The sequence below is a fragment of the Spinacia oleracea genome, chromosome 6 (assembly GCF_020520425.1).
Source record: "Spinacia oleracea cultivar Varoflay chromosome 6, BTI_SOV_V1, whole genome shotgun sequence".
Classification (NCBI taxonomy): Eukaryota; Viridiplantae; Streptophyta; class Magnoliopsida; order Caryophyllales; family Amaranthaceae; genus Spinacia; species Spinacia oleracea.
The window spans coordinates 54,922,326-54,993,784 of record NC_079492.1 but is presented as its reverse complement, the minus strand read 5'-3'; the positions used below and the strand labels follow the sequence as shown (position 1 = coordinate 54,993,784).

At 38.8% G+C, this 71,459-nt stretch overlaps 5 protein-coding genes and 1 long non-coding RNA gene across 8 annotated transcripts; 3 read left to right on the top strand and 3 right to left on the bottom strand.

The window, feature by feature from the left end:
* Nucleotides 1–24,642: 24,642 nt before the first annotated feature.
* Nucleotides 24,643–27,042, bottom strand: LOC110788048 (uncharacterized). Its single transcript, XM_056831690.1, has 7 exons — nucleotides 26,588–27,042; nucleotides 26,289–26,472; nucleotides 26,094–26,186; nucleotides 25,669–25,800; nucleotides 25,458–25,582; nucleotides 25,310–25,382; nucleotides 24,643–25,224 (listed from the first exon to the last, which is right to left on the bottom strand). The coding sequence occupies exons 1-7, from the start codon at nucleotides 27,040–27,042 to the stop codon at nucleotides 25,111–25,113; spliced, it is 1,176 nt and encodes a 391-aa protein (XP_056687668.1). The 3' UTR covers nucleotides 24,643–25,110.
* Nucleotides 27,043–27,084: 42 nt separating this feature from the next.
* LOC130462780 (uncharacterized) lies at nucleotides 27,085–30,823 on the bottom strand. Its single transcript, XM_056831689.1, has 8 exons — nucleotides 30,595–30,823; nucleotides 29,922–29,964; nucleotides 29,189–29,812; nucleotides 28,998–29,090; nucleotides 28,225–28,908; nucleotides 27,961–28,098; nucleotides 27,724–27,867; nucleotides 27,085–27,444 (listed from the first exon to the last, which is right to left on the bottom strand). Exons 2-8 carry the CDS (start codon nucleotides 29,961–29,963, stop codon nucleotides 27,085–27,087), a joined length of 2,085 nt encoding a protein of 694 aa, XP_056687667.1. The 5' UTR covers nucleotide 29,964; nucleotides 30,595–30,823.
* Nucleotides 30,824–31,348: 525 nt separating this feature from the next.
* On the bottom strand, nucleotides 31,349–36,487 carry LOC110776755 (ADP-ribosylation factor GTPase-activating protein AGD5). 2 transcript variants are annotated; one of them, XM_021981322.2, is made up of 11 exons: nucleotides 36,146–36,487; nucleotides 35,666–35,724; nucleotides 35,464–35,554; nucleotides 34,474–34,528; nucleotides 34,250–34,340; nucleotides 33,807–34,137; nucleotides 32,987–33,191; nucleotides 32,628–32,851; nucleotides 32,330–32,488; nucleotides 32,170–32,228; nucleotides 31,349–31,661 (listed from the first exon to the last, which is right to left on the bottom strand). In XM_021981322.2, the coding sequence occupies exons 1-11, from the start codon at nucleotides 36,221–36,223 to the stop codon at nucleotides 31,532–31,534; spliced, it is 1,482 nt and encodes a 493-aa protein (XP_021837014.2). In that variant the 5' UTR covers nucleotides 36,224–36,487; the 3' UTR covers nucleotides 31,349–31,531. The 2 variants fall into 2 exon arrangements, with proteins under 2 accessions (XP_021837014.2, XP_021837015.2); XM_021981323.2 differs by having other exon boundaries at nucleotides 32,745–32,851.
* Nucleotides 36,488–58,290: 21,803 nt separating this feature from the next.
* On the top strand, nucleotides 58,291–60,983 carry LOC130464062 (uncharacterized). 2 transcript variants are annotated; one of them, XR_008924355.1, is made up of 7 exons: nucleotides 58,291–58,507; nucleotides 58,605–58,747; nucleotides 59,040–59,165; nucleotides 59,658–59,706; nucleotides 59,801–59,849; nucleotides 60,174–60,286; nucleotides 60,925–60,983. It is a non-coding gene; the product is annotated as an uncharacterized lncRNA (long non-coding RNA). The 2 variants fall into 2 exon arrangements; XR_008924354.1 differs by lacking the exon at nucleotides 58,605–58,747.
* A 6,323-nt stretch (nucleotides 60,984–67,306) lies between these two features.
* Nucleotides 67,307–68,987, top strand: LOC130463162 (uncharacterized). The gene is made up of 4 exons (XM_056832210.1): nucleotides 67,307–68,378; nucleotides 68,462–68,583; nucleotides 68,654–68,818; nucleotides 68,970–68,987. The coding sequence occupies exons 1-4, from the start codon at nucleotides 67,307–67,309 to the stop codon at nucleotides 68,985–68,987; spliced, it is 1,377 nt and encodes a 458-aa protein (XP_056688188.1).
* On the top strand, nucleotides 68,988–70,189 carry LOC110802481 (uncharacterized). The gene is made up of 2 exons (XM_056833185.1): nucleotides 68,988–69,100; nucleotides 69,183–70,189. Exons 1-2 carry the CDS (start codon nucleotides 68,999–69,001, stop codon nucleotides 69,912–69,914), a joined length of 834 nt encoding a protein of 277 aa, XP_056689163.1. The 5' UTR covers nucleotides 68,988–68,998; the 3' UTR covers nucleotides 69,915–70,189.
* Nucleotides 70,190–71,459: the final 1,270 nt, after the last annotated feature.

The window sequence follows — 71,459 nt, the reverse complement described above, 5'->3', positions numbered from 1 at the left end:
GTATAAAGAGTTGAATGTGTAAGATTTATATTTGCTTTGATATTTTTTCATACACGTGTTTTGAAGTAGGATAAGTGTTTTCAGTACTGGTGTTATAAGGTGACACGTAATATTATCTGATAACTCTGAAAGTAACGTACGATTGTCATAGTTATCTTATTGTGGCGTAGTGGGGTTCATTTTGTGTACCATGAGCTTTCTGCGTGGGATGCATACTGTTGTCGGCGGTTTTTGTATGCGGCTTTTAAGAAATAGAAAGTGCTACCTCCGTTTCATAAATATTTTTACAGTGACTGTTCGCACAAATATTAAAACAAAAATAGAAAAGTTGATTGAAAATATGGATAAAGTAAGAGAAATTAGTAAAAATGTGGGTGTGTATAAGGAAAAAAATGAACGAAGTAAGAGAAAGTGAGTGGGAAATTGTAAATATTGTGGAGTAAGAAAGGTAAGGTAGTAAATTTTCATTTCCAAAAGTAGAATAAACCAAAGCGTAAAGAATATTATGAAATGGATTAAAACGGAAAGTGTTAAAGATAATTTTGAAACGGAGGTAGTAATAATTATATAAAAGTTTAAGCTTTTCATAGGGTGAAACAACATGTCTTTTACAAGGAGGAAAACTATTTTATTGTAAATGTAAATATGTACAAGTTATTATTTACTAAAACGTACTTACACAAAGTCAAGTGATATATAAGGGATATATTTTACAACCTTTTGGTGATAGTTATACATACTCCGTGATATGTAACATATTTTACAATACGTGCATCTATTGTACTATAGAAGGATATATAGGTATGTATGAAATATTAAGTTATACGAATTTGTTTTGGCCATTTAAAGTAGGAACTTTGTCCAAATTAATACATATTAGGAATCAAATGGCCTGGGTAAATAAAATAAAGGAAATAAAAGGCGCTTTTGCCTTTATTATTTTATTTGTTTCTTTTATTTTTAATCAAATTTGAGAAGTCAGTCGACGATTTGTAATGGTTTGATCTTTGAAGGATGTAATCAAAGGTTGGTGTTTATCTTAGAGAATGTGTTGTTCTGGATAAGTAACGTGGCATTGTGAGTTTGGTATTAGAAAATGGTAGAGTTTATCTAATTTTCTTGTTGTCATCACAAGGGTATGACTTAAGAGTTAAATATGTTAATTAATTAAGTGTTTGCATAATGATCATCTTAAAGAGTCAAATGATAGTTTGGCTATATAGATTGAGAAGACGTTTGATATGAGGGACAGGGATAAAAAGGAGGGATAACCGGATAAAAATAGAGAATTATTGGATAAAAATAGAGAATTATTGAATAAGAAGGGTGAATATACAAGAATGTTTCCCATATCTGACATGAGCGGGAAATATATTCAATTATCCTCACTAACTTTCGCAATCTAGTCAAAGCTAGTTTATTTAATGAAAATACCCACAAATCTCCTCCATCACTTTCTCACCCAAAAAGCTTCAACTACAAAATTCTCCTGTTTCTGCTTTGTTATTTCTTGATTCTTGCTCAATCCTAATTTGCTACGGAGTACGTCTTAATGATACTTTCTTTTTATTTTGTTGATTCTTGCATGCATTTTGTTTGTCATTTTACCAATGATTTTTTTTTTTTTTTTTTTTTTGGCAGTAATTACAAACATGCATTAAACAAAGAGAAAAAACAACCATCCCCATTACTATCAGCCTATAGCTGATTCATGGGAGATACAACTAATTCCAACAGACTCCTCTACCTTACTGATACAAGACATACAATGAGAATCTACATTATTCATATACATAGAAGACTCCATGGTGTTACCAAAAGGCACAATCAGACGCTTCTTCTTTGGTCGATTAGAGACTTCTAAAGCAGGGGCAACAAACTTCCTCTTTATTCCCATTCGATTCTTGCAATCAAGAACATCACGAGGATGGTCTTCAAAGACTTGATTCCTTATAGCTATTTTCTTTCTCGGGTTGACGATCCTTTCTTGAAGTCTGATCTTATTCACTTTTCCCAGAGTGGCTAGAGCATGCTTTCGATATTGTTGATAAACAGGAACTGTAGTGGGATTGCCTCCAGTTGAACTCCTCAGCAATGCGCTACGAAGATGATTATCCATTAGACCGCTCGAAGCTTCACTATCTGCAACCTCTTCCATGACCACTTCATCCGTTCTTGTTAATGGTTTTCCCTCACCTTTTCTTTTCGAAATCTCAAGTATATTCTTACCATCACCTTTAACATCCTCCTCCAGTACTTGGATTGGGGACTCATACAACCCCTCTGCATGGACTTCCCTTTTCGTAGGTGGAAAATCTCGTGGCTTAGATGCTAATCGGACAACTATAGGGGAACCCAACTTGGAGTTCACATACTGAACAGATTTTCCTGCAATTAATTTTTTATAATCCTTGTCTGAAATGGAAACGAAGGAGCCATTCTTTTTTCGGTTAATAAACCGATATTTGGACCCCGCACAATAATTCTTCAAAGTGGAGGAATTTTCCTCATCCTCCGTACCTCCACTGACTAACCCTTTACCGTTCCTACTCAGAGTACTATCACACCCTATGCATGAATTACCCTCCAAATCCATATCGCTGTTTGTAATAGCAGAGCTATCATCATTGGAGCCAGTCTCACTATGTCCCATATCATCATCCTTAGCCACATTGTCCACCATACTTGAAGATACCTTATTACTGGAACAATCACCCACCAACTCATCTTCCACTTTTATATTACCTTGGGCACTACCTTTCACCTCCACATACGAATCTGTATGCTTGATATCTTTATATGTTTGAGTCTCACTGGAAGTTCCTAACTCATTGATACACTGTTTTTTCTTCGGGGAGGACAAACCGATTCCCAACCCAACTGGAGTAATACCTTGAGAACGAGATTTCTGCACTTTTTTAATGACAGAAGACTGAACTTGCTCAAGTTTTTAGTTACTTCCCTGTTTGTAGGATCAATTTCATGAGCAGCTGATAAGTCCCAATATGCAAAATCACTTCTACCTAATTCAATTGCAGCTGAGGCTCGCCTGAATAAGGCCTTGACATTTTTTGGATTAAACTCCAAGATAATAGAGCAAATAAAACCAACCAGATCAAATTCCTTCCTCTTATTAAAACAAGCAGCCAAATTTAACAATATACAATTAACCAATTCAAAGAATTTGATTATGTCATTTTCCAAATAGAAACCATATCGGACAAGTATCAAACCTGCATACCCATATTTCTCCAAAGCATCTTCTATACTCCCACTCTTGAACAACAAATTTCCTTCCTCCTTCAATCCTTCAGCAAGCTCCAACACTTCAATTGGACTTTCTGATTCTAAAATTAAGGATATCAAAATTTCATCATCTTCCAAAAGACTATCTCCCTCTGCAAGAAGTTTGTTTACCTCACCCCTAAACCTATCATAATCTCCCAAAGAACACATCTGTTATTAACAAAAAAGCAGACTTCCAGAATAGTTGAGGATGGAAACAGCGAAAACGAAACTGCTACAGATGAAGAAATAAACTACGAACAAAGATAAGCTGAAGAGCTAATAAACCTACAGACTAAAATACAAACGAAAAAACTCACCGGAGATTCAAAAGGGAGGAGAGCTAGCCCTTCTTCATCTCCGGCAAGTCCAAGAAACTGATATTGCGGCTCCCGAGAAAATTTTTAGGCGAGAGGAAATTTGGGTTTTTTTTACCAATGATTATTACTTGTATTTATTTTCTTTGATTCGTCTTTACTTTTTGCCTATCCAAATTTTATTTTTATTTTTTATTGTTTGTTTATTCATATTCTTAGAATTTGGATCAATATTATGCATTTTCTGGTTTGATTTGAATCGCTAATATATGCATATTCACTTAAATTCAATTTTAATTATCAATATATTTTGTTGTATGGTGGATCTTGAAATCTCTTACACTACAAGAAATTGTACTATTAACGACGGGAAATCCCGTCGCGAAAGGCCAATAATCGTTGATTAACGACGGGATTTCCTGTCGCGAACCCGTCATAAAAGGGGGTCGTCGTTAATAGAAATCCCGTCGTAAATCCATCGTAAACCCGTCGTAAAAGACATTTGCGACGGTTATTCCCGTCATTGTTTGGTTGTTTGCCCCGTCGCAAAAGGCTTTTGCGACGGGATTTTTGACCCGTCGTAATTAGGTTGTCGTTAAAGATAAAAATTCTTGTAGTGTTAGCTTCAGCTGTAAAATTAATAAATAAATAATATTAATAATAAATAAATCATTAATACTAATAATAATAATTGTTATTCTATTATTAATTTATTACAGTAATACTGATATTATTATTGATATTATCAAAAAAAAATTAATAATAAGAGTAACAATTATAATAAAAATAACAATAATAAATAATATAACAACAACAATAATATTTTGAATAATAAGTATATAATAACAATAGTATGTAATAATAATAATAATAATAATAATAATAATAATAATAATAATATTATTATTATTATTATTATTATCAATAGTGTGATTGTAGTGGGATCGAATAGGTGACCAACTTTTTTATTCTACTAATGTTTTGGTTAATAATTACTCCCTCTATATATTTTAAAAAGAGATACACTTTCCTTAAACAGCTGTATTTTAAAAAGAGATAAACTTTCCTTTTTTGATATGTTTTGGTCTCCACTTTCATTTAATTAATATATTTCTATTTCTTGTAGTCCCCACACTTAATCACATCATTTTTTTACTATAATAAATAATTCACCCACTACTCCACTTTCATATTATTTTAATAAATTAAACTCACTCTCCTAAAATTATATGCCGGTCAAAGTGTATCTCTTTTTAAAATATAGAGGGAGTGATAAGAGCAACTCCAATGGTTGGAAAAGAGACCTGCTCACAAAAAAAAAGGAACATGTGAGCAGGTAGCCCACCGTTGGATTATCAATGACATATACAGCTATAAAAATCTTATAGCTATTTTGGGCTACATGCTCAAAAATAAAAACCTTGGATTAAATTAATAAATTGTTTAAATTAAATATTTAGGGAGCTATAAGGTATGTAGCCCACCAATGTCAAGATTTGTAGCTTAAATTAATTGTAGCTAGAAATTGAATGTGGCAAACATAGCCACAACAACTTGTAGCTCGCCGTTGGAGATGCTCTAAAAGGTACTTGAACTATTGTTTTATTAGTGACGAAAAACCAAAAAAGAATAAAAATAATAAAAGGGGATGTTATCTGATGTATAGATAGCCTATTTTAAATGTCATGCACCGAAATCATTGGGATGAGAGCCATGGGGTCACATTAAAATCATGATCATGAACCAACCCTTTGCCTCCATCACCAGAAATCCAGAATCATTGGCAACTTGCAGTGACAAAGTTTTAAAAAAAAAGGACACAGATGTCATTTATATAAAAGAGTGCACTGTTCAATTAACCTTTAGGGCCAAACTTCTTATTCTCTTATATATATATATATATATATATATATATATATATATATATATATATATATATATATATATATATTTTTTTTTTTTTTTATTGTCAACTACATCTACCGAGAGTATTAAATTTGTTTATTCAACGAAAATTTTCAATCTCTTGGCTAAGTTTTTGGGTATAACTTTATAAAACGTGGAACTTAAATTAAGGCGTCTAAACTCTAAAATGAATTGGCATATAAATCTCATTATTATTGCAATATAAAGTTATCATAAAGGTTTTGAATCAAAAGCCAGTGTACTTTTCCACAAAGTCACAAACTTTATGAGCTGATTTGAGCAAATTAAGATAATCTTATTCAAATCCATGGTTTATACTGTCATGAAATACCATATGTAGATACGGAGTATATGACAATATAAATCATAGGTTTATGCAGCAAACACGCCTAATAGATGAGAGGAAGTCTTTGTGTATACTAGGTATACCATTTAAATGGTATACTAGCAATAGAATAATACTAAAATCATAAGTGGGGTCATTTTAGTTAGAAAAGAAAAAGGAATTGGGGGATAATTCTTAGCGCCATGAAAATTTGCTGAAATTCTAGAGAGAGAGTGAAAATTTCCCCAATTGCGCCAATGTCACTGCTGAAATTTTAGGCGGCAAAAATGGTGAAATTATTTGCATAATTATTTTCCCAAAACTTTAATTTCTATTCGGTTTAATTTCCTCCCCCAATTTCTTCCCCCAAATTCATAATTATTTTTCAGATCTGGTTTGTTTGATTAAAATTTTGAAATCCGTATGAATGAAGCCCTCGAATGTGGAAGCTGGGCTCACCTTGTGTATGGTGTTTGTCATGAAGTAGGCGTGGATAAGTTGGCCAAAAATTGGTAGGCGCCGGAAATGAGAACTTCTAAGGAGGGTGAAGGAGTGGTTGGAAGCAAAAGGAGGTTGCAATTAAACCAGGTATGTTTCCAAGTTTCCGTAATTAGTTGTAAATAAACCAAACATTTCATTTTTTCATACAATAAATGCATTCAACTATTAGTGGAAAAATAATGTCGAAAATTTTATTAAAACGAGGTCATTCAATTCAGTGAGTAGAGACTGAGAATTAGTTATGGTATGAATTTTTTAATTATCCATGTTATAAATTTGAGTAATGTTGAAATTACGGTTTGAATTTGGTTACGAAATATGGGGAAAAAAATTAGGATAAAGATGATTGGGATAATAATTAGGATCTCAACGATGATTGGAATAAAATTTAGGGTATTGTTATTGATAAATTGTGAATTTACGGAAAACATTTTGTTAAAAGAGGAAAAGGCAATGGGGAACACGAACTCATTGGTAAACATTTTTAAGGTTTGGTATCGGAATCCTGTACCATACTCCAAATTAAACACAATAAATTTCATTATGTAGGTTCTTGAATTGGATGGGGAGGAAGAGTTGTTGGATGATGTAGGGGAATATTGTAGTGATGATGGGTTTGACGAAGATGATGGGGTAGGTGATGGTGTAGAGTCTGAAGATGGTGGAGTTGAGGAGGTAGAAGTTGGTGAAGAACGTTGGGAAGATGACGAGGATGATGTTGTGGATGATTATGATGAAGCATTAGATGAAGGAGATGAATTAGATGAAGAATTGTGTATTGAAAATGATGATGACCTGAATGAGGTTAATGATGATAATTATGATGAATCCGGAGAAATGGGAGTGGGGCAAAACACTACTTGTATGGAGGATGGAGACATTGGATGCCCTGGTGATGGAGATGGGGTTTCAACCATTAACGCAGATTTGTATACAACTCCTACGAAGCGGAACAAAGGTCCCGTTCTACCGACCCCTTCTGTTGGAATGTCTTTTGCTAATTGGGAAGCATTGAATAACTATTTTCGATCCTATGGGGAGCAACAAGGTTTTGGTGTAGTGTGTATGGGAGGGAATAAGAGCGGGGTGAAAGACAGTGAAACGGGCAAATCGAATTCCCTGAGGACCTATGTTTGGCGGTGTGAGTGTCATGGAAGGCCAAAATACCGGAGGATGGTGAATGGCAGGGTAGTTACCTGCGCAGAGGAACCAATTCTTAAGAGGAAGACGAAGAAGTGTAGTTGCCCTGTTATGCTATATGGGGCTCGGACCAAAGAGAATTTATGGGTTGTGAAGAGTGTTGTTACTGAACATTTGAACCACATTCCCACTCCTACCAAGTCCAACCATATTTCCATGTTCCGGGTCAGGAAAATTACTCAGACAATCCTGAAACAGATTGAAAATGATCACGATTCAGGTGCACCTGTGGCTCAGATTTTCAATAACTTAGCGGGAAGAAGGAATGGTGTAGAGAATATTGGTTTTACGAAAAAAGACGTGCATAATATTTTGAATAGGAGGATGCGATTAAGGCTACGAGATGGGGATGCTGTTGCGATGATAAATTATTTAGATAAAATGACAAAGGACAATCAAAAATTTTTCCATCTGCACCGGCTTGATAAAACAGGGAAGTTGCAGGATGTAATGTGGGTTGATGCTCGTAGCAGAGCCGCGTATGAGTACTTTGGGGATGTGGTTTGTTTTGACTCCACGTACTTGACAAACAAGTATGAGTTGCCATTTTCGAACTTTGTTGGGGTGAATCACCATGGGCAAACAATTTTGCTTGGATGTGCATTAGTGTCTCATGAAACCGCGGAAACGTTCGTTTGGCTCTTTAGGGCATGGTTGTCTTGTATGGGGGGTAAAGCTCCCGCTGCTATTATGACCGACCAGGATGCGGCTATGAGGAAGACAATTAGAATAGCAATGCCAATGCCTAAAACCAGACATCGTTGGTGTATGTGGCATATTATGCAGAAGTTCAGCCGAAAATTGGGTTCGATGACTGATTTTCCCCAAATAAAAGTTGCCCTACAGAATGTCATATACAACAGTTTGACCCCTGTTGAATTCGAAGAAGGTTGGGCTGAAGTGGTGGAAACTTTCAAGCTGAAGGAGGCTAAGGAAAGCTACAAGTGGCTAGTAGGTATTTTTCATTGTTTGGTACTACTTTTAATTCTAATCGTGATATGATAAAGTATACATCATACGAAACCGCGATAACATTTTAGATGGGTACACGTTTTCATTTAATTATGTACCAAACTGCAATAAAAATTTGATTTACATGTGCAATGTGGTTGGTATTTCATATATGGCATTGTCTTTGGTGAGAATGTCTTTCATGCTCAATTCCTTTGTTGTTAATTTACCTAATGACCTTTTTTAAATGTATAGGGTTGTATAATCAGCGAGAAATGTGGATACCTGCATATGTGAAGCATATTTTTTGGGCGGGGATGCAGACGACTCAGAGGGTTGAGAGTATTAACAGTTTCTTCGACGGGTACTTGAAGAAGAATACGAGATTATATCAGTTTGCTCATAGGTACTGCAAGGCCATGGAAAGTAGGGCCAATGATGAAAAAGCTGCTGATGTGAACTGCTGTCGTTTTACTCGGTCTTTGGTTGGAGAGTTTGCTGTGGAGAGGAAGTTCCAGAAACTATATACGGATGCGAAGTTCGTTGAAGTCCAGATCCAATGTATGCGGGTATGTTACGTAACACCTATTACTTCGAAAGTAGTTTCTGATGTGGAGGTTGAGCATACGGTGTCTGACAAAGTATGGGTATGGTCCAAGTTCTTGAGAAAGGAAATATCTTTGGCAGGCCGGAAACGTATATACGTCGTGCTGTTCAACAAGGAGACCTCTTTTGCAAAGTGTGACTGCAAACATTTCGAGTGCCACGGCATTATGTGTAGGCACATCATTAAGGTGTTGGACCGGGAGGATGTGGAAAATGTGCCTGTTGGATATATAGTTGACCGATGGAGGAAAGATATACAACGCAAGCACACTCTTGTGAAGGTTGCTTATCATGATCCCGAGAAAACAGAAGAAGTTAAGCGCTATGACCGGATTATGATTGCGGTGGAACCTGCTGCCCTCCGTGGATCACTTTCCGAGCAGAAGTTGGATTTGGTCATAGAAGGTATTATGAATATTGTGTTACGTCTTGATGAGAGTGATGCTCTTTCAGCATTTGGTGATAACGAAGCTGGTGCACTGACTTCCGGGGGGAACAGGATGGCGATTGTTGGTCCTACGACACCAGGCTCCGTTAACAAACCTCCAAACAGCGTTGGGGATGATACTACCACACTTACCCCCCCTATTATGGTTAAAGATCCTGTTCCGCGCGGTGGTTTAAAGGCTCACAGGACTCGTGAAAAAAGATTTTTACAACCAGGTGAGAATAAAAACTCCGCAAGGAAGCAAGTCAGGAAAAACAAGAGTGTTGTACCACAAGACTTTCCAGAAACCAGCAATTGTCAGAACACTTGCCTTCCTCAACACAACTACGTGCAGCCGCCAAACACCTTCCATCCTGGTTGGGGATCCCACGATCAATGTGTGAGTGAATCACATACGCTACAAATTAAACTTAAACAAATATTGATGTGAGTTTGTGAGTTTGTGATATTCTATTTAAACACATATTGATTTGAGTTTGTGATATTTCCAGGGGTATAGTGCTGATTACCCGCCTCAAATGGCTGGGCAAGTAAGGGGGACTATGGTATACCCTCAGCAGAACTACAACAATGGGGTATCTGTTCAACAGTTTCAGGTGATTTTTTTCGTGTCCTTTTGTACCACTCATGTTATTAAATGTTTATTAACCGTCAACAACATTTACCTTGTATTTATTAGCGTTTGACATGTATACAGTCATCTGGAAGAGTAAGTGGAGTTGTTGCCACAAATTTGTTTCCCTCAGGACAGACAGAAATTCGCATGTCTGTGGGTGGGATTCGTATGACCCCGGAGGGTGGTGACGTACTTTTGTCCCAAGACCGTTGTGGTATATCAATGTCACAAAACATATCTGGTGGTCCAATTGCCCAAAACCGATCCGGTTTACACATGTCCCACAACATTAATGGTGTGCAAATGTCGCAAAACTTGAGTGGAGTGCAAATATCTCAGATGTCGCAAATGTCCCAGAATGCTGGTTCCATTCGTTACTTCACCAGTAACAGCAGCAACAGAGGTGGAAATTATCAAGAGGCCGGGACTCATTGTATGCCTGCAAATCATAACCAGCACCGGCATAGTTTCCAGGTTGTGAACGAAACCTCCCATGGGGATCACCGTAGTTATCAACCAACTACTAAACACTTGTTGCAGTCCAATCCGGGTTTTTTAGTCAATGAGGGTGGGTGTGGAACGCATTCTACACATGGCGCCAGTGGTAATCCAGTATTCACTCAAGATCTGCTCGGTTGTCATGACCTTACGAAGAATTAGAATTGATTTCCATGGTGAAATCCACCCAATAAATCTACCTTTGTGGTACGTTATTTGAAGTTGATTGACTTCCATCCAATAAGTCTGAATTATGGCGTGTTACCATATGTGCATTCCTTTGTAACCATATGATTAAATTTGTAACCCAATTTGGGGTTTACAGGATGTCGTAACTTAAATAAGGTTACTTTAGATACTTTCGTAAACTGAATTTTCATAATTGACACAGAACTCTGAATTACTTCGTGTTTGCTATGTACTAAACCATGTATAATTCGGTAATTTGGTACCCTACTTCGTGTTTGCTATTTTTAACAGTATTTGTGTTAGTGTTTTTGCGGTTTTGTGTTAGTGTTTTTGCGGTTACTTTTTTTTAAAAAATAAAGACGAATAATACGTATGAAGAATAAGAATAAGACTACTAATACGAAAAGCATCATCCGCAAAATATTACATGGAAGGCAGCGCCGCCTAGGTTGAAACTATAAAATACACCTATTACATTTCCGACGAGCTAAAGGTAGGCAATGTCTGAACAACAACAAATAACTTACCTGTTACTATTACGCCATAGAAGTAGGATAGAAAAATCTACCCAAACCTAATAACTAAATACGTCATGGTGATGAATACTATGCCGATAAATACTACGCCGTAGTTAAGCTAGTACCTAACTAAGTTCTTATACTATAGGTACAAAACAACCTACGTAATAAGTACTACACACACACTGATGGGGAAAATTGTGTATAACCCTACATAATAAGTACAACACACACACTGATGGGGAAAATTGTGTATAATAGCTCCAGACTCTGGCGCTTACAGTTCCAGTTTACGCGCAAGTGGTTGCTTCTGGAGCTTCACCGACTGCATAAATCAAATAAACCATTACAATCAACTAAAATGTTTTCTAGTTGTCTACATTACATAGTTCGTATGAGACATAATAATAGCGGTAGCGGTACCATACTCACCCATAACGGTACCATACTCACCCATAAAATATCGGTATGCATTGTAATGCAGTACTATGTACACCTGTTTGGTACTATGGAGTCAACCCAATGCAGTAAGCATACCTGTTTGGTACCCTAATGGAAGTACCAGACGGTGTAAAACAAAGCGTTGGGAACCGAAATAAGAAATTAAATGAAGTACCTCAAATAAGACAGTAAACAGGAGGTTGGCCGAACCCAAATCAGATTCATTGTAATTTGGTAACAAGTCGTTTCCCCGCCACATAAGGACAACCCCTCCGCATTGATTCTCAAACCATTTGGATTGATATTCTCCTTGTAAGTTGCTAATTAGCTCCCTGCAGTCGTTGTTACTTATTCGGGCTTCAGTAACCACCATGAGTGATGGATGGTGCCTTGCAAACATCTCAAAGAAGGTGGCTCTGAATGAGGGTCTGCTCATGGATAGGGCATTCCATGCAACGACCACCGTACCTCGTGGTATGAAGGCGGAAACCGTCGTCCCAACCATAGTCTTTCCCTCTAAACACACCTCAGTGTAAGCCCGTCGTTTGGTCTGAAAATACCTTGGAACAACAGTAATTTCCACCCCAGTAAACGTATGTTCCACACTCATAACATGAATAGCATGAGCGTTGGATGCAATGAAAACGTGGCTCCTTGAATCAGGGAAATTGTACACAGGGAGGTCGTCCACAACTACAGCTGGTCTAGGGTCTACCACAGCGAGGAGGTTGTTCGGGTACAACAACCACGACCCTTGTGCAGCAAGCCGGTTGGAACACCAATCTAAGTAAGCCCAAAACCCAAGATGCATATTAGGGTGGTCCGTAATTAAAGGGTGGTGTGCAGGCAGGATTTTACCTGCAGAGGTGACCATCACAGAACAAGGGAACATAACAGGGTGGTAAGGCAACTTACTAACGGCACAATAAAGCTGGATGTTCAGGTCAGTTTTGATTGCGTGCGGCACACGGAGACCATTTTCTGCGTCTTCGACGTCGATGGAGTAGTAAGTGGTGTTGTAGTTCAATTCAGGCCCGTTTGAAGATTTTGGCTGGTCGAAGTACATTATAGCTTTTGGGTGGCAGAGTAGTGTTCGGCTGCTATCACAAACAAGGATAGATTTGCCTTTGTCCATTTTTGGCAGGTTTGCCGGTGGAGAATTTGGAAACAATTAGGGTTTGAACAGCTAGAAGGAGAAACAAGTGGGTTGGTTTGAGGAGTCCCCACTGGAAGGAGGTTGTCAACTATAAAGGGAAGTGAATACTACACTAAAGTTGTCGGTGAAAAAACGTAGTGAAATAAATTCCTAACAACCTAGGTGGGTTTAAAAGTTATTACGTCGTTTGGTACCACCAGGTTTACTGATCTTATTACTTGGTACCGCTCCATAGTACTTTTTTCAGTAAATGAAAACTACTGCAATTTAACGTTATCTGCATAATTGTTCTTATTGTTGAGTGAAATCAATAGTTGAATGTTGAACACAATTTATCCGACTTTGGTGATGTTTTCGTTTGATTCAGTAGTTTGGGACACTAATATTGTCGGTAAGGAACAACAGACTACTAAGAATCGGATTTTAGGGTTATGTGTTGTCGTTACTATGACTTGTATAGGACACTATTTTTGTCGGTATATGTAACAGTAGACCACTAAGAATTGGATTTTAGGCAAATGTGGTTTCGTTATCATAAGTAGTTTGGGACACTAATATTGTCGGTATGGAACAACAGACTACTAAGAATCGGATTTTAGGGTTAGTTACTATGACTCGTAGGACACTAATATTGTCGGTATGTAACAGTAGACCACTAAGAATTGAAATTTAGGAAAATGTGGTTTTGTTATCGTAAGTAGTTTGGCACACTCATATTGTCGGTATGGAACAGTAGACTACTAAGAATCGGAATTTAGGGTTATGTACAAGTTAGTGATATGTTTGAAGGTAAAGGGTGTAGGGTACTTTAATGTGTTAAAAGTCGGATATTATAGGTCTTTAATTTGCCGTGACCTAATCGACACTAGGGTGTCCGAACATTGTTAACTCATATTTGAAATGACTCCAAACCCAATATTAGTAAAAAAATGTAATGATTACATTTGTGAACTTTTATTAGTATTAGTACCTCATTAATAGGTTGTGTACGTCTTACAATATAATGTGTTTATGTCTTACAATATGTGTTTAAAATTGAAAATTCTCACGTCTTAGAATAAGATGTGTTTACGTAACAATATAACAATGTAAGATTACATGGTTGTCTTAATTTACGTATGTTATGATGTTCGATGATGTTATCCTGGTATTTATATTCAAAATATCAAGTGTTAATAATTTATGCAAATACGAAAATTGAAATTTTACGATTTCATGATGACCACGATCTGTACGCATACGACCATACAATACACTTAGTAAGACTAATACTACATAATTATATACATATGTGGTTATAAAATGATAATTACCTCCTAACTGAATGGATTAGGTAAATCTAAGGTAATCGGATTGAATGGATTTTTGAAATCAACTATCGGGTTCTTAACACCACTAAGGGTTTATCCTGTCATTGGTTAGATTTTCAACCCTACACCCAAATGACATTTGGGCGACTACTCGACCGGGTACACATTCAGTCCCTTAACCAATACGAATAATTTACCAATGCGATTAATTAACCGATACGATTAATTAACCAATACGATTAATTAACCAATAACAAATACTTTACATTAAGAACTAATTTTAAATTTAGTTCCCAAACGTACGAAATGGCCTATCCCAAACAACGTAGTAATAGGAGAATTCCAAAATTATTTTGAAACATTGAGCGGGAATTTTCCCGCCTCCTTCAGTAAAATTTCAAAAGTTTTGGAAGCTTGTCAAAGAATCTTTGACTTTGACCACCACAGCTATATAAGCCACAAGAAGTTGGCCACATCCTACCTCATGTTAAATAATTTAAAATCAAAAAACGCTGGCTAATGTCTCATAGTTCTAATTCCCTAAGGTCACCGCCGGCAAACGTGGGATGCGTAGATGGCCGGAAGATGCTCTGGTGCGAGACGATCAGTTGTCCAACATGCATCACTTGCATAACTGAACTAAGGATTTCACAGACAACCACAAATCCACACAAATTATATTTTAAATGTCGATTTTGTGGGTGGTTCCGGTGGGTTGAAGATCACAATTTAATAACAAAGGAAAACATGCTGCCATCGCGTCTTGTTGATGTTGGGTTGGACCGCGTCCTCCACCGCCTCGACAAGATTGAATCAAGCATTTGGATGTTGTATAAATTATTCGTCGTTTGTCTTATAGTTTTTGTGTATTTTCTCCTCCCAAAGTAAATCGACGTTTCCTTTGTAAAAGATCGTAATAATCAATAAAAAGCGTATTTTAAGAGTTGGACAATTTCATCAATATCTTTCGTATGTAAATTACATCTGTGTGTCGTATTCCCGTAAGTTTTGTTCGCGTTAATTGGGGGACTGTTTTTAGTTATTATGGATTAGGGAAATCTAATATTGATTAGGGAAATCTAATATTACCTTTCATTGGATCTGTCCGTCTGCAACGCTTAGCACATCAATAGACGTCGTTTTGCTCGGGAAGTCGTTCCCGGGATCACAGCCTACGTACGAATAAAAGGAACAAATTGTTATATGTTTTATCAAACATTATTGAGCTACAATGAACCACAAACATACATTCCTCCCTTGTAACCCCCATTTGTACACTATCAAACATTTGGTGTTTTATATGCCCTCGTTTGGTATTGTAATACCCCCAAATACGTGTTTTTCTCGGTCAAATCAGTTTTATATGGATCGAAAATGCATGGCCGAAACTGAATGGTTTGGTACACCATGTAGTTATTGTTTGTGTACCAAACCGTCGTTCGGAACCTTATGTCATACTATATGTCTATGTAAAACGGAAGACACTTACATGAAATTGTAACGACGCAAGGTGTTTAGGTTTTGCTCCCCCCATTTGACAAACGGGATCATGCCGGTACGTAATCGATGGCTGGACTTGGTTGACAGACCAGAACATAACAACACCCCCGGCTCGTCCTTCGGGACCGAATAAGTCGTGTTGGTACGTCCCAGGCAGTGTTTGTGCGATAAGCAGTAGTTGAGGTTCATTTATTCTTGACTCGGTCACGATGATAATGGACGGTGTAAGTTGGGAAAATATGCGATAGAAGTGTTCCTTGAACGAAGGCCTGGTTACACCTCTAGCATTCCAAATGACCACTAACATTCCCTTTGCCAGTAGTGTCGGTGTTGTATGACCGACGTATTGTTCTGTTGATCCCAGGTGAATATGGTGGTAACCCTTTTTACACAGGTTCCCTTCACGGTAGAAGACATCAACGTCAATTGAGTGAATGTAGTTAGAGTTTTTCATGACATGAAGTCCATCGGTGTAAGAACCAAAAAATATAGGGGTTTTTTTGATTGGTACAGTGTATACCGGTGTTTGGTCAATATGTAGTACTGGAATGGGATCAATGAAAGGTAAGTAATTATAAGGGATTACCTCAAACGCCTCAAACTCGGCCCTACTCCTAGCTTCCCACTCTATGTAAGCTAACAAACCAGCTGGAATACGACCACCCGAGTCTTCGGGAGTGGGGAGGTGGAATGGTAGTACACGGTTGTTCTCCGTTACCATGAACCTACCGGGAAATCCTTCTCTGTCCGATGTTTTTGAAAATATTGCCCGTACAATAGTGTCCCTATCAACGGGGTTCCACTCCTCTTCCCCTATGATCTCGTCATAGGTCTGAAAGTAAAAGGTCCGATTTATATCCAACTCATATCGCATACCCGCAGCCGGGGAGAAGTACATTGCTTCGCGAGGATGATATAGGAGGTTCCTGGTTGGGGACGTTTCATTGCTTACACATTGTTTTAAAACGTTTTGGGTTGGTGATTTTGGCATTAGGCTTCCTTTGATTAACAGTGTAGGGGGACTTCGGGTTTGATTGTAGGGGAGGACCTCAAGTCAGTCAGTCGTTAGTGATAAATAGGGCAACTGGTAACTTTAATTACGGACGTTGGTGTTAAAGTACGTTGTAGTTATTGCCTTTCCCCTAAAAATTTTATAATACATAAACAATACAAATTCTTATACTTTGACCATGTATTTTTTCCCCGTATTTTTTGTGAATAGTACATTACACAAGTAAGTTCATTTTATGTCTTTTCATTAATATACTCTAGTTACGCCAACTACCCTTTACTAAAGTTGTACTTGGACTTAAACCCCAACCACCAGCAAAGGTAATCATTTATTGTTGCATTCCTTATCCTGTACTTCTACAATTAAAATGAGGCACTCCTAGGTTATATTTCACTTTGCATCCAACATTCTATAGAGATTTAACAACAAACTACTTCCAGTCATGGCGGGTGGTCCTACTCGGAAAGAAAATAAAAGGTAACTTCTGCTAATGTATGACCTTGTTCTGTTAAAGAAAAATATGTGATAAATACGGCTTTTTTGTTGTGTTTATGTTTATATCACACCATTGACATCTATTTATTTTAGTTTATTAATGTCGATCGTACTTTACTAATACGGAGTGTGTACTAAATCGCTTGGTATGGTACATTTGTGTAAATATATTTGCAGTCATGGAAAAGGCAAGGCAGCTGAACAGGAAGAAACACCAAGGACTAGGAGGTATACAGCCAGGGAGAAGGGAAAGGCCAAGGTAATGGATAGTGACGAAGTGTTAAAGGTCATGGCTGATTCCGGCCAACGCGACGTAAAGGACGTCGTCGGGATCCACACAGTACGTAAAAGGGCTGACAGCCTTGTCTTCCCCCATCTTCTGGCAGCTGTGTCCAGGAACGGGGATGAAGCCATAGGTGGAATAGACTTCAACCCTAAATGGCCGTACCTCACACCTCTCAAGATAGTTAGTGCAAGACGCTTCAGGAAAGAGGCGTACTGTTTTTTATATTACTTACTAGATTCGTATAAGATGGCTTTTAGTTTTAACCTGAACAAACTTAAAAAAATCATCCTTAAGTGCATGGAAAATGATCTTTTCTACCGCTACCTTGTCAAATTCTTTGAGATGTTCAAGCCCTTGAAAGGGTGGTTGGATGAGGTCAATTACAGGTTACAGGTACATGAGACAGAGTCGGGTCCATTCGGCCTACTAGTGCTCGGTCGGAAATACATGGGTTTCAAAGAAAGGGAGACAACGTTTGAGTGGATGAATTTCGGAAACGAGGATCTTTTTTACTACCTCTCTTACGATGAAGACAACTACCTCCATTTCAAGAACGAAATGATAGATCTGAATGGGTTGGAGACGATGAGTGAGTTGGATTTACTCCTTGAAAACCCTTTTTACTCTACGCATAACTACCCTGCTCATTACGATCAGCAGATGGAACTGGCCTACGCTTCGAGAAGTTCTAAGATATATTATCACGACGAGGACATGGTGTACTTTCACCCGGACTCAGCTGATGAGTACGATAGTTCTAATAGCGACGCAAGTGAAGAAATTTGATGCTAATTGGTACCTACACTTCGCTAATATGGGTACCAAATGATGCGGTTTGGGATACAAAAAAATTACGTAATCGGTGTGTCCTCGGTAAGATTATGTTTTTCTTTCTGAAAGTGTTATTACTTTAGCCCTATGGGGTTTGCAAAATTCTCCTAAAAGCTTGTATTTTTTGGTCGTTTTCAGTAAGGCCCTAGGACTGTATTTGGACTATGTAATCGGTATTTGGTACAGAAGGTAGTACCAAATAGCCAATTTGGACTATGTAATCGGTATTTGGTACACATGGTAGTACCAAATAGCCAATTCGTAATTTATGTGAATTTATATGAGTTCACAATTAATATGTTATTAACATTACATTTGTCATGATAGTCTAGCATTAATAATAAATAAACCTTGTTCAATTTAATACAAATTCTAACATTATATATCATAATACAACACTTAAGGAATTTAATTCTTCAGCTTACACAACACTGATTATAAGAATATAGCCGACTACGAATACAAACCAATATAATAAGAACCCTAGTTGTTTATAATTGTGGTAGTTGACTCACCCTCAATCCTTGCCATCTTCATAGACCCAACTCCGACGTACGGGCTACTTTTTTCTTTCTTGACACGTAAACCACCGGCTGTACACAAAATTGTAAGTATGAGTTACACAGTAGACGTCGAATTAGGAAACGTATTGAATATAATTGGGTGCGTCCTCATTTGAACTTATATACTCTTGTACTTACTTAGCTACCTACCCACAACATTAATTTGTAGAGGCCATCGCACAATGTAAAAGTGTCCAGAAATATGAAGGTGGATTGCAAAGATGATACTAGTGTACTTTGTGTTTGGTACCACATTCGTAAAAGTTATTAAGAAAAGTAGTAGAAAGGTACAACTACATGCACGGGAATGGAACCCTATTCGACCTTATTACGGTACTAAACTCTCAGATTAAGGTCAAATTTCATGTAAAGGTCATCAATGTCGTTTCAAAGGGAATTTAATCTAAGTAGAGTATGTAGAAAAAGGGGTGTTGTACGCTTTTTACCTCAAATGTGAAGTTGAACAACCCGCTTTCTGCCGTGGAATCATCTTCTTTGTAAGATACGAATAGATCGTTAACGCGCCACATAAGAACCACCCCTCCACACTGATCTATGTTATCGAACACTTCACTCTCGTACTTTCCTGGTAGGGTAGTTATCAGTTCCTGACAGTGTTCGTCGCTTATCCTGGCTTCAGTGACAATCAACAGAGCCGGGTGGTGGGTTGCAAACAGTTCCAACAATGTCGCCTTGAATGATGGCCTTGTCATGGACTTAGCGTTCCATATTGACACAATCAAACCGCGTGGGATCGTATTTGGTACCCCCTCGAATTTCTTTTGTCCCTGAACAGAAATGTCTGTGTAGGCACGAGACATGCCCCAAAAAAATCGCCGGCTCACTCTGACATTTAGGCTGTAGAAAAAATCCTCCGCCCTCATAATGTGAATAGTGTCTGAGTAGGATGCAATGAAAATGTGTGCGTCGAAGGCGGGGATGTTATAAATTGGTAGATCCTGGACATCTATGTCTGGGACGAGGTCAACGACTGCAAGAAGCTCCGTTGGGTACAACTTCCAGTCAAGTTGTTCCCTCAGTTGGTTGGAACACCAGTCGAGAAACCTCCAGAAGCCCAAATGCATGTGCGGTTGGTCTCTGATTAAAGGACGGTGAGCTGCAGCAGCATTCCCTTCAGTTGTTGCCATGATGGCACAAGGGAAATTTTCATGGCTGTACGACAAATTGTCCATAACAGCATTAACTTGAAAATTCAAGTCCGTCTTAATTGCTTCATCTAACGGAAAAAGCATTTCTAAGTCTTCCATGTCGACGTAGTACGAGGTGTTGTTGTAGTCCAACTCAGGGACGTTTGTTGATTTTGGTGGATTGAAATAAAAAACGCAATTTGGATGTGAAAGATAATTTTGGCAAGTCCCAGAGACCTGGTTTTGCGCAACCCTACTCGAAATCGACTTCAGTTTCTTCATGCTAAAAGGTAGTAATGAGAAATTGGCTTTTGAGTGAGGGGGAAAACACTTATGGCTATAAGTTTGTATAAAGGGAGAAGATTAAATGAAGTTATACTAGAACAGGTAGTTGATAGCCATTACTTACAGTGGTTGAAAGTAATTAATGTGACTCACACAACGTTTTTACGTAAGTTAGTAAATGAACTTCAAATCTTTACGTTTGGAACCCCAAACTACCAATTACCTAGGTTTGGTATACGATGATATATTCCCCTATACTTTTTAAACCGGTATGTACTCAAACAAAACAATACATACTTATTTATATACACACTTATAAATACTCCGTATCACACCTGGACCATAAATACATGAAACGTATATGTGTTATACAAAAGGTTTAGTTAATAAACAATCGTTGAGAGTGTGGATTGTTTGGGACTCTGTATTCAGGAGGTTGAGACTGCATAACCTTGGGAATGGTACTTCATGGGGATAAGACAAGGACAAACTTGGCGTGGTAGTTTTTAAGTTTTGTAGGCGGGTATTGAGCACCATACCCCCGATGGGTAGTTACGTATAGCAAGGCGGTTTCATTATAATAATAAAGGTAGTTATTCATTTCCACATTATTTGGATAAGGACGGACCCAGGGATCGTCTTCTATAAATAGGAGAACACATTCACGTTTATAGAGTGCATGTATTGGAGAAATACGATAATAAAATGGCATCGTCCACAAACTCAAGATGGTCTGGCGTCCCTCATAGACCCACGGCGGAAGAACGTGCCATGGAAGAAATTAATGCAAAGGTGCAACAAATCAAGGAAGCGAAAATAACTCAACGTGACTGCATAAAATCAACAATGATAAGAATGAGGTGGGAAGGGAATAATCGGGCTGAGACCCTTTTCAAAGATTTGCTACAGAGGTATGACGATGTGGAGCAAGGCGTTGATGAAATGAACAAGGTAATGGAGAATGGGATACGAAATTGCAAAGAACATATACATCGACTCAAATCCATGCAACGTCATTTCTTTACATCGCTACACCAGGCGCTGCGTATCGGTGGTCATGGGGATCATTGTGAACATATGAAAGAAATCATTGAGCAATATGACGACGCAGAACAAAGGGTGATTGATCTTAATATAGGAATTGAGCGTATCAAGTCCCCTACGCTTGCTCCGTGAGACTGATTATTCCCTTCGTTAACGCAATTCCGTATGTTTGCTAAAGTAAGGTGTGAAGCATTATAAGTAGTACATATTAATAGTAAGTTCGTGTGACGCAGTGTAAGTTGTAAATGTTATTTTAAAAATTGATGTCATTGTGTACAACTGTGTAATGTTAGTGCGTCTTTCTGTTTATGAAATTAGGCTTTGCAGATGTGTGTAAGTGTGTCTTATGATAAGTAATTGCAAGTATGTTAAGTGTTTGCAACTATTTAATGAACCATATTGTGTAATTACCATTTGTGGGTAATTTTATTGTAATTTTCGATAAACGCCTATGTACTCGACTACGAATAATTTTCATACGGGCTACTTAATACTCGACAATCCTATCTTTTCGTCAACATTTAGTGTAACGAAGGGACGCTGTCTGGTCATTTCTTTGGGTGTCTTTAATAAAGCTGAAATGAAATATTAAAGCGTATTAGGTTGAAAATCGCGCGAATTGAATATTATAACTGACAACAAAGGTCAGCAGTTTGAAGAAGATATAAAGTTTGAAGAAGATATAAGGTTTCTTAAGTGTAAATGTTGGCGTCAGTAAGTGTGATTATATTGTGACGGTTGATTATCTATATTGTGACGGTTGATTATCTAAATAATATAAAACCGAAGAGGTGGCAGTTTTATGACCGTTACATCAAATCCTCTATAAATAACACTTAGTATGAGGGAGATATTCAAAAACTTCATTCTCTTCACATCTCTTCACAACAAAGCATTTCATTTGCAAAATGGAATTTCCACCAAATGCATACCCCAACGTCTGCCCTAACCACCATTACCGTTATGATCATGTCGCACAACACAAAACTGCTCGCAAACCAGATCTCATACAAGAATTCGAGATCGACCTCGCGGAAAAGTACGGTCATGCGGTGGTTGCACCAGACCAACATGGTGATGAACAGCCCACGAGCGTCGATATTGTTGCAGGAGATGAGAATGTAATGGGTATCATATGGTCTAAGATGGACAAGCCAACTAGGGCTAATTCAGTGTTCGCATGCAAGAAGTGGGCCATGGAACTGATCAATCAATACTACCGCCCCAACTTCGACTGCAGATTCTCCGAAAGAGTACGTACCGTTAATTTTCGATACTATGAGATCCTAGAGTACAAAGAAACAAATGGCACTTACACAAGGATTAAATATAAGTGCGTCTGTGACCTGTGGAAGGAAGCATCAAATCTCTTCTACCCTAGGGAAACGCTGCTCAATGTACCAAGTGACATTGATTTCAATAATTTCGATCAAAGTGGGAACAATGCAAACTACAATTGGAGGATTCAGTGTGGTTCCATGTAATGTTTTGGAATTGGAATTATCTACCCATTTTCGTTCTGTTATTTCAATGTCATAGTTTTAGGTGTGTGATTGTTTTCTTTTCATCTTATGTTTTGCTTAATTTTATTTAAATGCCCTAGTGTGAAGTGTGATTTGGTGTGTTTTTTATCCTCCTTTAGATTATGTTATTGTAATGTAACGGTGTGATTTGGTTTAATAACTATGATTGCTAAAATGAAGTATTTTTTTAAAACATGTATAATGGTAATTAGGTTTTCAATAACGAACGACATATAACACTAACAGTTTCAAAGGTCATGTTATAATTTCGTCGAATGGTCTACGATCACCCTTATTCCGTAGGCATATGGTACCATTGAGTAAAGTAGTACCAAACTAATGAACAACACATGTTTGGTACTGTTTATATTGCGACAGAGGTACCAACGGCATATTTGGTACTGTTTATATTGCGACAGTGGTACCAACGGTATAATTTTTTCAAATTAAAGGAATAGTGTAAGGTTAGCATAACGAAATATGGGTGTTTTTTTATATTAAATGGATAAGGTGGCAGTTACGTGACGGTTAAAACAGGCGCTCTATAAAGAACACTTCGTGTGAGGGTTATTTCCATAAACTTCAATGTCTTCACAAAGCATTTCCATAAAATTCATTGTCTGCAAAAAGCATTTCATTCGAGAAAATGGAAATTCCGCCAAATTATTACCCCAGAGTCTGTCCTAACCACCGTTACCGTTTCAATTTTACGGAACAACACAAAACTGCTCGCAAACACGACCTCATACAACAATTCGAGATCGACCTCGCGGAAAAGTATGGGTATGCGGTGGTTGAACCAGACCAACACGGATGTGCGAAGTCCAAGAACGTCGAAATTGTTGCCGGAGATGCTAATATAATGGGTGTCATATGGTCTAAGATGGACAAGCCAACTAGGGGTAATTCAGTGTTCGCATGCAAGAAGTGGGCCATGGAATTGATCAATCAATACTACCGCCCCGACTTTGATTGGAAATTCACCGAAAGAGTACGTACCCTTAATTTTCGATACTATGAAACCCTAGAGTACAAAGAAAGAAATGGCACTTACACAAGGTTTAAATATAAGTGCGTCTGTGACCTGTGGAGGGAAGGGTCAAATACCTTGAACCCTAGGGAACCACTACTTAATGTACCGAGTGACATTGATTTCAATAATTTCGACACAAGTGTGGGAAATGCAAACTACAGTTGGAGGATTCAGTGTGGTGGCATGTAATGTCCTGGAAGTCTGGCCATTTGCATACTATTATTTCAATGCCATAGTGTTAGCTGTGTGATTGTTTCATATTTCACAAATGTATTGCTTTAGTTATTTTTTTAATTATCCTGTGTGTTTGACATCCTCCTTCAGCCTAATAATTCCTTTGATTTGGTTAGTGTGAATGTAAAAGTGTGATTTGGTTTGTTTAAACCTATGTTTATGTGTTGATTCCAGATTACTCTACAAACAATACACAAGATCACATTTTTCAACTTTCAAATTCAAATTAACGCGAATTAACCACAATAAAAACCCAACTACCGAACTTGATACCGAATTAACCAGCCTGTCGAACGGGTCGGACCTGACTCAGGACTTGATATAACCTTTTTATCCTTTATAACAATAAACACTGCTGAAATGAAAAGTAGTTATTCACTAAATTCATAAACACCGCAAATTTTGATTACTGAGGTCACCGTGTTTGCGTACTGTTTTGTCTAACTCTTAATCATCCAACTTTTGTAGCAACAATTACTAATGTTCGTGTGGTACATATCTGATCTTGTTTGGTACTAAATTTATGCTTGGTACCATGCAAAGCCGGAACAAAGCTCAGGCGCTGTACCAAACTCGTAGATTGTACCCAAACTTTTCTAATAACGGTACCAAACAACCTATTAGGTATCACAACACGTACCAAACTCGTATTGTAAATCTTTAATGCACGATACAAAGCATACCACAAAACTTGCAAAACATACCTGCAAGCAATGAATCCCATCTCCTAGAAATAATGTGAGTATCAAAAGACAACAACTATGATTTAGTTCACGCGTTAAATACATTTCAAAATTTGACCAGATAAGTGTGCAATTGTTTTCTCTGTTAAAAACCCTAAACGTTAGCAGAAGAAGCACGACCAAACATCAACGAACTGGGCAGTGGGTTGCAACGATTTGGGGAAGAAGCGGGCGGCAGGAGTTGAAATCTGAATTCAAGTGAGACAAAAACAGTGCCCTCCGAGCTACATTGATGTCCCCCTGTCCCAAAACAAGTTTGAAAAGACAACTGTAAGTTTATAATGTGGGGGTATAGCACTTACAGTTACAACAGTAGAGGACTTACCACTTGCATCGTCTTTGTAAATGCCCTTGCACTTTCCTGGATAGCCATAAGCATTACTATTCCACACGCATGACTACAAAGCCAAACAAAACATATCAGTAAGACTTAAGGTGGTTACTCGACGATGAAAAGGTAGCATAAACAGTACTTGTCGTTGTAGTCAGGGAAGCTAATGGAGTCCAAGGGCCAAGTATGCATTTGCTTCAACTTCCAAACAAGAGCTGCATTATACTGCGTGTCTCTCCAATGTAGAACGTACTCCACAGCTGCTATCTGGAATGAGGAGACCGTATTATGTTAGTACAATAAACTGAGTGAAGTCAATGTTCTTAAACTCCCACCAAACCAGGTTAAGATACCAATTTTTTAACATCCCCAGAATGCTCGGAAGCAGGATTAGTATACATGCTGTCAATGAACCATATCTTCTGGTCTTTCAGTGCAAAAGCAACACACCACCAATGTCCGTTGTCCACAACTGGAACATAGACCTGGACATGATAATTACAAATTCTTACAAATCGCATACCTGTGTGTCGCGGACAATTAATACACCAAAAACTAAAATAACAAATTGTACAAGGACGTTCCTCAAAAAGAAGACAGATCCCGAACTGACCAAATAGAGAGCAATCATTCAACGTAAAAGGCATGTAGGAACTTATTTCCAAATCCTTAAAATACGGCCTCATCACTCAGTTATTAGTCCGAAAATAGTCAGACACATGTTGTTGGCATATAATCAGACATATAAACATGGAGTAAAAAGACTAATTAGACTTACCACAGATATATCAGCTGACACAATCTTCTGGAGAGGGGTGGACCACTTCTTCAGCAGACCAGCATATGTTTCCCTCGTCTTTAATTTCTGATACTGTAAAGCACAATAACAAAATAACTAAGCAACCTCGTACGCTTACTTTATTGATTTCATTAATGGTGAATATTAGGAGAACATAATATTAGGAGAACATACCGCAAATGAGGAGTCCAGCATAATTCTGCGAGAATTCGTTGGGTATTCCAGAGCCCATTCCCTGTTGTATATGTTTGCAACGGCCCGAACGTACTGGGAATGCACGTACTCCCTAGGACGCACAACCGAGTAGCACATCATCCGATTTGCATCATTACCATCACACTCGATAAGCATGCCCCCCCTGCAAACATAAAATACAGATATGATACAAGTGATTATCATTACATAAATGTACAACGTACATTAGTGTATACAACGTACTTAAGTGTTACATGAGTAAAAGTTGTAGAACGTACTGCTCTTTCCCTTTAGGATTGTATGACTCCACATAAGCTACTACGTCACTCTCAAGTTTTGTCATTCGTACTCGCGTCTGCCGATAGCGTGTTTTTGGGTTTGTTCTCGGAATCCTTAGGATCAATTTCTCCCGTGGTCCTTCTTGGTCATCAGTTTGGAGATTCTCATCAGTGGTGTTCCCTTCAGTGGGGTTATCTTGACTGGTGTTCTCTTCACTGTTCTTATCTTCAGAGGGGTTCTCTTGAGCGATGTTCTCCAAGGGCGATGCTGCAACCGTTCCTTGCACAGGACCATTAGCCGGTCCCTCATCATCGTCATCATCCCTATTATTCGGCCCCCCATCCTTGACGCCACCATCCTGCTCTTCCGGCTCCTCAACATTCTCCTCACCATTGTCTTCACCATCCTCTTTGTCTTCAACTACACCCAGCTGTCCCACCTTCTCCGATGACATTCCATCTGGAAGTGGCCCGTCACCAGCTTGAACCTGTACGTGCTATTGTGTCTGGTCGACCGGGTGCTTGCTTGTTTCTGGGTCAGTTGCTACTACACCAACATCATCAGCAGTGTGGACCAAAGGTACATCACCGTGGCTGACCGGGTCTAGGGGATTCATAACTGGCACACTCACATGAGGGCCCACAAATACACGTCCCCCATCAGACGGTTGCAACTCCACATCGGAATCGTCATCGGCATCCAACTCTGTAAGCACCTTATTCACAGACTGGTCCAACGGCATAGCCACACCATCAACATCTATCGTCAAATGATCGGTAGCATGATATGACCTCATTCCTCTTTCACGGGATACGCCCCGACGATCTTGCAATAATGGAGCAAGCTGCCCCATAACCTAAATAGAAAAAAAATGTAAAGTAATTCATGCACACAGAAATGACTCCTCCAGACCTTGGTGAGTACTATTTTTTACTAGTTAAACATATATGCCTGTTTATCACTAACACTCAGTATTTGAAAATTATCCCACTACAAAGAGTACCAAACAACATCAATATCATTCATATGGTACACCTAAAGACATTTATGAGTACTATTTGAAACCCTAAAACATTTTTGGCTATTAATCACTAACATCAACATAAAATTGAGGAAATCGTTTAACTTCCCATACCATCTCTGTGACCTCCTGAGCTAGGGTGCGTCTCCATTCTGAAGAAGTCATCTGTGCTACCATCTCAGCAACCTCTACTGCGGGAGACCGTCTATCCTCCCTGCCGTAAAGGGGATGAGGATCCCCGTACACAACATCAACAGTCTGGAAAGATTATAAAAGGAATAGATTTCAGTCAGATTAGATAATACAAAATTTAATATGACAAATACGACCAACTAACAACCAGTTACCCACCGTAATCCTTCCATAATCTTCACTCGCTTTCCTATCCCGATTCTTGGCCTCATCCACTTCCTCCTGTGTCCAGACTTTGATCCTGGGAAACTCATCCCATCTCACAGGATGCCTGCATAAATGGTCTAGGTAGAAAATCTGTAAAACAAATCCACTTTCAGATAAGGCACTGTAATAGAAGACAGGATACTAACACCACAACAATAACAGTATTAACCTTTTATATAATTTAATACATTAAATATTTCAGTAAGATAGACGCACCAGCAAAAACAACACACAACCACCAGTCCCAGCGGCATACCCCTGATGGTCTATCTTCCGCTGACAGGCGTCTCCGTAGTCTAAAAGCCATGTGTGACAAAACTCACACCAATTGTACAGTGATGCATTCTTTGCCACGGAAACTGCACCTAGCAATTTTAAAGACATGTTACCCCCATCGGTAGAAGGACATAAAATCTGCCCCAGCAACACAATCATGAAATTTTCCATGAACGAGGCCCTATCACGCTGATTAGCCAGGGGCTTTATCTTTCCTTCACCGTCAACCGGCCCTGCCAATTCCTTTACAGATTTGGCTATGATTATTGTGCTCTTTGAGGTTGATGTATTCTTTTCACCATACTTGAGGGCCATCGCTTTAAGGGTGCCTGGAGGAAGATCAGACTCCTTCACTGGCACCGGAAGACCGCTGTTCTGGAATCCGAATACATATTCCCAATGGGAAGCAGTTATCGGCAACACATGGCCGTCCCCTCCAACAAGGTAACTGTTACCCTCATCCAACCGGGACATCAGCCAGTAGCACAGCTGCCTAGGTAGCTTGGATATTTTCAAATCCAACATCCCCCCGAAACCCATTTTCCTAACGCAACTTCTCCTTGACTCATCAAAAGCAGCAATAATCTTAGAAAATGCATCCGTGCGACAGATAACGCTTGGTTGCTACACATAATACTTTAAGTAAAAATAAATTAACTGACAAAACCTAATCAAAATACACAATTCATCTTTAAATAAAGGATCAATAGTACCTTCCGGCCACAATTAGCCCGCTGAGTAGCAACTACCACGCCGTGAAACTTCGCATACTCACCCTTAGACAGAGGATGTTTGGGAATCGGTACCTAAATATGAAAAAAACATTAGCATCAACTACGTAGAAAAAACATTATTATACCATAAAAATCCTTAAAAACAATGAATAAATTTCAAAATTAAATACCCGCACAAACATCCTCCTGTTATTCCCTCTGATTGCCTTCTGTTTTGCAGGGGGCTTTCCTTTTGCTACCCCTGTTTCATCAAACTTCCTACCCATCTGCTTCATCGCAGGAAGTACCGTCTTCTTCACAGGTCTCCTTCCCTCGTCAACATCATCATAATCCTCTCTACGCCTCTTCCGCATCATCTGCAGATGTGCCTTCTTCTTCAAAGCATTCTGCCCGACCTCCTTCCAACTCTTCCCTCTTTTCTGAACGCGAACAACAACATCCTCTCCTTCATCTTCATACCCACCATCCATATATTCACCGTCTTCGTCTTCTATATCTTCTTCCTCCTCTACTTCATCGTATGAAATAACCCTCCTGCTTTTAGCAGATTGCCTTTTCTTTGGCGCACGTTTCACTGTTCTCTGGCATAATTCATCCTCGAATTCTTCGTCCTCATATATCTCATCCTCATATTCATCATCTTCAACATCTTCATATGCATCCCCGTCAAAAACAGATTCTTCACTGTCATCCCCAGACAGCGATCGCCCTTCCTCATCTTCTTCCATTTCTTCATCGACGACAGGGTCTTTGCCCTTTAGCTTACTATTCCGAGCAACTTCCACGCGTTTTTCCTTAAAAACAATATTGAAATACATATCTTGTTAATAAACGTATAACAATATACATACTATCAATTATCAGCAAATACGATACACTCATAAAATGAGCAGTGACACTCACCCTAGGTTTGCTGCTGCTACCACTTTGTCCCTTGATAACCATCCTACAAATACAATTTTACCAATCATTATACCATGCATACCTTCGATATAACAGTACCAAACACATTGGTAATTTAGGTTTGGTACCAAAGAAAATACCAAATCATATATCCCTTACCTAAATGTACCAAAGTATGTAATATTTTCCATTTGGTACCAGATCAAGTACCAAACAACAATAAAACAAACAAAGGTAGTTTTAAAAGCATGTCATCACACGAATTAAACATTAATCAAGCACCCTTCATACCAGTTTAACTTTACCTAAACGAAGGCTTATCAAATTACTTAATTCGACTAGGAAAGTAATTCAACAACAAACATCACAGTATAAAATTCGCATAATAACCACAAATTAACCACTAATTAACCCCAAAATATGAAAAGCCCATAAAAATAGCTACTTCATCACTAAATTAAATATACACACTTAAATTTCCATAACAAGAGCTACTTCAAGTAATTAGAACATAATTGTGAAAAAAATTCACTTTCAATTCATCAGCAACACAATTGTCAAACAAAATGGTGAAACCCTAAAAATCAAATCAGCCCCAAAAAACTGTGAAAACATAAAATATTACCAAAACAAGAACTAAACATCAATTCATACAGGAAAAAATTAACTTCACCTGGAAAAGTTGAGCAGTTCGTTAGTTAACAAATATCACCGATTATAATCGCCCTGGCAAACACCCTTTTTGGAAGGTATGAATTGGAAACCGGTCACGAAGTGGCTAACCTTCTAACGAGAGACTGACAATTTGGGAAGTTCTTGCCGGAGAATTTGGAGGGAGAACAATTGAGCGGGAGAGCACGCAAGGAGGAAGAAGACGAAAGAACCGTATTTTGGAAAGAAACTGTAAAAATGAAACCCACCTGATTTTTTACATTACATTAAATTAATAATCAGTAAATTATAAAATAGAAATAAAAGAAAAACTGAATTTAAAAAATAAATTTGAAATTCAAATTTTGGAACAGATTTTTAGAGAGAGAAGTTGAAAATATCTGAAGTTGTAATTAATGGTGGGCCACCCACCTTTACTCCACTTAAAATTACCAACATGTCCCTAATATACCATTGTTATGGTATACCCAGTATTGATTTAGACAACCTCAATAGATGAAAAGATTTTGCATAGTTCTCCACTAATTGAAGCAAAAAACAATGACATATTCGCTTAGTAATTATGACGGAGGACTGTACAATATGTTTCAGGTTCGAATCCTCTCTCCCATTTAGCTTATTTTCCCTGGGAAAAAACTAACTGAAGCAAAAAGCACTTATACTACAGTCCCTCCGCCACATGGTGCTCAATAGTCGGGGTATTGCCCGGGACTAAAACTAGTTTAAACAGTTAAAAAAACTGAGCCAGAGGTCTATGATCGCAAAACAAAATTTTATGTGTATATATCCAAACAGATTTCTGAACAAAGGACCAAGCTGAACACTAAGAGAGTTTGCATTTACAAGTAATATGACCTAACTTATTGAATTAATCACTGAGAAATATATTTCCTGTACATCCCTAGCAAATGATAAATTTGGAGAACGAAACGTTTCTATCATTTCCTGAACATCCCTTGCGTTAAGAACGAGAAGTCATAGTCGTATCCTGATACAGGCAATGCTGCAGGAGGCCTCCTAGCTGGTGTAGTCGATGCACTTTTCATCAAAATTGCAGGTGCATACGAGCTGCATGCGTTCAAGTTTATACACAGCTTAGTAAGGCAAACGAGAGAAACCAAGTCTAACTCGCATTTAAGTGCATAAACAAAAGAGCTAGATTATATCAGACTTCGACCTTGTCTTTAGGTGGGTCGGGTAATGAAAGGGTTAATTTTAGCGAGTCAATAATGGGCGGGTCAAAGCGGATCATGGGTCAATAGTGGACCGAAAATGGGCGTGTCAATAAACGAAAAAAAAAAATCAAGTGAATACAAAGCTATCCATATAATTTTTATATCATAATATTTTAGTTTTCAAAATTATTGTGTTATAAGTTTGGCTCTATATTGACCCTGTCCAATAAGAGCCCTACCCAGGAAGAGCCCTATTAACATGACCCAAACCCTATGCCCAATTACCCATTAGGCTACCCTGTCCAATAACCAAGTCTAATCACACTGTTGTTCCTTGGCATCAAATACCACAGTCCACAGGTATCACAATTGAGTAGCAAAATCTGCATAAGTGCTCGTACCTGGGCATGGTGTATCGAGCAGAACTCGATTCAAACTTCCCCGGCTGGAAATTTTGTATCTGTGACAAATAAAAAAAACATTTTAGTACTTCGTGTATTGAAGTTAATACAAAATACCTGATAAAAAAAACAGTAATATATAGTGATTTGTCTCAAATACCGGCATTTGAGTTCCTATTGTGCGTTCAACACTTCCCCCCTTTGTGTTCAGCTGATGATGGATACCACCAGCAGACTTTGGCGCATCTGTAGAATAAACACCTTCAGCAAGCATCGCAAGTCGTTGAAGATGGATAGAAGGTGAGGAAACCATATTAGGCTGCACAAGTAAAAAAAAATTGTTATCACTATAACATATTTCTCAAAAGAAGTTTAGTTTCTTAAACAACCTTTTCCCTACAAATAAAAATCTTTCTTTCTAGAACTAAAGAACATAAAAAATACATGTAAAAATGTACTTTAAAGGAAAGGCTTTGATTGTTGTTCGAAACATATTTTTGATGTTCACCAAAATGTCCATTTGTAGACGGTACCGTAGCTGTTTGGACATCCTTTATTGTTGGTTCAGGGCTAACCTTGCTAGCAGAAGATTTTAGAGCGAACTTTGCCTCGTGAATTGAGGCACTTTCAACAGCTAGTTTGGGAACAATAGTTGCCTCTGACGTTGACAATTCTTCGTCAGCTGATTGTAAGTCAAATTGAGAAGAAAAAGAATTAAGGGAGTGGAAAACCGGGTGGGTATAAAAACGAAACATGATTATTGAGGGAGGAAAATAATGCATTCTCAAACAAAAGATTCTTAGAGAAAGGAGATTACAGTCAAAATGAACCCATGCACTTGTACCAGAACTTGAATCATCGTCGAAAGAATCATCCATACATAATGTTATGAGATGTTCAGAAGCATAATCAACATCAGAAGAAGGGACAGCAGTCATGGAATTAGCTGTTGACGATTTGATTTTCAAGGATTCTTGTTCTGACTTCCACAGGTTGCCATTAGGGAGTATACGAGGGACAACCTGTTCAGCAAATCAACCATGTAAGCAAAACTTTTAACTGAAATCAACATCCTGTTCACCCAAGTGCTGTACAAATGTTTTAGATGATGTGGAGTTATATGATAGAATAATGCTGTAATGCTGTTTTTAAGTACTAAATTCATACTTGAGGATAAGAACAGCAATATGCAAGCGAGAATCAGAGGTCAGAGCAAAAAATTCAGCTCTTGCTTGAAGTTTTAGGTTCCAAATACAAAAGTCTGAGGCGTATTTATATGGAATTTTTCTTCCTGTTAACTAGTCAAAGTTTATGTGCAGTGTCTAACTAAGATTTCCATATCCAACCTCTTTAGAAATCTGGGGCAAACAATATTAGCAAACACGGTACATTCAAAACTTATCAGACACTAAACCTAACTTGAACTTTTAAAGCAGATTTCTCAAAAACAACAACCACGTCATCGAACAATACTTGTATTTATGCTATAATAGTGGGAGAATCAAAAGAGAAAATCAGACAAAAACGTAAAAAGAGAGTGAAGTCAGCGAACACAACAACCAACTAAATAAGGCCGGCATTAGACAGCTACGTGTGACTGTAAGGCAGATAACACAAAGAGAAGAAAGAGGAAGTACTTGTGCTGGTTCTTTAGAAGGTTTTCCGTTAGCACATTTCAATACAGAATGACTCTGATTCATAGATGGTTGACAGTTCTCTTTTTTATTATCCTGCTGTTGATGTTGGCGTTCAATTTTACAATCTTCAACACTGCTAGGACTTGAGCTTTCCCTGTCTCTTTCAGCTGTTGAGCTATCATTTCTACTCTTACATAAATGTTGATTGTTAGTCCATTCTGCAATGCCACCATAACGCCTTGTCGAACGACTAGAGGGTAGTCGTGCTGGCGTAGAGCTTGCAGGTGGCTTGACTTTGCAGTCTCTTGGAATCCATCGTTTTTCAACATACCTAATAAGTCAATTTGAATCAGAAAAGATTTGAGGACTTTGAACAAGAATTTTTTGGACACGGGTTAAGCAAAACAACACCACGCAATACCAATTTTCCTATGAGACCGTACTTTGCTTGTGTGAAATTTTCAATTCGATTACTATCATAATGTAGAGGCAACTCCGCTTCCCAGTAGGCATTGGATTTTCTATTTCCCATGGCTGCAAAACATAATGTCAAAACCACAATCACTGCTCAGTATGTACCTCAGAAATTTGATTCCCAAATATAGAGAGCTATATATCGAGTAGAGAAGCTTTACTCTGCACATTGATAGAAAGGAACTGAACTTACATTGCATAAAGGCAACCTGCTCCGGGAGCCATGTGTCTAGTGTGGTAGATCGCACCTGCAGCAAGATAAATTTTAATAACACCATGTAATAGCAAGTTAACCTCGAAGAAGCATTTACAGGCAATAATATAACATAGGAAATTCTAGAGCATATGGACTAGAACACAATTAAAAAGTAAAAACTACCTAAAGACAAACACTATTATCATGCAATTACAAATCACTTCACACATGAATGGCTCGCTTTGAAAGTCAGTGTAGAGATACAGAGCCAAGTGAATTTTCATGAAAGGTATTAACATCATAGTAAAATGAAATATGTACTGAATAATTGAAGGGATAGTCGGACAGTCAGTTGGTAAGTATCAAATCCTAAACAGGAATTGTTTAAAGTAATGGAAATTGACCCATACGGTCTTTCAATCAGCAATCTTAGAAGTGAACTTGTTCCGCTTTAAGTACCTAGCACATGTACAGATATACTTTGACACAGCAAAATAGGCATGGACAACTTGATGCTCCAACCTAGGAACGAGTAAATTTTTGTAAAAAAGTTCCTTCAACTTGGAAGAAACCGAGTTATGTTTCTTTACATGAAACAACCTCATCGTAGTTAACCACAACTGTCTTGCAAGTGCTTGAATTCTACACTCTAAGCTGAACGTCGAAAATGAAGTAAAGGTACTACTCAACAGCAAACAAAATTTTGACATAGATAAAATCCAAACATTCTGCTTCAGAAACATGCCTCAACGAGAGCAAGAAGCCAAGAACTCAAGGGAACTGAAAATCAACAACTTCATTCATTCATTCTTTCATAAATTGTTCGAATTATACGAGTGAAAGACCAATGAATCACAACAAGATATGAAATCGATTCACCACACCTTCTATCACTTTATGAAAGTACACCCAAGAAAAACATGCACCACTTGAGACAATCCATAAATCACAAAATTTCAAACACGAAAACTCGAAAAAATCAACCACCTTAGATATGTGTACACCGAGACTCCGGTGAATTCCTGAGCATTGCAGGCATATAAATATCCCAAGATTAATGCTGGCCCATCTAGGAGCTCTGCAAGGTACAAAGAGTAACCAAGTAACTTTTGAGATCAAGGGAATCAAAGACAGTCCTACATTATAATTTATAAATATAATAATCCTTAAATTTATCACATAAACATACTTGCTTCTGCAATCAGCACACTCCTTATTTTCTGGCAACTTAAGAAGCTCCTCCAATATCTGCAAACAACATCATAAAAGTACCATTCAAAATATTGAATCACAAATACTTCAAAAACTATTTTTAATTTTGTTTTTGGTAAACTACAATTGCTAGCAAAAGGAACTACTCCGTACTTCTTTCACCAAATTAAAATTCCCAAGATTTTTTTTTAATAATCCTAATTTCAATTTAATTTCAATTAATTTAATTAAGTCAAATAAATTGAAATTTAAACAAAGTTTAACTTTTTTTTAAAATTTAATTTGCTAATGGGTTTTCAATTTTTTTTTTCTTTATATCAATAACATAATGCAATTATTAAACAAAACTGATTTCCAATCACAATTATTACTTGAAAGATCAGCAATTAAGTACAATAATTAAAAGAACAATAAATCAAATCCAGAATTATAAACTAAAATAATAAGAGGAATCAACCTTGATGTGCTTATCAATTGGCACTTTAGATACTGGAGATTTTGGGTTCATTGCTGAACGCTTTCTTCTCCAAAACATAACAAGAAAAGAATTACTTCGTCGAAATGATGATTAAAATGCGAAAAAAAAAGAAGAATTTATGTGGGGTGGATTTATGATTTGGGAGAATCAAATGATGTTTGAATGGAAAGAGAGAAGAAAGTGGGAAAGGAAGAAGAAGAAGAATGACAATGAAAGACGAGTAAAAGGAGGGAATTTAGGAAGTTTGGCAACTTGGAGAAGTGTTGGGACTCTCTCTTTGAGTTTTGAGAGTTCCTTCGATACTTGGTTTTCTAACCGTTTCTTTTTTCGCCTCTACTCCACTCTCCGATATACTCTGTTCCTTAATAATCGCACCGTTTTGACTTTTTGCATTCACATAATTCACTTTGACCCTAATTTATTTATGGTATATGAAAATAAATGTTAGTATATAATATATTGTTGGCTTCATCTTAATATATATTTTCAAAATATTAATATTTTTATAAGTTTTTATAATATGTAGTTAAAGATTTTGATGGTCAAAGATGTGCATTGGCAAGCGTGTCCAATTGAAACGGTGCGAATATTAAGGGACGGAGGGAGTATTGACGTTCTCTTTTTAATTAGATAGACTAGCTTTTAACTCGTATTTACGCTGTCCCTTATTGTTTGTACCGTGAAATAAAATAGGTTTAAATGTTTAATGAAGAAATGTGCGGAATTAAGAAGAGATAAATATAGTGGGTCAAATATATTTTACGTGAGAATAAAGTTGTGGGTCCATGATTTTATTTTTTAAAATAGACAATCTTTTGGAGACAGACTAAAATGACAAATGGGACAAACAAATGGGGACAGAGGGAGTACGATGTAGGCGGAGGCCGCTGTAGGCACAATGACGTATCTTCAGAACATAAGTATCTACAACCTTTTAAAAGTGTAGAGTTATACTTTACTATTCATGCAATAGTCCCATGACCAAAATACCCTTATATACCTTCTAATTATCAGTTCTGCCCTTCATCACACCCAATGCCACGTTCCTTGACTTAAAGAACTGCTTTCCTCTTCCCAGTGCCTTTCCTCTCGCCCATGCCTCTCTTCCCCCTCCATTATTTTCTCTCTCAAGATCCGCTCCACCTCCCATGGCGGCGGCGCATCACGGCCATCGTTCCCCGTTCTTTCTTCCTTTCGTCTTGCTGTTGAGCGTGGTTCTTTTTAACCGGCCCAGTTTTTTCGGGCCAGATCAACCAGAGATGTGGACAAAATGAATCGGGCCACCCAGAAATCAGATCTGGGGAGCGTTCCTAATTCATTTTGTTCCACATGTCAGGGTGATTTTGTCCCGTTTTTTTGCCGTCTTTGTGTCCAACATCGCTATGCCCTTTGGATCTTGGTGCGTACCTCTTTTTTTTTGCCTGGTTTTTCAATACTTGTGATCTGACATTGTAGTTCTCCCTGAATTCCTTTGTTGATTGAACATATTTCATTGATTTTCTCATATTAAGATCGCCACGAATTGTTCCAGATCTAGAATATGGGTGGCCGTATTTGAGCTTTTCAATTACTGAGTTCCTTTGTTGATTGAACATGTTTCATTGTTTTCTCATCCGTATTTGACTATTTCAATTACCTGGTTCATAAGTGTTTTTTATCTGTTTGGTTTAGCTACTGATTTGTTTACATTTGGATTACTGATTTCGCATGCGAAAGGATCATTATAGTCAAGTGGTTGATTTACCTAAATTTTCATTATTGCCTGATTTCATTGAAACTGTTGGTAACAGGAATAATTATAGTGAAGTGGTAGATTTAGCTAAATTTTCATTGCTGTATTTTTCCTATTTTCTTAGTAAACCCAATTATTAGGAAAGGGGGAAACAATTAACCTATGATGCTTCTGTGTTGGTTTGTTGCTGCTGTGATAAGAAAAGGTATTGTTCAGTGTGCAAAGCCAACGACAATAATAAAACTTCTAAAGTTTAAAATTTCTGTATTTAAATTCTTCGTATATTTCCTTGATAACTTGGTTTTCCCCTCTGTTTTTCAGGTAATTTTGGTAGCAGAGGCCAAAAACTGCTAAGCTATGTTCAATGGTTTCTCTGTTGTGAGTATAAGTATGATATAATAATAAAAAAAATGAATGTCATTCAATAAATTTCAAAAACACTAATCGTCGTACTTTTACATTTTGATTAGGGTTTAATTCATATTGATTTGGGAATGCATGGCACAATATCATGTCAGTTGTCGTAATTATGTTACTAATGTTCGTTTACTATTTGAGTTTCCTACTTTCAACTTCTTAAGCGGAGTAAGTGACATAATAATATCGGATAGGATTAGGACTATTTTCTTTATAGTATAGTTGAGGACTTGCCTGCATATGAAATACGTTTTAAGTTCCCGTCATGCAAATTATACTCTCATACGGGGTGCTTGGTATGAGTATCGTAATCGTAGTACGGAGAATATTCGTTTGGGTATAAAATCTTTATCTTTTTGACAAAAAAAATTAAAAGAATAGGATTTTGAATTGATAAATACAATTTAGAAATGGTATTAAACAAAACTTCGTAACGAATAGGATTTTGAATTGATAAATACAATTTAGAAATGGTATTAAACAAAACTTCGTAACGATCAGGCTTTTCGTACATTTAAATTTAATTACTCTGTACTTGTTTTTATATTTTTAGTTTCACTCGTGGTTATTTATCCATAATTCTGGGCTTCAGTTATTTATCCATAATTTAATTTAGATGATTGAAGGATTAGGTAACACTGGGGTAATAGGTCATTAAAATGCTGGGCTTCAGTTTGAGGTAATAACCTCACTCTGTCATTTTGCACATTTTCACCTTTTTTAGTGTGGATTTTTCTTTGGTCATGGAGGGAATTAGGGGCGGTATGGGGGCTATCTTGGAGGCCTAAATTGATGGCCCTTACCTTGTGGGTTACACTATTTACAAGTACTGTGCCCATCTTTTTCCCTGGAAAGGTACTGTTTGTACACTGTTGTCCTTTTTCCCACCTTCCCTCCTGTTTTGTTTTATTTTTCCTTTTTCTTTTTTGGTGTAGCCTACTTCTGTCTGTCTTCTATCATGTGTGTATATATATGTGGCCTCTTTTGCTCTTGGTTCATTAGGTTTCTGCCCTCTTTTGTGTTTTTCACCTTTTCCCCCCATTTATAATTCACACCAGTAAGGTACTACATGCTCTTGGTTTTTTGCTTGGCCACTTTAATTGGATGTTAGTGAGCTTGGATAATATATCCATATGATGATATGATACCTAATAATATATTTCCCATGGACAATGTGTCACCCAGTGCATAAGATTATATATTGAATGCTGCCATTCCGATGCATTGCTATTTGGGTGTGCTATGCCGTTTACTTGTGTGCATGTACATGGAAACCTTATTTGTTAAGCTTCTCATCTCACCAACTGAAGTTCGTGCTTTGTTGTTTTGATATGATCGATGCTTTCTTCTGTTTACTTTAGGTTTAAGGAGAATTTTTTGGGTTCACTTAGTTTTTAGATTTTTTTTGGTTCATACAGTTCTTTGGATAATTTTTTGGGTTCATACAGTTTTTTGCATTTCTTGGGTTCATACAGTTGTTTGGATTACAGTTTTAAAAATTTTTTGGGTTCATTTGTTTTAGGGTTTATGATTTATTTATTTTAAATTATATATGAAATTGATTGACCTTTTCCTGATACAACTGTTTCAGTTATTAAACTATCAAAATCAGGCGAGTAATTTTGAGTGACTGTTGTCTTTAACGGCAAAACTTTTAGTTAATGCTGCAATGTACCTTTTCAAGTTTCTTAGCAATTTGGGTTTTCCCAACAATTTTGCACAGATCTATTAAAAACGAGCATGCCTGTGGTACTGCTGCCACCTACAATAAAAAAAACGTCCATGCCTAAAGTAATATCAGACAACAACATCTCCACTTTAAGTTACTTACCTATATGTATTTTGCTTAAATTATGAGATTGCTATTAAGCTACAATGAGATATATACTGTCTGTTTTTTTGTGATGCACTATGAATCCACTGTTTCTTGTTATCTTTGCTGTTTTTAACACAAGCTTTGGGTTGTCTGTGAGAAATTGAGAATTTAGCTTTTAAAAAAACAGAAAAAGAAAGCAGCTCTTTTGTGATTCTGACTTGGGCGATTATGTTCGTTTCATATGCCTGAATATTGTATCAGACATTTTTCTTGGAAATTTTGAATACATATTTATGTTTCTTAATATCAGCGTGTTTTGCAGCTGTTGTTACTAAATCAGTCAATTTCTATCTGAAACAGAGTGTATCATTGTAACGTGGACGAGTGTGAAATATTAAAGTATAATGTTTCTAGATAAAATAGTTATGTGTGTCTCTAACTGTGCACCACACATGTAGCTCATTTTGCGTTGTAATTATCTTTTTGTCCCCCCTCCCGTCCTGCTGCATCTATTCTGTGGTTTCATTATTTAGGTTCCTTTTGTGCTTGTAAGTCATGAAAAAGATTGTGAGTAAAGTCTCTTTACGTTTATGATTCTCATTAGGGCTCAATTGTTCAGTTCTGCTTAAGATACCTCTGTTAGTCATACTCTAGGGTTCAATTGGTAAAGTTTCAAAAGGAACTTCTGTTTGTTAAGAGTCTGAACATCTAAACTGTTCTTTGCTTTTCAAAATTAGACCGTCTGAGAGTCTGATGTGTTGTGTTGTTTCCTTGTGTGTACATATGCTTGAAGCATGCACTGTTAATCTTCTCTTCTGATGATCAACTGAACTTGACTGTATTTGCTTCCTTTACAGAGTGCATTGTTTGTGCGTGCGGAGGTTGTTCTGTTCCATTTGCTGCCCGCTGTCACGAGGTACCACATTTATCCACTTCCTCACTTGTCCTGTGCCATGTCCTGCATCAATTCGTTGCTTCAATTTAGCTGTTTACTTTGCATTTACTATGTTTGTTGTTTTAGTACGTATTTCGATTGTGGCTGTGAGTTTGCCCTAACTTCTTTGTATGGGGTTGTAGCTTGCATTTACCATATGAGGGGTTCTAATTCTAGGGTTGCCCACTGTGTGTTTGGTTAGACCGAGTACGGTTTCTTATGGCCCCTCTTGACTTTGTTGCCTCTCCTTTGCAAGCCATGCCCTAGGTTTTGTTTGCAGGCGCTAGGGATAAATGAACCAAGTTTAGAATTTTGTTCATTAGCCTTCCAACCTAGAGGGCCCGCCTGCTAGGTCTATTGGCTTTCTACAACCATGTTGTTGCCTTCAGTTGTTAGTTTATACCCTCCCACCTTATACCAAAACCATTGTATAGTGAAGTCCAGGCCATGCTTGCCGTTTGTAACTGTTGTTTCGTACGCTTGCAATTGTTGCATTTCTTTGACACCGCGCCGGTTAGTGGCAGATGGTTCCTACCGCCTCCCCTCCCTAACCTCACATTTGGTGCCTTAATGTTGCTGCCTTGGTTGGCCACTTGGTCACCACGTCTAAACTCATGTTTTACAGCGTTAGAGGTCATGGCTGCATCACACAGCAAGGTCGTGATCCCTTTCCACCCTCTGCTAATGCAAATTGCTCAATGCCTTGACTTCCCTGAGCCGGTCTACCAGTTCCTGGATATGTCTAAGAACAATGCCACTGTTGTTGTTAAGACAAACTGTGGTCCTATTGCGTACGTTTATGTTGGTGGGCCAGCTGATACTCTAGGAGAGTCATGTGAGAAGGCAGCACAAAAAGCCGTGCGTGACCTCATGAGGAAATTTGATGTGGCTGTTGAAGATGTCACATCACTAAAGAAGCAGATGTATGCTCGTTGTGGTAGCCTGTTCAACCTAAAGAGGATTGAATTCCAGCGTATGGAACAAGGGGAGCCAAAAGCTGCTTTGTCTGAGGCATTGGACAAGGGCGTTCCTACAGGCGCTAAGCATGTGTCTGTGGATTTCATGTCCGTTTTGCGCGCTGTGTTCAGGGCAATCCCGGTCCGTAGCACTCCTATCGAAACTGTTGAACATGCTTCTTCTCAGTTCACTTCATGGTTTACTATTACCCCCCCAACAAGCCCCTTTGACTATGAATGCATCTTCAGTGACTATTGCTCAAGTCTTGCATCTGCTAAACAAAACCTTGCCAAGAAGGCCATTCACTATCTCATGGTTGTGTACAGCTTCGATGTGGTTGATGCAAATTATAACCCCACCGACTCAAAGTTTGGTGCTGTGCTATGCACTTTAGAAAGGGAGAGCTACTTGACCTTGAAGGAACGTGTTTTGGGGATTGAAGAACCACTGGAGCCTTCGCTGTTACTTGTGGAGCAGGATTGTATTACTCCTAGGGCTGCGCCATACCGCATTCCTTCTATTGTGTCTGTTCCACTCCCCCCTACAAAACCGAAGGCGAACCTAGCTATTTCAGGGCCATCCTTTGTTGCTGCATCAGAGACTGACCTGCCAGTCTTTTTCTCAGTTCCATGTGAGCTCGACTTTGTCTTCAAGCGCCAGAAGAACACCTAAGTTGTTTAGGCATTTAGTCCTACTAGGTAGACGCATTTCGTACACCTAAGTATTGTTCAACTTTTATGTGAGCGCCATGTGATTCAACTTCTTTATGGCAGTAATACTTTTATACCTAAGGCGCTTACATATTTGTTTGCCTTATTTGTGATTCTTGCATCAGACCTCAAACCTATTATACTAAAATCATATATTTGTTGTATTTGCTTGCGTGTGGAACTGATGCTTTTATTCATATTCGTTGAGCTGCCATCTGTTCAGCTTAAACTTTTCAGTCCTATGTTGTTTCTGCCGCATCCCCTCAACACACCTGCTCACGTTTTGCCTATAGGATTGCATGCATTTACTCTTGATTAATCTCCTAATAACGCTGGTTGCTATATATTTTAACGAATAGGTTATAACCATGGTCGTTTCTTGCACATTAGTATTTTCCAATTGTTTCAAGTGCCTCACTCTTTATTGTCCATTTCATACATGCACCGCAGTGTGTCGTGTGTGCCGTGTGGGTGTTTATCAGGAAATCATTATAACTTCAGCTACTGCTTACATGCCATTCTAATGTACACACTATTCTTTTACTCTTACCAGTTGCTTATCTTCCGTGCGTGTTCCTTCTGTTTGCAGGTGCCACTGGACCTCATACCAAGGCAGACAAACATATCTCAGCAAGAGAATACTATGCATATAAACTCCAAAGTCGGCCACAAAATCTTCTCCTCAGAGCTGGCCGTTGTTTTCAGCAATATATCGTGGATATGTACGTGAAAGTTGAAAACACTCGCCTTGATTTTTTCCGGAGGAACCAGGCTACTATACGGGCAGACCTCTACCAAGGTATCCTGGACACCGTAGAAAGTGGGGAAACAAATGCAGCGAATGTGGGGCATCGTGTTGTGCTACCCCCTACTTTCATTGGCGGGCCTCGGGATCTAAAAAAAAGGTACTTGAATGCAATGGCGCTGGTGCAGCGGTATGGGAAGCCAGATTTGTTTGTCACAATGACATGCAATCCTAATTGGCCTGAAATAAAACAAGAATTGGCCACTGGAGAAGAAGCGCAAAACCGGCCTGATCTGGTTTCGAGGATATTCAGGGCCAAGTTGCTAGCTCTTAAGAAGCAGATAATGGAGAAACACGTGTTTGGGAAGGTTGCTGCAATGATTTACGTCGTTGAGTTTCAAAAACGGGGCCTTCCTCATGCACATTTCTTGATCATTCTAAAACCTGAATTCAAAATCAAAACTCCTGCTGATTACGACAAGTTTGTATGTGCTGAAATTCCCTCTGTGGACAACCCTGGACTCAGAAAAATCATCCTCAAGCATATGATGCACGGCCCTTGTGGTCACTTGAACCCTCAATGCCCTTGCATGAAACATAAGAGCCATAAAAACAAATGTAAAAGCGGGTATCCAAAACAGTTCTGCCCTGAAACGACAAACAATAAAGATGGGTTCCCTTTGTACAGGCGAAGGGACACCGGTGATGCAGTTTCTATCCGTAAGGCAAACCTTGATAATAGGTGGGTTATCCCGTATAATCCATACCTATCATCTCTGTTTGACTGTCATGTAAATGTTGAGGTTTGTTCAACCATCCAGGCAGTTAAGTACCTCTACAAATATGTGTACAAGGGCCATGATAGGATCTCTTTCAATGTTGTGCAACCTGGTGAGCAGAGGGATGTTGACGAGATAGACCAGTTCCAATCTGGTAGGTGGGTTTCTCCTTGCGAGGCTGCGTGGAGGATCTTTGGGTTTGATTTGTATGAGATGCATCCGGCCGTCCTTCCACTCCAGGTCCACCTACCTAACATGCACACAGTTCAGATAAGGCCCCATGAACGGCTTGATGCTGTTGTTGCAGCTGACAGACATTCTCGGACTTCTTTGACTGAATTTTTTAAGGCAAACGCTGCAACCCCAGATGGCACAGGGTGCCTGTACAGCCGTTTTACAGAAAGGTATAGATGGGATAGTGCTGCAAAACAGTGGTTCTTGAGGAAAAACAAAACTATTGTTGTCGGTCGGTTAGCTTTTGTTAGTCCGTCTGAAGGAGAGCGTTACTTCCTGAGGTTATTGCTCGTTCACGTCCCTGGCCCTAAGTCATTCGAAGATCTATTAACAGTTGCTGGGTATAGATGCGCAACTTTTCAAGAAGCAGCCCTTAAACGCAACTTGCTTGAAGAAGATGAATCAGTTGATCTTTGCTTAGCTGAAGCGTGTGCCGTACAGATGCCTGGTGCTCTGCGTAGTCTCTTTGCCACTGTCCTCATTTTCTGCCAACCGAGTAACCCCAGTGCGCTCTGGCTAAAGTACTATGCTGCACTGTCAGAGGATTTCAGCCATCAATTTCCAGATTCTGAGGCTAAGATCAAGCAACTCACAGCTAGGTCAGTTGAGCAATCCTTGGAAGAAATGGGGAAATCGCTCAAGACTTTTGGCCTGGACCACTTGCTTGAGCCTACTGATGATGAACTTGCAAGAACACGAGATATAATTGATGCCCTCGATGCACCAATTCCTGACCACTGCATCCGCTGTCGTGAAAGTCTCAACCCGGCACAACAAGAAGCATTCACCTGCATCATTGACCATGTTAAACAAAAGAAACCTGGTGCATTCTTTATAGATGGCCCAGGCGGAACAGGGAAAACCTTCTTGTACAATGCCCTGTACGCAGAGATACGTCTCATGGGCTTGATCGTGCTTCCAACTGCTACATCAGGCATAGCTGCAGCCAACATACCATCCGGAAGAACAGCACATTCCAGGTTTAAGATTCCTATAGATACTGAAGCTTCACTAGCCTGCGATGTGCCCAAACAAGGTAGCCTAGCTGCATTGATAAAGGAAACAACGCTCATCATATGGGATGAGGCTTCAATGGCCAGGAAAGAAAACGTTGAGTCTCTAGATTTACTACTTAGAGATTTGTGTGATGAAAACCAACTCTTCGAAGGTAAGCTTGTTGTTTTTGGGGGAGATTTCCGTCAAGTTCTTCCTGTCCTTCCCCACAGAACACAACGAGAAGCAGTTGGTGTGAGCTTGGTCAGTTCTGTACTGTGGCCTAAGTTAACAAAGTTCCGTCTCACAGAAAACATACGGGCCCGAGAAGATCCCCAGTTTTCAGCATTCTTGCTTGCTTTGGGAAATGGAGAACTACAGACTGCTGAAAATAACTACGTACAGTTACCAAGTGAAGTGCTAAAGCCTTTGGAGGATGGCAGGGACCCAATAACAGACCTGACCTCACTTACATTTCCCGAGTTAGACCTTCGCAACTTTAGCTCAGACATATTTACAACAAGAGCAATACTCACTCCAATGAATGATGATGTTGATTCCATAAACACGGAGCTGATAAAGAAATTCCCAGGGCAACCAGTTATGTATAAAAGCTTTGACATGGTGCTTGATGATAATTGCAATGTCTATCCGACAGAATTCATCAACACATTGTGTCCTGGTGGGATGAGCCCTCATGAGCTCGTCCTAAAGGAGGGCAGTCCAGTTATTTTGCTTCGGAACATTTTGCCATCGTCCGGCTTGTGCAATGGTACACGACTAATCTGCAAGGGGTTTTCCCCCAACCTCATTGAGTGTGTTATTATAACTGGCCACCACAAAGGGAAGCATGTCTTCATACCACGTGTAAAACAAAGGCCTTCACCCTCCTCTAAATATCCAATTTTCTTTCAAAGGAAACAGTTCCCTGTGAAACTCAGCTTCGCAATGACAATTAATAAATCTCAAGGCCAAACATTAAGTCAGGTGGCTATTTACCTGCCCCGCCCATGTTTTTCACATGGCCAGTTGTATGTGGCCTTGTCCCGTGCAAGGCAAGCACGCCAGGTGACTGTCATTTCACCTGACACTTCACAACGGCTAGCTGGAACACACGTTGAGAATGTCATATCTTATGAGGTCCTGCAGATGGCTGGAATTATCTAGGTACTGCCTGCACATGTAAGTTTTACTATGCTTATGTGCTTTATATTCTTTGTTTCCACCTTACCAGTGGCAACCATAGTCCAACCATAGTCCTCGTGCACTGACATTTAGTTATTGGTTTTTGAAATTGCCTTCAAGAATGCATAGGTTAAAGGGCCATTAAGTATGATTAATTACTTTCTTCTTTTGCTAGCTTCCACATCCAATTTGGTTGGCATTTCCTGTTTCATTTATTTTTTTTTCTTGTTTTGTTCTTTTCCAGAACACCTTCCCCAGAACCTTGTTTTGTGATTTGTCTTACGTTTAGTTTCTGTCATATTGTACAGCTTCTCTAATTTGGTATTTGTCTTGCATATTATAGGAGCACATTCTGCCACAGGTTTTATAGTGCGTTTGATGATCAGTTTGCTATCATGGAAGTGCTCTTGAAAGGAAAAGACTCAGTTGCACTTCAAGTAAGAGCGGATTTAAGCATGTATTAATAGCCTGGAAGCATATTGTGCTTCATAGTGCATCTTTATTTTGTTGACAAGAGGTAATATTTTGATGATGGTTTCTGCATTGATATTTTGGGTTAAGTATGATTACCTTTTTTTTTGTGAGGGGGAGGGTGGGCGCATTAAGAGCATATTTCATAGTGGAAATTTCTCTTGGAAATGACTTCAATGTTTCTAATTTTAGCAAAAGCTTGATTTATTACTTTGTCTAATTGGCGCCCAGAAAAACAAATTTACACTTCCACCGAGACATGATTTCCATTTTCATATCTATTTCTGAAAAAGCAACTGCTAAATGTCATTTCTGCTTGTTTCAAGTGCACCATATATATGGTGACTGTATTTGCAAGAAGGCTTCAAAGACAATTTAGAATCTCACTTAATATGTTTGTTTCACCTGGTTAAATAGGTTAACGGAATAGCATTGTCATATGGTAAAACGATAATGTAAAAGCATTAATAGATAAATACACACAACACTTGCAAATTTAGGGAACATGAATAACACCTCTTTATAATGGTTCTAACATTAGGATACATTGGATCGAAGGTAGCTCTCTATACATTATAGGGGCAAGACATGACGGACGGTCTGATCAAGCCTGTGCCTGGGCAGGGCCAGTCACAGGGCAACCAATGCAACCAAAACAGGCTCATAATAGAGCTGTCCAACGGTTACCTTTTGTTGCTCATGTAGTGCTGGTCCTTAGATGGTTTGTGATTTTGAAGGCACGTAACCAAGGGGGACAGCCAAACGAACTGGGAATTCGTGGTGTCAACCCTTAGTTTCATAAACCTTCGCCTTCATCAAACCTACACATGGTCTGTAATTTAACTGCATGTCGTATTAGTATCGACAGTACAGCAGACCATGGTTCTTAGTATCGACAGTACATCAGACCATTCGTTTTAATTGTGATGTTTCTGTAAGTATCCAGGTACTCATACACCATCTAAGCATGATCAATGCGATCTGTTTTGTACCATATGGTACAACAGAAGACCCGATCTTGACATCACTTGCCATTTCAGGAGCGTTTAGTTTTGGGGCTTTTAGGTGAACGGGAGCTTATTGCCCTTCAGAAAATTATATACCTGAAGAGGCTTTGTTTAAAGGGTGGGTTTAGTCTGGGCTTGAATAGAGGATAGATGAGAGAATGAGTTGAGGGAAGTTTGCTTATTATAGGGGGAATATGCTCATACAGCTGTTAATTAATATTATATAATGATGCAAACTGATAGGTGGGCTTTATGTATTCACACAGTGGAGGGCAGGGAGGCCCAACCATGAATAAGGTTGGATGCCATGTGTATCAGCCTGATTTATGCAGTGAAGTCAGCAAATTGAGGCCACCCAGATTAGTGCTTTAAATGAAATATTGACCAGAATCAGTTATTCCCAAAGTGCATGTTTTTTGTGTAAGTCATGGACATCAGTGTTCCCTCCATATGTGTTAGTCTTCCTTCTGCTGCTTCATTCCCAATGCATACCTGCCAATCCAAAATTGGAGTTTTGGAGTATCTAACATCAAGATTCTACAAACTTTGTTATGTTCTCATCTTTAGTAGCAATTAATATATACAGTCATCTACAATATGGAATCGAAGTGATATTGCTTTTATTCTTTGCAAGCAGTTTATGGTTCTCGTTGTTCTACGACATACTCTTCTACCTTATACACCATGAATTACCTTCAATTCATCCCTTTTATAATGCACTGTTTGGTGGTATGCATAGTGGATAATTCACTATAACGTTCAGTACATTAAGATGCCTGAATACCAACCAGTGGTAATGAGACATGTTCTGATTCCATCTGGTATACGTAGAGTAAAATGCCAATTCTGAAATAATAGTTAATTATTTAGTGACTAACAATAAGGAGTAAACAGGTAATTCCTAAAACATAATAAAAGAAAAGCATACAAGTTGGAATAAAATGATATGCTAAAAAGGGTTAATGTACAGAAACTGAGAAATAGAAACATGTAAGAATTCATCAACTCTATAATATGGAAGTGGCTTCAGGTTTTAACAAAAGTACGAAAGGGGTGAAACACGAGAAGCTGAGACTGAAGTCCAAGCCGAGCTCTTGATCCGTCTTCAATCAGGTATCTTAAATTTCTTATTTCTCTTCTTTTTCCTGTTTTTCCAAAGTTTATGATCTGACTTATGCACAAATGAATGACCATTCCGTCAAATCTGACTTAGGCAAATTGTTACAAGGTACTGCGGGATGTGATGCTTGTTGGCGGTGCTATATACAAAAGAGGTTGCAGCTTAAGTTGGCAGGTCAGTCTCTTTACTTGGACTGGTAGTCAGTAGATTTCTTGAATTTGTTGCTTTATAACCAAGGGTCTTCAACCTTGATGGAACTCGTCCGAAAAAGGTTAAATAAGAGATTTGTGAAATTATTATTTCTAATATGACAGTGAACAAATATAAGCTTGAAGAAACTCCATTAATGGAGGTCTACGAGACTACGACCTTGATTTCTATAACAATGATGATACAAATTGTGGATGCTCATAATATTATTGTAAAAGAGATTTGGTGATGGATATAAGAATGTTAGGTCTGTTAGGGTGGTCTGTTGGCCGTGATATTGAAGGTCATCCATCAACAATAATGGAGATGGGGAAGGATAAGAGAATGGGGTTTGTTATTTTTATTTTTATTTACTTTTTAACAAGGAGGATTTAGAGAATTAGGTAGACTTTAAATTAAAAAAATACTTGTATTTAAGAGTAATACAAAGCAGTTTTGCGGTAGTTTTGAAAAAACAAAAATAAAAACATAAACTAATTTTAAGTTTTTTAAAAATTAAAAACTAAAAAACAACAATGCAGTCGAATTTAGTTTTTAGGCCTAAACAAGATTGAGGGGTTTTAATGCAATTGAATTTTCTGGAGCTCAGTTTCTAATTTTCACGGGTTAAGGTGCATGTACTCATCAAATCTTGAAAATATGTTGTTCGACGCAAACTGCACAAGAAGTGGTTGATGATGGTTGGAAAATGTTGAATTTTATCTCTATTTATGATTACATATTTAGAGCAATGTGCGTCAAAACGATGAAATGAAATTAATTCATTAAAGTTTGGCTTAGTAATAATATGATGTTGATTCCCACTGGTTGGCTTTACATAATAGTGGACTGTTGCTTGCTAAGTTGTTATTGAATTGATGACAAATACTCTTGTCAGGTAAATAATGTTTTCCAACTCATCTTAGTCGTTGGTGCCTTGCTGCAGCCTGAACTTGGAACTCCCAAGACTCGGGCATACATCATATATCTGAGGTATATTGGTAAAAGAGTTCTGTCACTTGTACCATTTGGTTGACATGAACTTCTAAGAAGAGCTGATCTTTTGCGATTTGGTGCAGCTGACTGGTGACTTCTACAAAGGTGGATTCTACTGCAACATATGGAGTGCAACACATGAGGAATACAACCATCTCTACTACACGGAGTCATTGAGGTTGGGAATTCTCTACTCCACTGATTAGTTTATGAATGATTGCATTTAATAGAAACATTGTTCACTATGTTGAGAAGGTCAGCCCATCAGCGTATCAGCCTGTCTTCTTAGTGTAACTCTCGCTATAGATCTTACCGTAGCTGGGAATTTTTTCTATAAATTCTTGGATCGAAATGGTTTCATTGGTTTTCTCTATAGCTCTCTCCTTCTATATGTTACAATAGCTCTTGATCATAAGAGATTGAATAAGAATGGATGATTACTTTGTGACTGATTTACTAATTAGTTAGTTATTTTAACCTATCATATTTAAGGATTTTACAAGATTTAATAAATTAACCATTGTAATAACTAAATCCCTCCTACCTCTTCCCTTTATTCATTCTAAGAAGTAACATCCTTCAGGACATTTTTAAATAGGATACGTGACTGTTTATGTCAAATGGATGGACTAGGGAGTAGTTGACAAATGATAGCAACCATAATTGACTAGATTGCTCTCAATTTTACTCATGGTTATAACCTAACATATTCAGCCTGTCAAGTTGCACCCTCTTGTTTTATTTGAGTGCACATTGACTAAAACTCAATGTAGATTTTCTAGGAATAGTAACACCACAACATATCAAATTGTATTTTTGTACTTAACAAACTGCTAGAAGTGTAAAAAGTAGAGTGTCCCTTTGGTTATTCAGCAAAATCTCATGGTATGGCTCTGGGGAAAAAAACACTGTGTTAACAGTGCAACAAGTACAATGCTACTGTTTGCACCATTCCTTTACCCATTTCCAATCATGTGTGCTTCCATAGTAGGTTCACAACATATGACATTGCTTTTTTTATACTTCATCAACTGCTAGCAGTGTGCTAAGTAGAGTGTCCCTTTGGTTGTTCAGCCAAATCTCATGGTATGGCTCTACAAAAAAAACTAAAGTTGTTAACAGTGCAACAAGGACATGCTACTGTTTGCACCCATTCTTTGCCCAATCCCAGTCAATTCCTTGTGGTTTACCACACATTCCCCCCCTCCCCTATATATATATCTGCTCTGCCTTTTCTTATTGTCCACAGGGTAAACACTTCAATTTCATTACAAGCAGCAGCTTCTTCTTCCTGTCAGGTACAACCAACTTCTTCCACTTCTATTCAGTTTGTTTTTGCATACATAAATGGTATTCTGCTTATTCTTCCCATGATAAGTCTGCATTTATGTGCCTTTCTTTCACTTGATAGCCACACCTATTAAATGCTTTAAGTCAACATACATGCAAATCTTTGTTTATACTTACTTTTTAAATTTGTTCCATCTGTATAATGTAGGCTAGCTGATCCTAGATTTTGTATGTTGATATTTCAGTTGATCTTGATAGTAATTAAACTTCTTAAAAGATGGTGATCAATGTTATGGAGATTTCAATTAGCTGCAACAGAAATTGTGCAATCATTGCAGATTCTGTTTTTTGTAACCTGTCATAATTTTGGTTTGTGTGTGTTGATTTAACTTTATTTGTGACATCACTAACCATAATTAGCCATGTATCATAACTATGTAAACTTGTTTTTTTCATTCTCATGTGTCTGATTATAGATATAAAAACCACCATGGCAACGGTTCCAAAATAGAACACAAACAAATATGTTAAAATAATTTAAACATGCTATATAGGAACAAAAATGCAAGAATTTAAAGTTGAAATAGAAAGTCCAACAACAACATTATAAACATATTTTTTTTACGTACCTTAACATACTGACATCCCTCTCTCTTATGCTGTAAGGATCTCAAGATGAAGCATGAACGCGTGTTCTTGAATGAACTGAACTCCAACAGCAAGTCGTACAAAGTCAAAGTCAAAGTCATAGAGAAAGGCCGACCTACCAAATCTCCGAAGAAAGGGGTCTTGTTCCAACATATCCTTATGGAAGATACCAAGGTAGGAATATACTTGTGATGCACACTTATCTAAACTTACTTATTTTACAATAACTTAGGTATTTCGATCTCATGATACATGTTGCTTTTTTAGCTATTTGTAAGGTAACTGCAAGGAATTCACGAGTCAATACAATGCACTTTAATCCGTTCACTGAATTGCCTAAATGTCATGTGTTTTAGTGTTTTAAGATGATTTAGGGATACACAAAATTATCTGTATCAGCTTACTTTTGGTTATTGTTTTAAGATGATTGCTTTTACTATTTTAAGATGACTTACGAAGCTCAGAGAAGAGGCACTTAAGTCAATTTGGCCTTCTTCTATTGCCCAGAAAGATGATTAAAAGAAATTACTATAAAGTGCTGGGATTTTTGAGAACCCAATTAAAAGAAATGACTATAAAGTGCTTGATTTTCTGACTTAAATTTTATATAGTTATATTAATGTGATTATGAGTGTGATTTTTTTCCTGCAAAACATTTAATTCGTATATATGGATTAACATTATGAAGTGGGTGGAATTATTTGTTGATTTTTCCTGGTTTAATTGGAGGTGGTAGTTTGGTTGTTGTTGTTCGTTCTTCCTAATTATTACGCACTACTAAATGAACTGGCATACCTCGCTCTGGTTACTGTTTTGAGAACAAATCATCAGAACTTCACAATGAAAATTTAATGCCATAAGAAAAACATCTACACATATTGTAAACTAACTGAATACAGACAAGTAGTTAGACATAATGGATTATTACTGAACATTTATTTCTGCTTGTATCAAATGATAGAATTACACTGTACAGATTTCTGAAGGAATTAAATTATGGTGGAATATTACATGCACAACTAAGAAATAACATCTTAATTTGATTGACCCTTTTATCTTTAGTTTTCTCATTTGATCATGCTGATTCAACACATTGATCATTATCGGTTGTCATATTCTTGATTTGTTTGAGGTCAATTTTTGGTCTCCGAAAGTTAGTTGATTTTGAGGCATTTGGTTTCTTGATGGTTACTTTAACTTTTTAAAATTAATTGTTAGCTTTGCCAAGTGGGTTTAGTCAAACATGATGATCAATTTAATTCAAATCAAATCGAAAACCTAAGGATTACATGTACAGAAAATAACAATTACTCTTACTATTTCCAGAGATACAAGGATGCACCTATGTCGTTTCATGCAATAACCTAATAACCTAAACCAACCTAAAACAACCATAAGTTATATAGAGTAGCTTTACATATAGAGTAGCTTTACATACATTCCCTGCACTATTACTACCTTTTGAAAGACTAATAAGGCACTTGCTTGCCAGGGGAACAAAATGCGCGGAGCACTTTTTGGAGATCAGGTTGAAGCATACAAGGATGCCCTTCAACACAAAGGGACTTATGAAATTGCAGATGCTCCAATCCGATCTGCAAACCAGCAATGGAAACGAAGCGAGTCTGAGATGGACTTTCAGATGAGTTTCGGGAGGCAGACAGTTGTTCAACCTGTTAATCCTGAGGCGGGTTCTATTCTGCCAGACTACCAATGCCTTGCATCTTTGCCAAGGGTTGGGGATCCAGACGACAGATTCGGTAATGACCATCTAAAACCTTAACCATACACGCTTTCCATACAAATTTCTAGCAATACCTTAACTCGCCCCCCCCACCCCCCCCGGGCCACTGTATTTGTTTGTTTATAAACAGACGTTCTTGGTGTCGTGTTGTACGTCGAGGAGGAAGCTAGGAAAGTTGACACAGCTCAGGGGCGCCAAGCCTTGGTCCGCGAAATTGTCATCTCTGACCACAGGTATAGCAGCGCTGACACATCCATCTCACTTGTTAATTGTAGTCACTAAATACGCTATTATCTTCTTTGTTGACCACTTCTTCTTAACAGCTCCGACCAGCCAATGGTCATTTCTGCTTGGAGCGATCTTGCTGAGGGTGAATGTGATGCTCTATCCTCCTGGGCAGAAAAATTCAACGTTGTTGGCTTTACTTCTCTACGCACTACTTCACACAAGGGTACTCCTATCTCATCCCTTCACACCACTTGCAATTAATGTTTCCCCATACACGTCCAATTAGTATATATACTATCTTGTGCAGGCTTCTCCCTCTCAACAAGCATCTCCACTGTGATTGACCATGACCCTAAGGGAGACAGGCCAAATGCACTGAATGAATGGTAATGCAACATCCCATTTTTTGCCCTTTAGCCAAGTTCTGGGTTTCTATGCTTAATATCTTGTAACGCTCATGTTCATCCATACACGTCGTCTTTCCCTTTCTCCATCGCATCGATTCTAAACCTTGTTAATCGGCTTATTACCATCACGGATTCGATATTATTCATTGCTACTAATCCTAACTTAATCCGTAACATCAACCAACGTTAACGCTAAAAAATCAGTCTAAGTTTCCAACCAACGTTAACGCTGTATTCAACCGTGGAAATATAAAAACACTCATCTTTAATGTTTTTTCGCAGGGCTCTCACGCACCAGGACATTTTGTCCGACAGGCAGGCTAGGGTGTTGGATGTAAGGAACCCCTCTCCAGAAAGGGTGATCATGACCCTCGATATTCTGAAACTGAAAAAGGCATGCCTTATTCCTCTCTCGATTTAGAGTTAAAACTTTGTTTGTCCAAGCTATTAAAAGGCTACTAGGATCCAAAACTGAAACTTGGCGAAGCACTATGATTTTTACATATCTCCTAAGAGTCATAACCTTCTTCAACATATAAGACGTTGATATTAACATGCATTCATACTAGCACTTTATGTATTGATACAGGTTATATGTTTCCTACTTTGTAACCAGAAAATAACCTACGTTGCGGTATTTAAATGTAAACCTTTAAATGTGATTCACATTAACAACAAACTATCTACTATTACATACTATGTATGCTAACATATGAATGCAAAGCTCATTTACTGAGTTCATTAACCATCCACACCGCTTTGCAGAACACCACCACTTTACAAGAAGAGCGCCGCTGGATAAGAGTTGTCGTCCCTGAGCCAGACTTTGATAGGGTTCATGCATACATAGGTTGCTGCAACTGTGGCACGCGCACGGAGGTTCCAGTAGGAAAAGCATACACATGCACAGCCTGCTCCCATAAGGGCTCTGTTGCTTCTCCCAGGTTTGATTCCCTCCACTCGTACATGTACACTCTTACCTTTGGCAGCGCAACAAAAGGCATGTAGTTCTCTTGCTCACATCTAGGCACAAATATGAATGCAGGATTACCTTTAACTGTAACATTTCCGACGGCACTGGCGAGCTTTCAGTGACTGCTTTCACTGCTGATGTTGAGCGGCTATTCAGGATGCCTGCTGCAGACCTCTTCCGCATCAAACACACAGTAAGTATTTTCCACTCTCACACCTACATATGCTTCCTTTGTTGGACGTTTCCTTTCTTAAAGCTGCATATAACGTACAAATTACATACTAGGATTACAGCAATTCTACAACATGGAGTTCCTTATGCAAACAAATAAAGGAAGTTACTAGATTCCACCACAAATACAAATCCACTAAAAACTAGAACAATGATAATTTACACAGACCTTTTGATTATTGGTCCCTGTGTCAATTGCATACAAATAAAGAAAGAAAAGAAATTGCTAATGAGTTGAACAATGGCACCACAGATAAAACAAAATTATTTGTATCTTTCATGCAGATCTGAACTCTGAACCATACAAAGTATTTAGTAACATTCATAACATGGTTAAACTGGACAGAACATTTTACCATCATGCAGGAACCTTGTTTTGCATGAATATTATATATGTGCATAATTGCATATGCTATGTAGTAGCAATCCTGATTTCTGTATATAGATAAAATAGTCTCCCCTCTACTTTTTGGTGTTACATGCCACCCTTTCCCTGCCGGGTGGGAGCCTCAATCTCTAGAGACATTTGGTTATTGTTGATGCATGTTCCAGATGTATTTAATAGTGTCTAAACCTATGTTTTGCCACATTTTTGCACTTTTTTTCATCCCGATTTTAGTTGTTAGGTAGAGAAACAGTATAAGGCAGTTAAAGCTCGAGTCCCAACTTAACCCAGCTATACTAAGATAAAGACGATACCAAGATAAACTACATAAGAGGCTAAATATATTTATATAAACGGATATTTATTGAGCCAATTTAACCCAGCTATACATCAGTCCAAGCAAGGTCAAGGGTGATATGCTTTAGGCAGACACAACTTCAAACACTTCTTGGTAGGGTAGGCAAGTTTTATAGAATTATTGTTATTCAAGTAGCCTTCTGAAGATGAAGGTGTTGAAGTAAATCAGGAAAGGTTCCTTCTAGCCAGAAGCCATAACTGGCTCTAGCATTTACCTGCATTGAAGTGAAATGAAATGCTGGAACAGGAAATCAAAAATGTGATCTGATTTATTAAATGAGCAAAAACAAATTAAAAACAAATTTGTTATAATTGCTCTCACAATAGAACACACAAATTACATGCTAGGATTTCAGCAGCTTTTGTATACACACTAACGCAACCTCTAATGCTCAGAATGATGCCCCGGCTATTGAGGCTGCAAAGGAGCTGCTGCGTACCAAACATGTCTTGGTTGAGGTTGGCCCAACAACAGCCCTCTCCAAGAGCAATGCTCTACAATGGTGCCTTAAACAAGTGGCATTGGAAGAGCCTGATGTTACTGAAGATGTTGTTGAAGATGTTGCTAAGGCTGTTGCTGAGGATACTATAGAACACACCTATGCTAAGACTGATTTGGAGCACAACAATACTGAAGATGCTTTAGAGCCAACGCCTACTGCATGAACGGGTCATTCAGCCCTCCCTTTTGTATGTAAACATGGTCTTTTAGGGAACTATTATGTTTGTGTGAAAGTTAAGTAGTTCCACAACCATGTGCACCACTTGCAAACAATAATCGCTTATAGTCGATGGCTTTAGTATTTAGCCTATCTTTTGTGGTGCGGGTTTTTTCAAGGAACATAAAACACTTATGCTTTTATGTTCCTACGAAATACCCAATTGCACCTTTTGGAACCCATGTAAAATATGTTAAGACTTATGGTCAGTCACTTTAGTATTTAGCCTATCTTGTGTGGTCGGGGTTTTTTCAAGGAACATAGAACACTTATGCTTTTATGTTCCTACGAAATACCCAATTGCACCTTTTGGATCCCATGTAAAATATGTTATGGGGATGTGATTGTAACCTACATTCACTAATTATCAATGCTTATTTACTTCTATATTAATGTTCTTGTCCATTTAGTTTCCAATCATACATGTGCCTACCTATTGTCCTATACTAATTCTGCTCGGGATTCGCTTTGCATTTCGGTTTTCTTTTAACACTAACTTGGGGGACCGTGCGCGATAGCGCACGGTGCAACAACTAGTATAGCTAAAAGAACAATAATTTATGTAAAAAGAACATGAATATATTTATTATTTACGTAAAAGGAACTCTTTTTTTTGGGTGTAAATCAGGGAAACCAAGGCCCTGAAAAGATATACAAAGCAGTTTATGTAAAAAGAACATGAATGATTTATGTAAAAAAAACATGAATCTCTATTATATAAACCAAGAGTTGAGGGCTTTTTCGTAACCTAACTTTTCGTGTCCCCCATGTAATTTACAGAAATACCCTCGACTCTTCACCCTAACATATTACTGTTATTCCATCTCTCTCCAAAAATAAAAAAATTAAGAGAAACTGTCAAATGGGCTTCCGAATCTCTCTCCTTGATTGAAACCTTCGAATCTCCAATTCTTCTGCTCTTCAATCTCTCACTCCAAAATCACCTCCAATGGTTGAAAGTCCCTGTTTGTTTATAATTAGTGCCGCCCAAGACGTTCGACGAAGATTTATATCCATCGGATCTCTCTGCCGTCATGTCCGCCCGGCACATCGAACGCCGTGTGCCTACTGCTGGTGAGATCACTTTTCTTGGTTTTGTTTTTGTTAATGAATTGGTTTGTTTTGGTGAAATAAAATTTGAAATTAGAGACTAAATCAATTTCGAAATTAGGGATTTTATTTTTTAGGGGAAATCTAAATTAGGGATTTAGAAAGGGCTGAAATTGGAGATGCGCCGCTGTTTCATCACCGACGGGGTCCACCAGAGACTGATTTTCCGTCGACGAGGAAGCAGTGGCGAAATCAGTTAATAATGTAAGCTTTATTTTCTGTAATTTGAGTGAAACTTTCGAATCTCTCACCTGATTTGTTTTCCCCAAATTTGAAATCTAAATTCTTCGAATTTACTTCCAATTTACTCAGCAATTCAACCAAACACTTAATTTTAATTAAGTTTACTATTAATCTATTTTAATTACGAAATTGTGCACAAAAATTGACGAAAATGAAAGAGAAAATGGTTATTGCATTACCTACGCCCTGCAATCTTGCGCAGAATTATGAATCTCTATTTCTTTAAAAAATGGGTGTTGAATTAAATTTGCAGAATAACAAGCAGTTGGTGTTTGGGGATGTCTATGGAGCTGGTTCGCTTCTTAAACAGGTGGAGCTTGAAAAAGCCCAGAATGTGGACCTTAAGTTCCAAGTTCCTGATGTTGGCAAAGCGATTCAGGTATAATTCGTAAGTTCAAGTGGTTTGGTTTGGTTAGCTTTCAAATTTGTGTGATATATAAATATATTATATTGGACTTTCAAACTAAGATTTTAGCTTCTATGTGGTTTTCTGTGGAGAGTTGCATTTTCGATTAATTTGTGTGAATTTATTGTTTCTTTTGCGGTTAAATTGATGGCGGTTTTGTTTCGATTGATTAGCATTAGATAGCGAGTTCGTTTTCTAATTGGTTGAATTGATGTGTGTACTTGACTGAAAAGCTGAGTTTTTGAATCCAGAAGGAAGTGTCAAGGACAGAATTGCTGTTAAAGTCATTGAAGGGGTATTCTAATTAGCTGAATTTTCATGTTGTTATGCAGCTTATGTTTAATTGATTATGATTTACATTAGTTAGTTAGTTAGGGTCCTGCATTTAGGTAATTGAAGAATAATCGTGTTTTTCTTGCTTTATTCAATTGTATTGATTACAATTTATTTGATGATTTGTTGCAGAATTTTATTCATGATGAAGATATACGGCTTGATACGATCAAAGCTAGATGTAATTTCCTGTAATTTCAGCTCAATTTCGTTTGATTTTGCTTATAATTGATGAGTTGTATGTATTTTGAAAGGGTTTTTTTGCATTGTTACAGTTAGAAATGTCATCAAACGACATGCTGAATGGACGGAGCGACTTTCAAGGTATGAATTATTCGAAATTGCTAATGTAATGTGGATAGACCGTCAAGAACTTAATTAGAGAGTTTGGTGCCCAGATTTAATGAGTCTTGAATGTGCTTCTTGATCATATATGATGGTCTTTAATCTTTAACCAAACGATCGGCACCGTTCACTTATTCTTTCGTTGCATCGTTACGTTTACATTACGTCTATTTGAATGTTTTCTGCGTCATCTATCCAGAATGGTTCCCGTCAATTTACACCATATCCATAGAAATTATAGAAATTTTCCTAATTTGTTTTTCTGCAACAAATTGTTAACCAAAGAATGATTTATCTGAACAGGCATTCAAAGAAGCCGATGTAGATCTAGACGGAAAGATTTGTAGATCTGAATGGCATCAATTTGTATCCAAAAATCCCAAATTGTTGAAAATAATGACTCTCCAATATCTCAGGTATGTGTGATGATCTACTCTCATACTCAAAAATGTATAGTGTTAAAAAAATTGCAATCAGTATAGCTTGCCAAATAAGAAACGCATAGCAGGCAAACAAAATTGAACTAGGTGGTTTGACTGCTGCTACAAGTTATACTTTTGATTTTGAGATTATGTTCTTTTATTTTTATCATGTTTTCTTTAATTATAGCTGTAATCTTTCATCCATATTCTATAGTCTTTCATTTGCATTTGAGATTTCATTTTCTGAACTACATACTATATTCCTGTGGCTGCCAAAGTTGATGCCAGATTTTTTCACATTTAGTTGCATAAGACCATACATGTTAGCCGCTCTAATTCTTTCCATCTCTCTGTTTTTTTGATTAATTTTTCAATTGCTTTGAAATTTCGCCTGTCAATTGTTGTTATGGATCTGGATTTATCTTATTTTCACAGTAAATTTTAAAAAATGTGTGCAAGTTTCGTGATTCTAGCTATTCAACTTGCTCATTTGAGGGTTTCTAATTTTGTTGTTGATCTAATTTTCAGTAATTTACATTGAACTATGCTGATTATATGTGTTCATTGGTTGTTAATTGATGTAATTAGTTTGCATCCTTCTTTGGGGATCTGACATTGTCTCTATTGTGAAGAGGACTAAAGCTATCAAGGCCCGACTTGAGCAAATGGACCGCGCTACTGCTGAAAATTGATCGGTAAGGAACACTAATCTCGAAACCAATTGGGGTTTTAATTGTTTGTAATGTTTGTTCTGCAAAATAATGTTGTGCTTTGGTTGGTAATTGAGATGGAAGTTGATATATGTTGGCTGAAAATTAGAAGTTTTGTAGGATTTAATGTTCTGGTCAGATAAAACCATGATCCAAATGTAGAACCTTCCAACCCGTTCTGATCTGCGATATGTTGAATCATGATCCTGGGTAAGGCCTTATTCTGTTCACCTTATTTCCACTTATTTCAGGAAAAATAAGTTCAGATAAGTTCAGATAAGTTCAGTTAAGTTCAGATAAGTTCAGATAAGATAAGTTCAGGAAAATAAGGGTTGACCAAGTACAATTTATAACTTAAATAAGTTTTGATAAGTTCTAATAAGTTCAGATAAGTTCAGATAAGTTCAGTTAAGTTCAGATAAGTTCAGATAAGATAAGTTCAGGAAAAATAAGTGGAAATCAGGTGAATAGAACGCAGCCTAATTCAATTTTGTTTTTGTTGTAGTTACTATTTGATTGTTTTATGTTGGTAATTAGATTATTTTGAATGTTTAGAGCTAGGTTGATTGATTTAGCAGCCTTCTGATAACTTCTCTCTGGTTCTTAGCTCACACTGGGTTAATAATTCAAGAGATCACTGGAAAAGAGCTGCACATTCAATCATTCTATGATTTTATTACTCAACCCACCAAATTATCACAGCATGAAGAACAGCTAGCTGCTAAACACTGCAAACACAACAACATGACTGGCTGCACTGACTGACTGGAAAAGCACAGCTGCTGCCTGCTGCCAACTGAAACCCACCAGAACTCTATCAGAAGGACCCTGCAGAACCTGCTCAGAAGCAAAAGCCACTAGACCAAGTTGCTGCCACCTGACTACATTATTTCGCGCGTGCATAAATCAGGAAATAATGTGCATAATCTAACTTATATATTTAGAGGTTATACTTAGAATTCGTGTATATATAATGTGTTCTCTAATCTAGGAAATGCGCTCCTCAAGTTTATACTTGAGTTTTGATTTCCTCCATTGCACCTTAGTTTTGATTTCCTCCATTGTTTCATCTTTCTTTTCTAAGGTAAGGAACCATGCATTTTCCTGAGGTTCATTTAGTTGATTTAATTTTTCTGAATTTTTGGGGATTATAACACTCAATTTATGAGTCATTGATTAATTCAGAATTTAGGAATTTTCTGATTTTTTCGAGTTTGATCAAAAGTGGAGACGCATCAAGGAGAAGAATTAACAATCCGGGAAAAAAAAATCTACGAGAGAAGAAATTAAGTAATATGATGTAAATTTTGAATTGTTTTAGTTGTTTTTACTTTTTAGTACTGAATTTGAGTAAATTGTGTTCATTTCTTATTTTATGTAAAATCCCCACGAATTATATAATTTGGTTTGGTTTGTGACAATATATCCATCTAACATTTTAGTTTGTGTATAATCTCGCACGCATCGCGTGCATATAAGACTAGTATAGTAATATACAATGTCATGTTCTTTAACATATATACATATATTATTTAGGTGCACCATATTTATTGTACATCCTAGTTCATAGTCTACGATCGGTTGGGTCGTGGAGCCGTTACATGGAGTGTCTAGGTTGAGTATGAATGTATGATGGCCGGGTCGGCGGGTTGTGATGAATTTAATGATTATTTAAAAAATTTCACACGTTATAGCTGTAATTTGTAACATTATCCCTTCACTTTTACGTATACTTTTAAAATGCAACTTTTTTTAACTTTTCTTGCGTACTTAAAGATACTACTTTCTCCATTCTAAAATGTTTTTTACGTTGATACTGTGTATGTGACTTAACAACTATTCAGTAATTAATATGCATAAAAATTTCTCTATTTTTTTACATTTATTATTATGTTTTCAGTTTTATAAAAAATACGACATTGAGAAAACGGAAAAGATTTAATGTCACAATAGAAAAGTGATAAAATAATATTATTGATGGGAAAATATAATGTTGTGTTTTGTGTGTTTGTGGGCATACGCCTCTATTTATAATACAAACTAGATCTCCCACTCTTTGTAGGTTTCCTAGTTCATATAGACTTCTATCTTATATCATATAGCCTAGTTATAACATGCATAACTCCACTACATATGATATTGTATAATCTAGCATAACTACGTTATCCTCAATAAAAAGTGGGAGAGATTAAATATCTCAATAAATTTAATTGATTAAAATAATCATATCCTTGACACAAATTTTGATAAAATATTAAAAAATTTATGTGATAATATAAAATAAAATGTAAAGAACATCTTGAGCTAGACACCCTAAATGAAATACGTAAAGAACATTTTTGGACAGATGGAGCTATACTCCGTACTACTACTTCGTCCTAGACATGCATTAGTTACGTTATACCGATCAACGGGTAATTTTAACATGCATTATAAACTAACTTCAAATTAAAAAATGCACGAAATGTTTTTTTTTCAACCCTAATGACTACATATATCATTAACATTATTCATTTTTCAAAGTAAATTTGAATCGGCTAACTATCCGCTTTACAACTAACTATCTAACTAACCAAATGACGTTGTAGTATCCTATATAAAAAATAAACTAACCGAACAACAAAAAGTATGAGGTGGTTACCAAATCAATTACTAATTAAGTAGGATTAAGTACGTAATTAGAGGCTTAGTTAGAGTCTTAGAGAAGTCTTTTGTTTAATTAAGTAGAATGTTCAAAATGGTTGAACTATGATACGTAGTACGTAGTTTCATATATTCCTCTAATGTTGGAGTTTTAAATCATTACAGATTACGTCATTCTTAGACTTTGTTAAATGGTTTTGGTCAAATTAATGTTCTAGATGATCGAGGAGAGTTTTTTGATTTGTTGACAAGTTTGTTAAAATATTAAATAAAGTCAACTGTTACTACGTGGATCCTAATTGTCCAACTTAAACTGAACCATACACTAATATTAATTACATGCCGTAATCCTAACAATGCTTGAAAATAACATGTCGACTATTCCTATAGACTCGAATTGACCTATAATGGATTGAATAATCAATTTACAAATTATGTACTAATTCACCTGAATAGGATAACCTCGTGCCGACTCTTTTTCCCCAAGGGTCTAATTGAACTCAGGATTTATCATATCAATTACTTGTATGGTCTTTTTGGTAGCCGTTAATAAATAGTGGTAATAATAATAAATATTAGGGGCATTTGGTTGGAACGGGGTAAAGGGAAATGAATCAACAAGAGAAAAGAAAGCAAATCCCTTTGATTTGATAGGTTGTTTGGATGAGATTTTATTCTCTTTACTTCTCCCTCCTCCCGCCACCGTCATTCTCCTTCTCCGTCCTCTCTCTCCTTCTCCCTCCTATTTGTTCCAGCAACAACAAATATTCCAAGATCAACTTCCAATAATGGTGGAGAAGCTCGGCGGAAACACTTTAATCGGAGAATTTTGCAAAGGGTTTTTCTTATTAATGGACGTTGTTTCAGCCGGAGAAACTGTGAATGTAATAACTCGGGAATTAACTTAACCGATGACGTATTTGACCGTGATTTTCTTATATCCGACCACCTGAGTTTCCGTTTTTAGATAGTCCTCGAATGTATCCGAGGAATCTTCGTATTAAAATGAGATAAGTTGTTGTTAAGTGAGAAGAGTTAGAGAGAGAGAGACTGATTTGCTTTTTAAGGTAATGATTAGATAGATCTTTTTAATGATTACAGCAGAGTATTTATATGATTACACGGGGGTAATTATGTAATTATGTCTACTTCTGACGAACAACTGTCCTTCTTGGCTCCCAAGACTCAAGGGCATTTTCGTCTTTTTATGCCGAGTTGGGTTGACCATGTATATGGGCCCAAACAATTAGCCCCACGCTCGACGTAGGAGATGGCGTCATTGGCATGTCGTATGTTGAGCGGAATTCAGCATCGGTCATTATTTGTTGTCATTCTTTAGTTTATCTATGTACGGGTCGACGGACCTTGTATTGTATTGTCGAGGAGCGTCATCGGTTTATGCAGGTGCCCGTTCGTGGAGGTTTTATCTCATGCTCTCATTCGGTCGAGGAACCTTCCGAATCTGGCCGAGGACTAACTTCGAGTGGGCTTCAGAGCTACGTTGTCGAGGAAGGTCCCCACTTGTATTGTATTCTTCGTATGTGTTAACTGTAGGGGATCCAACCAGGGAACAACTCCTCTTGCTATCGAGCACGGGCTTCCTTGGCGCTATGACATGATCCAACGCCACATGGGGTCGAGGGCAACCCCCCGTTTGCCGAGGGACTCCTTTGTATATTCGCTTGGTGCGGGTCGGTCGAGGAGCTTCCCCGGTGCCGAGGAACTTCTCCGCGTGTTTGTTTGCGGGTTGGTCGCGGAACGGGTCCTCTAGGCTCGGTCGAGGAACGTCCTCGTTTGTTCGAGGAAGGGCAGCCCCACGTATGGCCGACTTAATGTGTGAAAACTCTTGTGGGGTTGGCTAGCTTGGTCGAGGAACATCCTTGTTTAGTCGAGGAGCGTCTTCGGCGTGCCATGCCTCGAGGAGCCCTCTCTTGTTAGAGCGGCGCTGTCGAGGAAGGTTCCAGATTCACGCGGTAATGCTCGGTCGAGGGCCTCTTTCTTTTGAGTGTTCTCTTGGTCGAGGAACGACCCTTTTGCGGGTGGGTCTCACTCCTGTGTGGTCGAGGACCTTCTTGAGTTCTCGTTGTGACGTTTTAGTCGAGGACCTCATTGCATTTATCTCTCCTTGCTCGGCTCGCACATTGTTGTGGATCTTCCTCTTATTTGAGCGAGGTGACTTGGTCGAGGGGCCTCTAATGCCGTTGGAAGTTTAATAGGGTTCGGCCGAGGAACAACTCCCTTTAATTTTCGCGCTTTGGGTCCCTTGGAGTTATAATATGGGCCCAACGCCATGTGAGGTCGAGGATAGCCCCGGGCCAAGGAACTTCTCTATGTGTTTGCTTGATATCATTTGGTCGAGGAACATGCTTTTTATGCTAGTGGGATATCATTCGGTCGAGGGACTTCCCTTGTTGAATATGCGGTCGAGGGGTTTGATGACACCGCCTCCTAATGACGGGGTTCCTCCTCGGTCGAGGGGTTCTTTGTCCTTGGCTGGAGCAATTTTTCGGTCGAAGGGTATTTGGTGTCAGGTGTTTGATGTCATCACATAGTTGAACACTTGAACCCTTTTTCTCGGTTATTGTGGGCCGACGCATCCTTTTTTGATGATCTGGGTGAGATATTCTGGATTAGTCGAGGGGTTAATAAGCCCCAAGAGCGAGATCCGAGGTGTAGTTTAGTCCGACCTCAATAAGAGGAGGGTGCCTTTGGATGAAGGTCTTTAAGATACTTTGTGCGATATGCTCAAGTACGCCTTGAAAGAAGGTCTTTAGGCACTTAATTTGATTATAAGTGTTTCTCTTTATTTTTGTTAAACTTTGGGGCTCCGAGGAGGGCTAATGAGCCCTATGAATATCTGAAGATAGGCCCGCAGAGGAAGTGGTGAGCTAGTACGGACGAGCGACGCACGGTCGGAGCCCATGCGGTCGAGTCATGCGCTGCTTTTGAGTTGAAGGAGGTATTGGGCCTCTTTGTGGGCTTTTAGTTTTCCCAGCCGCCGCCCCCCTTCTTTTTTCTTTGACCTAGCCCTTGGGGTTTCAATCTATAAAAAGGGGGGGCATTCTCTTGTTACCATTCACTTCTCCACTAATCTCAAAGAGAGTCACACAATTTCAGTCGCGCCAGGGGTGGTCTGTATAGAGAGTGCTATTTGGAGGAGTCGGGTCATCGACACCGTACAACCCGATAGCTCGGCGTTCAGCTGTCGACGCCTTTCCCTGATAGCCGGTCGACGCACCGTCTGACAGCCGGTTCGGTTTCTTTTTTACATGCCGGCCGATAATCTGCTTGTATACCCCGGAGTTTGTTGAGTATTATTTCGTGGAGTGACCGTCCGTCGGCGGTCCATTAAATTCGGTCTGGTGGATACGGTTATTTGTCGTCCCATTCCCACTTCGTCGTTGGGTTCGGTTTGAGTACTTTTTGTTGGAGTAGCTTTCGTCGACATCCCTTTTGCGTGCTCGACGGCCTTCTATCTTTTCGGCGACGGGTTTTTCGCTGGAATACTCTTCGTCGTCGACACATTTAATCGGTCGTGGTCCTTTTGGTACTTTCGTCAACGGAGGCACGCTTCAAGAGGTATGCCGTCGTGTTTCCATCTAAGTGTAGCTTTAATTTCTTGTAAATAAGGGTCTTTTCTCGGGCCGAGTACCATTGTAACATGAATAAGGGTATTCGGTCCGAGTCAATCACCCCACCTACCTCCCCCGAGAAATTTGACTTGTCTCGGGAAATAAGAGTGGAGGGGGTTGTAGTAGTCAATGTTGTATCGTCACGCTTAGATCCCTCGGCGATACCCGACGCCATATCCCTTCCCACTTCGTCAGATGAGTCGATATCAGCGGGGGAGGAGGAGCATTGTCCTTATCCGTGGGAGGTTTCAATTGCCTTTCCACCTGTACATAATAGTTACTTAGATATTTATTTGAACAGTGGTTCCGTCCGAATAATGTCCGAGGGAGAGGACCAGACGTCTTCTAGTTTCGATGATTATCCTGCGCCCGATCCCGCCGGGGGTCCGGGTAATTTTTATCTCAAGCCTTCGTGGAGGAAAACCTTGAAAGGACATGTCGATCACCTGAATAAAAAGTATTCGCTCAAGGGTGAGTATATCTTGTATAGGCCGGGGGTGTTACACACTATCTTGACCCCGTCCCCGGGTTGTACGGCCGTATACAAGTCGGGTCTTCAGCTGGGTCTTCGATTCCCCTTACATCCCTTTATTGTTGAATTGCTTAGTGCCTATAACTTGTCTATCTGCCAGTTGATGCCCAACTCATGGGCTTCTATAAATTCGGTGTTGGCCATTTGTGATCTTTTGAGGGTTCGATGTACTTTGACGTTGTGGCGGTCGGTGATGAAGTTGGTGGAAGTATCATCTTATGAGTATGGTCCCGGTTGGTGGTCATTCCAATGCCGAGGTGGTTTTAAGGTCGTTGACACCGTTCCTTCAAATCATAGGGGTTTCCGCCACGAGTTTGTTTTTGTGTATTATGGTGGAGAGTGGGGCATCCCGTTGGTTCCGGGGTCCGAGGGTCCGAACTTTTCCCTCAATAGGAAAGTGCCGATGATGTCGATAGATGAGGCGATAGTTGCTATATATCTCCAGAAAGTGGAGAAGCGGGTAAAGGGTCAGCGGTTCCTGGTTGCCCCATTCTGGTTGCCGAGTTCACGGGAGTTGAGTGACGAGCACTTCTTGTCATCATTTGGTTTGAGTCCGGCTTATCCTAAGGGTAGGCGCCGAGGGATCTTTACTTCGCTTTCCTAACTTTTCTTTCTCCCTTGTGAATTTTGTTGATTGCTTGTTGGTTTGCAGATATTGCCCGGTTGAAGTTGGACGAGGAAATGGCGGGGAGGATTAGTGCTAGTGCTCTTCTTGCCGCACAGATAAGGAAGGACCTGGCCGCTGGATCGATGAAGGTTCCTGAACCTCCGAAGGTATGTTGGTTTTTATTTTCCGATGAATAAGCATCATTCTTCGCTTTCGTGCTAATTTTTCCCTGGACAGGATCCCAAAAAGCTGAAGAGGAAAAGGGCGCCTACTGATCTGGTTCCGACGGTCGCTCTGACCGAACATGCGCCGAAGAAGGTTTCTCGCGCTGTGTCGACGACTGCTGCTTCGGGGTCCAAAGGATCAAAAGCTGCCAAGAGAGTGGTTCCTACCCCTCTTAGGGTTTGTTCTGACGAGGAGGAGGGACATCATGCCCCCGTATCCGAGGATGGTCGTGGACAGTCTACTGAGTATCTCGCCGAGGAGGCTCCCCTGGCTCGGGGGTCATTGATGTGTCTTTCGAACGATGATGGGAGTTCGAAGCCTTTTGCAGAGCTTCCTTCCAATCTGAAGAATCGGCGTATGAGCAGGGCGATGGGTGAGTTGTTTACTCCTGCCGACGATGCTCACTTGTCCTCCCTTGGGAAGTCTGAGATCGATGCCCTCCATGAGAGTTGGGCCGAGGTGAGTCCTTCGATATAGTTCCTTCTTTCTCTTGCTTGAATTTTATGATTTTCTTCCCTTCTAACTAGACTTTGTTTTTCAGTTTTCCATCAGGATGACGGCTTACACCCGCCGATGCTACAGTGGGGATTCAGATGAGGTAGAGAGGTTGAGGGATGAGATCGGGAAACTTCAGGAGAAAGAGAAGATGCATCTCTCGGAGGTGAGTGAGCTGAAGAAGAAGCTTCATTGGACTGAGTCTGAGTTGGATCGTGCTAAGAGATGCATTAAGAATGACGAGGGGGAGCTCCAACAGGCCAAGGTTGATCTTGCCAAAGCCAAGGAAGATTCGACGATTCTCACGAGCCAGCGTGATTCCGTTAACCGGGCGCTGAAGGATGTGAAAGCTGAGTTAGAGGCCGTCAAGGGTCGGCTTAAGACTTCCGATGCTAGGATTGGTGAGCTTTTGAGTTCGCAGAACCGTCTGAAGGAGAGGATCATCGAAGAGTGGAAGAATTCCGAGGAGGGTGAGGCTCATAATGTTGAGATAGGCCTTGAGGCGACTTCTGTTGTTACTTCCGCCACATTGCGTCGAGTTCAGCTTGCTTTGGCTGAGTTTGCGCCCAATGTAGGTTGGGATGAGATACAAGGAAAGTATGATTCTATCTTGGCCAAGGAGCGAGAGGATCTCAGAGCTCAGCTGGTTGCTCAGGACAAGGTCGATGGAGGCAAGGGCGATTCGTCTGATTCTGATTCTGCTAGTACTTCGGGTTCTGATTCGAGCAGCAGTGGTGATGATGACGCTGGTAGCCATGTTGATGTCGTCGACCCTTAGGCGGATGGTTGTTATTTTCTTGTGTTGCTTTTGTTGCTTTCTTTTCGCGCCTAGTATAATGTAATCTTTGAAGTAGAGGAACATTGATATTGAACTGTATTTGATCCTTCGTAGAGGAACTTTGTTAAGAAACTAAATCTAAGTACTTTTCGAGATTTTGGCTCAAAATTTTCTTTCGTTTCATTCAACATAGCCTTACACTTTATTTATTACAATGATGAAATTACTTATCATTTGGCGTCAATGCCCCTACCATGCCCCTATTACATCATTGAAACTTAAATACATACCAGACACTTTAGATGTAGAATTTCTTAAGGTTGTCGGCATTCCATGGTCGAGGAAGTTGCTTGTCTTTGGTGTCGACGAGGTTGTAGGTGCCAGGTTCCGTTCGGCTTCTTTACCACCCTGCTATCACCCCAACATATCCCTCGGTGTGATCACTATGGACATCTGATCCCTTGTTATCTTCCTTCTTGTCAGAGGAGGAGCCCTTCAAAAATTTGTTCAACTTTCCCTCGTCGGCCAGTCTGTCCAAGGCCCTTTTCAATTCTCGACAGTCCTTGGTAGTGTGTCCGCACTCTTTGTGAAACTCACACCAGAGGCTCTTGTCTCTTTTGGACGCGGGGGTCCTGATCGGGGTCGGACTTGGCAACAATGACTTTTCCTTGATGTCAAGGTATATCTCCCTCCTGTTACTGTTGTACCGAGGGTCATTTCCGTTATCAGTCTCTTTGGGTCTCTTTTCTTTTTCCCGTCCAACAACCTCTTTTTTCCTCTTAAGGTCAGTTTCGACCGACGGATTGCAGATTTCCGCGGACTGAATGTACCTTTGTGCCCGGACCATTGCTTGGGGCAGGGTTGATATTTGCTCGTCGGCCAAGACCCAACGAAATCGGCTTCCTGCCTTTAGCCCGGTCATGAGTGCGGTGAAGGCAACGGAATCTTGCAAGTTCGGTATGTTCAGGGACTCGTCATTGAATCTCTTAATGTATTCCTTGAGACTTTCGTTGGGTTGTTGTCGGACGGACATGAGATGCATACTGGTCTTCTTGTATACTTGTCCGGCAATGAACTGTGACTTAAATAGAGCTTCGAGCACTGAGAATCTTGTGATGACACCAGCCGATAGCCCAGAGAACCATGAGAGGGCCATCCCTTTGAGAGTGGCCGGGAAAAACCTGCACCATGCCGCTTCATCTCCTGTTTGGACAGTCATTCGGGCCTTGTAGGCATCCATATGGTCGTTCGGGTCAGAGGTGCCATCATATGGGTCGATGGAAGGCACCTTGACTTTGTTCGGGGTCGGTGCTTCAATGATCTGTCTGCTAAAAGGACTTAGGAAGCTGAGGTTGCCGAGTTGCACCTCGTCTCGAGGGGGAGTTGGCTCTCGTCTCCCAGTCCGAGGAGGTTCTCTCTCTGTTCGGGTGTGTCTATCAGCCCCTCTTCCAGATGTGATTGAGTTTTCTTCTTGATCTCGTTCTCGAGAGGATCCGTGCCGAGATCTTGGAGTTTCCACTGGGGTGAGGGAATGTCGAGGGTGAT

Coding starts and splice junctions, on each gene's coding strand:
- LOC110788048 (XM_056831690.1), bottom strand. CDS start 27,042: ATGTCATCGGAGAAGGTGGGACAGCTGGGTGTAGTTGAAGACAAAGAG. Junction 26,473..26,587: donor AATCCTAAAGGGAAAGAGCA/GTACGTTCTACA, acceptor TTATGTTTGCAG/GGGGGGCATGCTTATCGAGT. Junction 26,187..26,288: donor TGCTGGACTCCTCATTTGCG/GTATGTTCTCCT, acceptor TGTGCTTTACAG/TATCAGAAATTAAAGACGAG.
- LOC130462780 (XM_056831689.1), bottom strand. CDS start 29,963: ATGGTTATCAAGGGACAAAGTGGTAGCAGCAGCAAACCTAGG. Junction 29,091..29,188: donor ACAGGAGGATGTTTGTGCGG/GTATTTAATTTT, acceptor TTTCATATTTAG/GTACCGATTCCCAAACATCC. Junction 28,909..28,997: donor GGGCTAATTGTGGCCGGAAG/GTACTATTGATC, acceptor TATTATGTGTAG/CAACCAAGCGTTATCTGTCG.
- LOC110776755 (XM_021981322.2), bottom strand. CDS start 36,223: ATGTTTTGGAGAAGAAAGCGTTCAGCAATGAACCCAAAATCTCCAGTA. Junction 32,852..32,986: donor TGCATGGGTTCATTTTGACT/GTAATCTCCTTT, acceptor ACTTACAATCAG/CTGACGAAGAATTGTCAACG. Junction 31,662..32,169: donor GCTCGATACACCATGCCCAG/GTACGAGCACTT, acceptor GAACGCATGCAG/CTCGTATGCACCTGCAATTT.
- LOC130463162 (XM_056832210.1), top strand. CDS start 67,307: ATGAATAAGGGTATTCGGTCCGAGTCAATCACCCCACCTACCTCCCCC. Junction 68,379..68,461: donor GAGTCCGGCTTATCCTAAGG/GTAGGCGCCGAG, acceptor GTTGGTTTGCAG/ATATTGCCCGGTTGAAGTTG. Junction 68,584..68,653: donor AGGTTCCTGAACCTCCGAAG/GTATGTTGGTTT, acceptor TTCCCTGGACAG/GATCCCAAAAAGCTGAAGAG.
- LOC110802481 (XM_056833185.1), top strand. CDS start 68,999: ATGAGCAGGGCGATGGGTGAGTTGTTTACTCCTGCCGACGATGCTCAC. Junction 69,101..69,182: donor TCCATGAGAGTTGGGCCGAG/GTGAGTCCTTCG, acceptor TTTGTTTTTCAG/TTTTCCATCAGGATGACGGC.